Genomic DNA, 69,675 nt, shown 5'->3' with positions numbered 1-69,675 from the left:
ACACATATTAGACATCTATATGTTAAACATATCCAAAATTCAGGTCATTTGGTGACCATTAGACATGTCATTCATCCGATTTAAATCAAGACACGTAATCTGCCAAAAACAATTATGTGCTTCTATCATGAATTTATGCATCCATAACAAATTCAATTTCATATCATTTCAATTTCGATGTCCAAAGGAAACTTTAGTAGTCAAATTTCATCCTCTAAACCGACATCATAGTTCAAATTGAAAAGATTTTCAAGCATAAAGACTTAAACAATGCGTACCTTAGCAATCCTTGATTAACCTTTATGGGTCCAATACGTTGCATCAACAAGTCTCATGAAGAGACACAAAATACGTCATGATGCAACCGATTTCCATGCCTTCAAACCACAACCTTTTATGGGGCTCATTGTGGAAATATTTGTCACTAATGGCATGGAACTTTATCCCAATATACTTCATGAAACTAAATTAATTTACACCTGTAGGCAAGAAAAATAACTAGTTTCTAGTACTAGATTTTATGTCACAAAAGTTCCTTCATGAAAAACTTCAACACCTGTAGGCAAGATGAAGGTTTTCACAACTTCTGTGAAATAAAACCCATACTATGCCATCTTAATTAAACTAAAAGAAGTAATCCACACCTGTAGGCAAGAAGATTATCCCTTTTATTTTAATTAAGATGCAAAGTTGACCGAAGTAACTCAAAAAACACAGTCCCATCGTGAACTAAGCCATTGTGTCTTCCTTAGTTGAAAAGGTATTGGTCAACTCCGCCCTGAAACAATACAAGATGTCACATGAATTAATTAACTGTAAGTGACAAAATTATGATAACCTGATTCGAGCTTCAAGTCTAGCCAACAAATGGCACTAATTTCTTCATGACTCCCTTTGACATTAAATTAATCTCAAAAACCTGACAGCATACTTGAAAGAGATTAATCACATATAGAACAAGTTTTATTCCACCACAAGAATGTCAATACTTATCATTATGGAGTCAATTACTTAATAGAAATACTTTATGTAATGGGAAAGAACAATACATTCCTTTAATTTAAAAAATAAATTGCTCAAATGTTTTCTTAAGTCAAACGGGTTCCTTTTCTTTTGTACCTTTCTTTGCGTAGTACAAGGCTCCTAAAACATTAGCATCAAAATTATGCATTAGCCTTGTAAATACCAATTAAATAAAGGAACTACCAAAATTATTTTCTTCCATAGAAAACATTTCCAATATATGCCCTACATTAGCCTTGAAAAGTTTCTTTTCTTCTCCCCTTATGACATATAAAAATTACTAATCAAAGCACTGTTTAAATTCTTTAGGCATAGGAAAAACCACAAACAATAATACATGTTTGAAAATTCATGCTTATCAATTAAGCCACATACTTTGAATGGATTACATACCTCATGCCTTCATATGTTCATCACTTCTTTGTAAACATATGTATAATCACATGACCAACCAAAATTCTCATATAAGAATAGATAAAAATACAAATGAGAATTGTCACATAATTTCTACAAACCTTATTCATTTGTATAATACCATTGTTCTTGTCACTGGATGCTTTCTGTCATTCTCAGTCAATTCAAAAATTATACATCAATTTTTCACAAGTAACTAGTCATGTATAATTTAAATGACTTTTGAGATAAGAAAGCAAATTGTAGACAAACTTGATTGATTAGTCATGCATATTTCTTGTGCTATTAATGGCATAAAAGTTCATTCACATCTCGTAAAAATTAGCGAAAACAACACTACAATTCACTATAGTCCAAAACCCATGGCAATATTAAAAATATGTTATCTCATGCTTGAACCAAATTAGCCATACAAGCAACACTATACATGCCATTTGCTTAACAATATTAAAATTTTGGTTCAAGCAAATTAGTTACAATTTATCATATGCTACGGTCATGGAAGACATTGTGTCACCTTACACATCTTTGAAACATATCCGTGATGCTATAGATGCAATAACAAAAATTGCCAAAATTTATATTGACCTGCTTTCAAATATAGACATATATAAACTTAGCATATGCATTCCTGCAACACAACTGTAATATATGTTACCACAATCATATATATAGGCACAAATCATATACCAATAATAGTATTGAGACATCTAAAAGTGAACAATTCCGTTACCAACATTCCGAAAGATGTCAAGCAATATTTGAACTGTTACGCCTCTTTCTTAATTCTAAGAATTAGGTTACAGTCAAAATTGGGTTCTGAATAATTAGTTGGTTATGCTAGCACGAAAACTCTTTGATGCCACCAAAACAAGGAACCAAAAACATAATATTCCAAGTAATAAGGAGATGTCACGGCATATGTAAGTTATGCAAGAACCAAAAAATCACCTTTTAAATCCACCACAAAATCTTGTCAGCAATTAAGACCAAGGGAAAAGATTACACCAAAAACCCAAAATCCGAATTGAGTCGATGAAACACAATGCTCTGCTTTGGCAGAGGTCGGCTTGCTAAATTGAGAGGCCGCATCACTTTTCCAATGTAAATGTGTATTTGCATATGCTTACAAACTTGACAAAGACATCCGTAGTACATGGTTAAACATTCCAACCAAAACATCAACTTTAAAATAGAAAATCTGAAATATGCCATGGTTTCCAGTCATAGTTAATCCAATGAACTAACTAATCAATTTTCTTTAACATCCCCTTATCAGAACTATTGGTGGTAATCAAATTTGACTAATCAAATAAAAATTACATGCTCTTGCTTGATCAAAATATTAGCAATCTCCAGACTTTGGTGGTTCGACCCAAACATATTTTATGCAATAAAGATGCCTGATCAAAAACTATCAACTAAACCATATTGTCTGCAATTAAAATAGGTATAGTTTAAAAAACTGTTGGGATTCGAAGCTTATTCCATAATTTAATTCATGCTTGATCAAAAGCACCTCTAAGCGTAGTTCAATTTCCAATTGGCAAGCAAAGCTATGTGGTTATATATAATACACCGCATACAATATTATGGATTCGTGCTATAATCAGGCAACTTGTCTTGCTGATAATAATCAAGGTATCAATTAGCATAGTTCTTAATAAATTTCCCTTGACTGCAACCATAATATTAGTGAAAAATATTCTTGATTGAAACTGAATAATTATGCAACCTGATCATAATTAACAATTGAACTTATTCAAATCGCATGGTTATGTTGCCGAGAATATGCAATGAGAATTTGGATTAAACACGCAGTTCAAGAGAATATTATATAATCCAACATTAAACCGAATAGGTTTTAATTATATAACCAGTGGCTCTGATACCAATTGTTAGCCTTATACGGTTATACAATTAAAACACAAACGAAAGAGTGACTGACCTGATTCCAATGGTAGTTATCGAATGTGCAGCTTCCATGCAAGCAAGACGTGATCGATAAAACTCCAATCTTTATGTTTGCCGTGACAAACAGAAACACCAACTCTTCTGTAAACTCCTAGCTTTATGACAATGCTCTATGGAAAGCTTTTGTTATCGTGTCTAGGGTTAGCAGGGACCGGTGTTTATATACTAGCCAAAAAGTCTTAGATTCCGTCCATAAGGGAAAACTAAAACTCTCCTTTCTTGGCTCTCAAGTAAAATATCATAATCATATTCAATTAAGGATTCTATCAATCCTATTTCCAATATAAGACACCTTATATAGGATTGATATCTTTAAGAGATCAAATCACAATTAGCATTATTCTCCAATATTACATTCCTATTACATATAGTAGACCACTTAAGGTTGATTTATATTGGATAAATCCAACAGAATTGACTTGGGGGCCTCAGGGATTTTATGCCATGTGATAGCTGTCCATCTCACAAGAATTTTATAGTTGTGACGGGAAGACAAGTGATACACCACATATTTTAATAATAGTTGTGAGAAATTTTATTTTTTAAGTTATTAACTTTTTAGCACATATATCTCACCATTTGTATAATGACACGTGATATACCACCCCGTGTACCGATCATACAAAAATCTCTCCCATCGCATAGCCTCACACAACAGCCTATACTCCGTCCCCAGGAGGAGAGGCATCACTCATGGGTCACGTGCAAAACCCTCAAAAATAAATTCAGAGTCCAACCAACAAAAAGAAAAGGTTGTTCCATACTTTTAGCACGAGGATGCCATCATCAAACACCATTCAATTATTCTCACTCTATGCGCATTAATATAAAACCTAGTAAACCCTTTTAATTAAAAAATAATAATTAAAAACCTAAGTAAACAAAAGCACATTTTAAGGGGTGGATGAACTATATAGATCAAGTCGGCCTCCCATGTGAATTATGGCACCCTTTTTTATTATTTGAGTATAATAATTTTCAGAATGTCATAAATATCTCAAGTTAATTATGCATTTTTATGTGTAAAATACTGTAATGCGTTTTTAATATAGAATATTGATGTCGTAATATTTTAGATGTAAGTAAGTTTTTTTTCATAAAAAAAAAGGCATATTTTACCTTGCCGTAGAGGGTTACATTGGTGTGGTGATTTTTATTTTTATTTTTAACAAAATATTATTATCTACATTAAAGAGTGAGAGAATGAACTGAGCCTCACAATGAACTAGTAATAATATGATTCAAATCTGCATTTGACCACTTTAAAGAATCTCTTCTTTTGAGAGATGAATCATGGGACTCTAATTGGGTAGAATCATCTAATGAATTTAAATCACTTTAAAAGCCATCTGAAAAATTTACCTTAATCATCTGGTGCATGATTTAGCAGTGGTAACTTTTATAAGGGCAATCGATTTTCAGGTCTCTTCAAACCAACTTTATAGAATGCATGGCTTTGGAATTTTAGTCACTTTAGCTGTAAATAAATATCTTGTTAAAAGCGACAGACGCCAATGAACCATGGAATAGAAGGCTTCTTCGAATTTATATAAAGATCTAACCATGTAAAAGAGAAGAAAAAAATGTAATTTTTCTTTAATAGTTTGAATTATTCAGTAGTACAAAAGGTGAACGATTGGGATTCAAAAATACAATTTTTACTTACTTGACAAAATAATAGATACAAAACCAGGTTACCCAATAATTCCGACTATTGAAGACTTATCCAAGTAACTGATATGTGTACCAATCGAAACTAAACAAAATCTTGTTGGGTTCAAGTGTGAGGCAATTATGTTGTAACCATGCTAAACGACATCATTGGGCTCTGTCCTTTGAAATACCTTGCAGATGAGTGAGGATCCAGGATCTTTTAATCATATCCTTTCATCATATCTCATATGGTCAGTTTTTGTCAGGTACCATTTATATTCAATTTTAAATAAAAAAAATTACAATGATTTCTAATCGCACGATGTACTATAAACGAATGTGATTTAAGGATCCCAAAATCCTCACAAAGAGAATCCAACGAGCATCCACTTGGCTTGTAGATCTCATTACGTGGAGAAGCCTTGGATGCAATCAAAATGTCAAGATCATAATATATCATTTAAAGTCAATCGCTTACTATATTAATAATTTACATGCACATACATATTAATAAAATTACAGAACACATTAGTGATTAGTTTAGAATATCTATATTGTGACCGTGACATTGACCGGTAAATTTCTGTTTGTTAGACACTTATAAAACTGAGAAAGTGAAGCTTCTTTGCTGTCCCCAAAACACAGGACACTCCACATTCAACCTCATTTAATAGATACCCTTCACTCCCACTCCTTCCACCCAAAACACCATCTACATTCTGCATCCCTTATACTATTCCAGTTCTGCGGCCATCAACTCTATTAATTCCACCATGAAAGTCTGCACATTCTGCAACTCCATCCAAAACCCATCTCTAAAGTTCCAATCTTTTCTCTTAATCTTCTCAGCCACTATCCTCATTTGCTTCACCGAATCCAAACTCCAAACTCCACCACTCATTCTACCCCTCAGAACCCAACAAATTCCATCTGGATCCCTCCCAAAGTCCCCAAACAAGCTTCCTTTCCACCACAATGTCACCCTCACAGTCACCGTCGCAGTCGGAACTCCGCCGCAGAACGTTTCGATGGTCATCGACACCGGAAGTGAGCTCTCCTGGCTTCACTGCAACAAAACCCGGGACTATAACAACACATTCGATCCGACCCAGTCCACCTCCTACTCCCCCGTCCCATGCTCCTCAGCCACCTGCACGAACAGGACCCGAGACCTCACCATACCCGCTTCTTGCGACTCCAACAAGCTCTGCCACGCCATGCTCTCCTACGCCGACGCCTCGTCCTCCGAAGGCAATCTCGCCGCTGATACGTTCTACATCGGCAGCTCCGGAATTCCGGGTTTGGTATTCGGGTGCATGGATTCAACATTTAGCTCCAACTCCGACGAAGACTCGAAGACAACCGGGTTAATGGGCATGAACCGCGGGTCGCTCTCTTTCGTTTCCCAAATGGGTTTTTCGAAATTCTCGTACTGCATTTCGGGTTCCGATTTCTCGGGTCTCTTACTTCTCGGGGACTCCAATTTCTCATGGATCACGCCATTAAATTACACGCCGTTGATCCAAATCTCGACGCCGTTACCGTACTTCGACCGCGTCGCGTACACCGTCCAGCTGGAAGGTATTAAAGTTTCGGACAAGTTGCTCCCGATACCAAAATCGGTTTTCATACCGGACCACACCGGGGCGGGTCAGACCATGGTCGACTCGGGCACCCAGTTCACCTTCCTTCTCGGCCCGGCTTACACGGCCTTGAGAACCGAGTTCCTGAACCAAACATCCGGCATTTTGAAAGTCTCGGACGATCCGAACTTTGTCTTCCAAGGAGCCATGGATTTATGTTACTGGGTCCCACAGGGTCAACCGAAACTGCCCCCGTTGCCTTCGGTCAGTATAATGTTTCGGGGGGCCGAGATGAAGGTGTCGGATACCCGGCTGCTGTACCGGGTTCCGGATCAGGCTAAGGGAAATGATTCCCTGCATTGCTTCACATTCGGAAACTCTGATCTTTTGGGCGTGGAGGCGTACGTGATTGGTCACCATCATCAGCAAAACGTGTGGATGGAATTCGACCTCCGAAATTCAAGGATTGGACTGGCTGAGGTGCAGTGTGATTTGGCGGGACAGAGATTTGGTCTCACTGTATAGCTCCATCGCTTCGATTGTCTTAGCCTTAGGCACTATAAGAGCAACTTGCATGAAACGCTTTAACCGTCATTGTCTCATTTCGCTCCAATAATTTTATGCTAGGGGTAAATTTTTTTTCATGTGCCATAACATTTTGGACCCAACACCATGTAGCAGTGAGTACGGTTCATAATTTCTTCTCAGGCTTCAAAGGTTTTCAATTGGACCATGTAGATTTATTGTGTAGCTGAGGACCATGGTATTTACAATGGTCCCTTGGTAGTGTTGTCGTCTTAATATCATGGCCCAATCGTGATGGTTGCTTGTTAGATGCGTGGACCATTTTGACTGGAGGATGGGAGTAGGGTATATATAGATAGTATGATAAGGATTGTTTTTGTTGCACAAACTTGTTTTTGCCAATAATGTGTAATGGAGAAAGTTTAATTTTTGTGAATTTCGGATGTAATGGGAATATGTAATGTTTTCCTATATTTGTGTAATTGTATTTATATATGGTTAATATTTGCATCTCCCATGTGGGTCAATACATATGTCACATTTGTTGAGAATAATTTATTTGCACTTTTCAAATTTTATAGTCGAAATTGTTCAACTTTTCAATCATCATTTGAAGGTCATTTTATAAAAAAATCATTTGAATCAGAAATTGTTTAGTCATCTGAATCTTAAAATAAATTGACGATATAAGGAATGCACATATCTCAGGTGTTGCGAATAATATATCTTCGTCTTATAAATTTCATAATAAAAACTATTCAATTTTATAAATCTTCATTCAAGATCATGCTACAAAAACTTATTCGAATTGAAAGGTGTTTATACCTTAAATGTGTGAAGCAAATTGGCGGTATAAGTAATTGCAGTTAAGAGAAGCTGACTCATAAGTGAAGGAAATTTGACGATGAATGCAAGTTCATTGTTAAACTTCTTTCTCTTGCGAATCGGTTTCTCTCTCTTGCAATTACTTCTTGTTGATTTTTCCAGGTTCAGCTTGACCAGATCTGGTTTCCCATCTGAACCATCATTAAGTTCACTTGACTTCTTAGTGATGGTGCGGTGCTTGGGTTTGGTGGGTTGTAGTTGTTTGATTTTGCCAATTTTTATTTATTTATTTATTTATTAATTTTTGAAACTTAACTATGTTAGATTTTCGACCTTTTCTTTTGGTAATTTTTTTTTCCAAATCTTTTCTATTGTTAAATTAGGTGTTAAATAATTGCATGTGTCCAATATTAGAGGTGACAAATATCGAGTTGGTTACAGAAGATTTAAAGTCTTAATTTCACATTTTTAGATTTTTACATTAAGTACTATCATAAACAATTATCTTCTCGAGTATCCAGCTTGTCGAAAGCCAATATTAATTTCATAATTATTTTTGTTTGAATAACTACTGGTATTTTGTTTGTACAATGATTTTTGTAGAAAAGATATGAAAAGGCTTTAATGTAACATTGTCACATTTGTTAGAAGGTAAGATTATTTCAGTTACCATGCCACGTGCTTATAATTTTTGCAAAGATTGTCTAGAGCGTGCCTTTTCTGGAAAACGAGAGAGAGGACATACGAGGGCAGAAAAACATTGCGAGAACAAAAGAACGTCAAGAAATGCATGTCCTCTCGAAATGATATAGCTGATCGCATGTGTAGAAAAACATTCACTATGGAAATGGAGCTGATTGGTGAATTCGTTCTTTCTCGAGTTAGATTAGTTTAATTTTGTTGTAGTTGTTTGTGCCATTTTAGAGGGTGATATGATCTCGCATTTTGGTGATGACTTTGTGTGTTTCTTGATATTGATCTGTCTGTCTGCCGTTATTGTGGCACATAAGTACTAATAGTTCCCAATGGTTCTTGTTCGTGTGGTGGCCATGTAAGAGTTTTGCTCTCTTTGTATGTTTGGGCAAATTATCTCCGGATCAGATTATTGGACATTTGAAAATACATCAATCGACACCCCCTTATAATTGTGTTGACTGATCAATGAAGTCTCACTATCGTTTCTTGTCAAATGAAAATCACACTAGCAGACAATATATAAATGGTGCATTTGATCAACATGGACCGTATTGATGTGGATAGACAAACGAGACCATCATTGATCGATTTAAATGTAAGTAACCATAAAAACTAAAAAATAAATAAATAATTAGAAAAATAAAATAAAAGATAAAACAAAATAACGCTAAAGCAATTTGAGGAACCTGAATTCACCCTAACAAAGGAGAACAACTTATATGAAACATGTTAACCGTCACGTGGCATCCCAGCCTAATGATACATATATAGAAACAATGACAAAGTTTGAAAAAAATAAAATAAAACTCTAGGATACCAATAAACAAACAATAAGGGGTCACTAAACTGTGAATTATATACATTAGTGCCTGTTTAGTGTCCTAGTTCTATTCTTCATTAAAAGTTCGTGACTGCTTCTGCTTAATATTAACTTAATCGTTTCTCTGTTTGTTACATTGCTCAGACAAAGTGTCACAAGGCTTTGTCAAACAAAGAGCATTTTGACCGCAGCGGGCAGTTTCCGGGCCCTCGGATCATCGCAAGGGAAGGTGACAGGCTTGTGATCAAGGTGGAGAATAATATTCACCACAATGTCACACTCCATTGGTACCCAGTTCTTGTCATGTGAACTTAGCTTTGGTTTTTTTTGTATAATATTTTTTCAAAACTTCAAATATTAATGCTTAAAATTTTTGGAGAACAATAATGGCCAAGGTATACTTCGTAAATATGTCTGGAGGAAAAGCAAACTAAGTAAAGGTCGAAGATAAGTGGTTTTCGCACTTATTTTATTCCTTTGCAATTTGTTTTTCTAGCTAGCTCTTGGATTAATTAAATCCAAAATAAAATTTAAGAGATAAAAATAAAGGAGTGTAAAAAGAGAAAACATAAGTGCAAAAATTATTTACCAAAACTGAATTTCGCAGACAAATTTAATCCAAGTTTATTTTCAAAACTCCTTCCACTTTATGTATAAAAAAATCCAAGACTGAGTTTGTTTGTGCACAATTACAAACAAGTCAAATTTGATCTAGTTTGCCTAAGGTTTGGTTCTCATTGATAAAAAAAAAGGAAAAAAAGAAGCTAGTTTTAAAGGGCCAAGATGAAAAGGAAGATGGTTCTAACTCTCCATTGCCTGACGTGTTCAAACATCGAATCGATGATTTACCAAATGTACATTAAAGAACGATAATAATTTTCCCATTATTTTTCAATTTTATGGATTAATATCATTATAAGAATCTTTCGAAGTACTAATTTCAGGCGTCAAATTTTTTTATACCCAATTCATGTACCCAATATTTTCCCAATTTCATTGTTTGTTTGTCGAGGTTTGAGTTTGGTTCCTGTAGGGCTTGTCAGGTTGTCGCTGTTTGTTTTTTCCAGATTTCTATTTTTTTTTTATTTTTTGAAACTTAACTAAACACTAATTTCATACCTATATTTCAGTTTATGCCATATTTTCATTAAACACTATTAACAAAACTAACTTCAGGACGTGGAGAAATTGTGATCACACTGAAGAGAGAGAAGCTCACAAATCGTGTATGAAACAGACGCCGCGTTATTTTCTGCACCCCAATTTTTTCCCAGATGATGAACTTGAGATTGTAGCTTTCGATCCAAATGATGAGGATAATTTGTATCTTAAGAGTTAATTATGACGGAGACATTGTCATGTGGAATATCAGTAGGGGATCGTGGTCAAGGTTTGGTGCGGAAGGTATAAACGGCATGCACTTGTTCCCATTAGCTGTGCTCCCATGGTGACTATACCCCTGCAGGTCCATGAATGATCAGCTAGACCATGGTGAAGGAAGAGCAAGCGCGTACTACTTCGAGTTCAGTTCTGTTGTGCCCATTTTTATTATTCTTTGGTGAACCTTTTCTTGTTCTTGTTATATACGTAAGACTGACTTTCGTCCTTGCTCGGCTGGTGGGTCTTGCAGTCAAGTTCGCTTCTGCCTTTGCACTCGAGGGCCAATCTCCGTCTGGCCCGAGCATTGCAGATTAATCATCAATTTTTCAAGTTTCAATAGATCAATTCCATGTGGAAAACATCTCATTAATTTCTTTGGGGAAAAAAAAATAAAACATGTCACTAATTTCTTGTAAGCAGAGCTGAAATCCAAAAAATGAGGAGGATAAGGACGTGATCTGTGACTCCACTGTGGTTAATCTCATGGGCCTCGTACATCCGTGACTTTTCTTTGTTACGGATCGTTTTTCAAGTTTCTAGTAATGAAGGCCTCCCTCTTAATATTTATTTTTTTCACGAGTGAACGATTGAGATTTATCTAAACGAACCATTCTTTTTTGTTCTTTCATGCAAATGAGAGCAAAACTCACGGAGTGGTATGTCAGCAACCTCACTCTAATTTTCAAACATGGGCTACGAAATCTAAGAACTAATCTTGCTTCACTACATTGTATCTCATCAACCTAATGTTATTTGTCTTTCATTGCTGATGTTCTAGTAAACCCGGACCCTACTGGTATTAACCTAAATTCACCCTGAGTTAGGTTGGATTCATATTTTTTTTCGGCTCAATGAAACCAAAGTCCATATCCAGTTCTGAATTGTAAATGACTGTTAGGATTGAATTTACCATACACCCCACCCGAGTTGCAATCCTACTAGCTAGAAAAAAGAAGGTGATTCTGTTAAACTATTTTAGTTTCTCATTGACCCCTCATTATTTATGGTCATCGGATTGAATACATCAAGTAAAAACAACGAAAATGATCAAACATGGATATGAGAGAGCCTGGATATGGTATATAATTATTGTTTCCCCAAAACAAAATTACCCATTTAAAGTTTTGTTGCAAACACTGAGTGCACACAAATCACATTATCCTATCACATGTTGGTCACATAACCAATTATTGTGAAAAGAGCGTTCTGCTTTCATTTATGTTTTATATATATATATATATATATATATATATATACAAGCGACATTTGAGGAGGGATGAATCCACGTCAAGGGAAACTGCTCTTAATCAATTGATATTTAGTTTCCTGTGGATGATTAATTTCAATTGTTGGCTTGGTGGCAAAACCGGATGTGAATTTTCTGAAAGGAGACTTTGAAAGGATTAATATTATAATACAAAAACATTAACATCAAGGCTGTTAGGATTGTAAGGATAAATATATAACAAACGACAGCCCAACAAGATGGCGTTAACACCTTCCCTTTTTCTTTACTAGTAAGCATCAACGGTAGGAGGTTGAAGTCTACCAAGAAACCATGCCATTGAAGCCCCATATTTTCTCAGATCAATCAGTTATTTTATCTTCTACCAAAAACGACAGTCATTGCTATTTGCTTTCATCTTAATTTGACATAAATACCCACGTAAGTAGCATGTATCTTTTAAATTAAGATTGTAAAGTGAAAGGGGCTTTACAGGAACACCATGTGATACTGTTAGGGAGATATTAATCAATTATTATAACCATAATTATCTGGCTTTAGCAGCACTCTAAAGTAAAACTTAACCAACAGCTCTATCTACTCTAGTCTTGTCTGATTTTGAACATGAAATTTGTTGCTGAAGGCAACTGCAACCAAATCTCACTGACTTTCATTAATTAAAAAACCCTATAAAATGCTTGATTATTTTAATCTTTCTTGCATCAGCATTTGAAAACAATTCAGCAGATTGAGTGATCAGTGAGATCAGAGAGATGGGTTTTAATCTTCCTTCATCAATAGCCTTCTCAATGGCCATCTTCTTTGCAGTTTGTGCATTTTTGTGCATGTTTCCTGAGCCTGCATTTGCAAAACATGCTAGATTTACTAGGCATTACAAGTTCAATGTATGTAATTACGCGCACTTCATTTATAATATTACATGTATAAATTGAACCGGTGTCAAAGTTTTAATTAGAAAAGAACTAGAGGAACGTTAAATAGATAATAAATGATTACTATACGGTGAATTATATACGGCTTATGACATGTTTAGTGCCCCTCTAATTTAATTTTTTGTTGAAAAGTGCGTTCTATCTTTTGTATATTACTCTTTAAAAAATATTGTCCATGTTTATTGCATTGCACAGATCAAGTTACAAAATGTGACAAGGCTTTGTCAAACCAAGAGCATTGTAACTGTCAACGGGCAGTTTCCGGGGCCTCGTATCATCGCAAGGGAAGGTGACAGGCTTGTGATCAAGGTGGTCAACCATGTTCAGCACAATCTCACCCTCCATTGGTACAATTCTTCTACTTAGCTTTGGTTGTTTGGATAATGTTTTTTAAACTTCAAACTTTAATGCTTGAAATTTGGAGAAATTCGTAGGCATGGAGTCAGGCAAATGAGGAGTGGATGGGCAGATGGACCAGCTTATATCACACAGTGCCCAATTCAGACAGGGCAGAGTTATGTCTATAACTTCACCATTACTGGTCAAAGAGGCACATTGTTTTGGCATGCCCACATCTCCTGGCTTAGGGCAACTGTATATGGACCTATTGTCATCCTCCCTAAAAGACACGTGCCTTATCCTTTCCCCCAACCTTTCAAAGAAGTTCCCATCATTTTCGGTAATTCATCATGATTATAATATTTTCTCCAAATTCTCGGGCTATGGAACATACGTTAGTTTTGTATATATTTATGTTATTTATTATTGATGTTATCGATAACGTGTCGATATTACTGTTGGCAGCAAAACATGTTAGACATGTTATCGATAAATTTTCAACAATATCGATGTGTGCCCATTCTTCTTTAATGCCATGCACAAAGAATTTCTGAAATTTATATTGAATTGCAGGAGAATGGTGGAAAGCAGACACAGAAACAGTCATCAGTCAAGCCTTACAAACAGGGTTGGGACCAAATGTTTCTGATGCCTATACCATCAATGGTCTTCCAGGTCCTTTATACAACTGCTCAGCAAAAGGTATTGGCTAATAAGTAATCAACATTTCCTAGTTCAAAGTTAGAGCATTAGTTTTATGTATTGTAAATAAACAATGTTTAATATATTTGAACTAGATACATACAAGCTCAAGGTGAAGCCGCGGAGGACATATCTGCTGCGGTTGATCAATGCTGCGCTCAACGACGAGCTCTTCTTCAGCATTTCCAATCACACCCTCACTGTGGTCGAAGCAGATGCAGTTTATGTGAAGCCTTTCAAAACCCAAACAGTTTTAATCACACCAGGACAGACCACAAATGTGCTTCTGAGGACCAAATCTAAGTCCCCAAATGCCAAATTTGTCATGGCAGCTCGGCCTTATGTGTCCGGCCCAGCTGCTTTTGACAACTCCACAACCACAGGATTACTAGAATACGAAGTTGCTTCTTCCTCAACCAACAACAAGAACAAGAAAAAGCAGCTTTTCACACCAGTCCTTCCAAAGCTCAATGACACATTGTTTTCCATGAAATACAACAAGAAAATTCTCAGCCTAGCCAATCCCAAATTCCCGGCAGCAAATGTTCCGAAAACTGTTCAAAAGCACTTCTTCTTCACTGTAGGGCTTGGAGTTCTCCCATGCTCAAAAAATCAGGCATGCCAAGGACCAAATAATACTAGGTTAGCAGCGGCCATTAACAACGTGACATTTGTCCAACCCAATACAGCTCTTCTGCAAGCTCATTTCTTCAACCAATCAAAAGGTGTGTACACCACAGATTTCCCTGCAAACCCAGCATTCAAGTTCAACTACACAGGCAGTCCACCCAGCAACATTGCCGTGAGCAGTGGAACTAAGGTGGTGGTGCTGCCTTTCAACACTACTGTGGAGGTTGTTTTGCAGGACACTAGCATTATTGGGGCGGAGAGCCACCCACTTCACCTCCATGGGTTTAATTTCTTTGTGCTGGGTTTGGGTTCTGGGAACTTTGATCCCAAAAATGACCCTAAAAAGTACAACCTTGTTGACCCTGCTGAGAGGAACACCGTTGGTGTGCCTTCTGGTGGCTGGGTTGCCATTCGATTCCTCGCCGATAATCCAGGTAAATGCTTATATCGTAATCTTTTTCTATCGATTCACCAACACGCTACGTTATTAGATTATAAATATCGAGCAAACACAGTAAATCCTCATTAATATAAAATTGACACAATATCATCATAGCCCACACTTTTCTTCGGATTTTTTTCTTCTTTATTTGTTGACAAGGTTAATCAAGTTGGTCACTTGATTCATAAAGGTTTAACATTTGTTATCAAATGTCTTTAGTCTTGGTGAGAAATTTGGCATGGAATTAGGGTTAAGCAATCTGATTTGTTTCTTCTCTTGTACGTGATGATATGCAAAATAGGTGTTTGGTTCATGCATTGCCACCTAGAAGTGCACACCAGCTGGGGCTTGAAGATGGCTTGGGTGGTCTTGGATGGAAAGAGACGCAACCAAAAGCTTCCTCCTCCACCGTCCGATCTTCCCAAGTGTTAGTTTCACGCTTTGCTCATAGATTTCTTGTGTTTCCATTTCATTCTTTTTGTCCATTTGCTCCCCAGAAAAAGGGGATTAGTGGAAAAGCGTTAATGGTTTAGTAGTAGTTTCCTTTCCTGGGAAGGATTTGGGTTAGGTTTTTGACTTGTAAGGCCATTCAATTATTGTAATATCGAAATGTAATAGAATATCTCCTTTTCTTTTTAAGCAGTATTTGTCTCAATCATGAACTTTGGAATGCTTTCCAGCTCAAGTTTACACTTCGTTCATGCATCTCCTACAAATATTTTTTAATTAAAACCAATCGGAACTTCATATGGGACTTCCAAATATATACGGTCAGAAATCACTCCCCGCGTGTGAGCGATCGATTGTAAAACTCGATCAAAGCAATGTTTTGATTTTTTTAACAAACTATAGCATTAATGAATTGTTAGTTGTTAGGAAGAACGAAAATGAATGCGGATCGAATCCACACAAGAACGCATATGCATGATTACTTTCTGCTACTGCGATAAAACGTCATTTGTGTATTGAGTATCAATATTTTTGCACAAACATTAGCACCACGCAAGACAAGGTTACTATTGAAAAATTTATTTAGTTTAACAGTCATACTGTCACTTGTTTTTATTATTTTACAAACAAAAGCAGATTTTTCTTATTAGCACCTCACTTACTGTTTGGTATGGTTTAGTGGAGTTTTGTAAAACCTTAGATTGTTGGTTGGGTAATAGTCTATTTGTTGCTTAATTACCCAATTTGTGGTCTGGTAATGGTTTCCTTGTTTGTTAGTGTGGGCCCTTTTGTGTTTGTTTGCTTGTTTAACAAAGCATTTATTTACCTAAAAAAGAAAAACAATTGATCAATGATCCAATGATATATTAATCGAGGACTTATATGTAAGAAATATAAAATATGAAGGGTAATACCTTAAATCAGAAACGACCGGCGGCACCATCTTTGATTTTGCAAACTCGGTCACCGACTCACCAACCTCCAAATCCTCGCATTCTGCCAGCTGAAAACGACACCCAACCCGCGGGAGACGCCGTCGTTTTGACGCCGGTGCCTCCTCCAGGCCCTCCGCCACCGCCGGAGAATATTCCAGACACAATGACGCGAAGCCTCGGCTTCTCCCTGCCCGTAACCGTCGTCGTTTTGGCAATCGCATACATTTACTTCTCCACGGTCTTCATTTTCATAGACCGTTGGTTCGGTCTCATGTCGTCGCCGGGTTTGATGAACGCCGTCGTTTTCACCGGCGTGGCCGTCATGTGCGTCTTCAATTACTCGGCTTCCGTCTTCAGGGATCCGGGTCGGGTTCCCTCCACGTACATGCCCGACGTCGAAGATTCGGGTAACCCTACGCACGAGATCAAGCGCAAGGTATCGAATTCGTGCTGTTTTCTATCTCAAAGCTGTGTCGTCTTATGTAGAATCGATTTCTCTTGCTCATTTCAATAATTTCTGTAAAATTGGAATTTTATGATTTATTTTTTTGTCAAACTTTGTTAGATTAGATGTTAGATTAGCCACCGATTGGTGAAGCCAATTTTCTTGCATATATTGTGAAATTGTAAATTGATTTTGATTATGTTAATAATATGTTTTGGGAAATTAGAGGGCTTTATTTCTTTGGCCGGAAAATCGAAAGCAGGGTGCTTTAGTTTGGATTAACTTGTTAGACATTGTAGAAACTATGGAGGAGATCATGATATAAGAGCTTATAGTAGGTGCATTGGTGCTTAATTTAGCTGAGCTGATTTCGAGTTGTCGGGGAATTAGAAAAATAACATCTTCGTAGTATTACTATTCGTGTAACGTCATGGAGTCACTTTGATCCTGATTTAGTAAAACTTTGTAACAATTGCTTACATAGTTTTGTTTTTGCAAAAGAATCATAACAATTAGGATGGATTTAAAAGGAAAGATATAATTTTGATATACAGTGAATGAACCGTTGTTCCTGAAACAGTAAAAATGTTTGATCTTTTAAACTTGTAATGAAGCTGCCCAATACGCCAAGGAACTTGTAGATAATGAGCAAGTAGATAACTTGGCGTGTACGCTCCATGCTTTGAGTCACCCTTTGTGTTTTGCAGTAAATCGATGTCATGGTTTCTATTGTCATTGCAATTATATAGAAGTGTCATTAATTATAATGCATTTCCATATATTAGTGAAAGCTGTGCTTTTAATAATTGCTAAGCTGAGATGGACATGTGGTTCCAACTTCCAATACTTGTTGTTTCTACTATCTTTGAATGGCATTGTCTAACCTCAGTTTTTATTTTCAAAAAGGAAAGTTCAGAAACAAGATTACGATTGCATGTCGTGATCTTAGGTCTCCTATATCAATCTACAATGTTAAGTAAGCCGGAACCAGAACCAATCCAATAGGGTTTGCTTGCCCTTTTTCATCTACCATTCCTCTTGTATCATAATGTTCAGTAGCCCTCACGCCCTTTTTCATTTACCATTCCTCTTGTATCATAATGTTCAGTAGCCCTCACAACTAAACAATGTTCTCACATGATTGAGTGGGGCCAACTCGTGTTTGTCGGTATGCCCCAATGCTGATACTTGCAGGCTATGATCTTTGTGTACCGCACCGAAAGCAATGGCAAATCTATATTTGGAAAACTAACCGCCTCTCTAAATCCAGACCTCCCAGATTTTGTTATTCAAACTTAGCGGCATCACCTAATCAGTCAGTTTTTGCAGAAAATGCCAACTTTCCTTTACTTACATGTTTCCCAGTATGCTCGAGCACTGATACTCATGGGGTGTGATCTTTGTATAGATGTGCATGCATCAAATGGAAAATCTATATCTGGAAACTCTAACCGATTTATCCACCAAGGTTCATTTTTTAATTTTAACCTGCAGTTTGTCGCATAAAATGCCAATTCTCATAGGTAGAAATAGCATTACTGGACGTCAAGATGTTTGGTGTGATCTCCCTATTGGGTGAACGAAACGTCCAAACTTAATTGTTATTTTATTCTGGATATTATGCTGTTTTAAAGCTAGAGCATTGTTATGTTGCCACATGTACTTGTGCCTGATTGTATTCTTACGATCAGTAATTCTTAGGCATTAGCTAAGATGACATAGGATGGGGTGGGTTGAGGAGGAGGTAGGCCCTGGGTTAATATCTTTCTTTTGTAAAAGGCTTTTCACATACAAACTCTTGATAAGATTATACTTGAGAGAAAAAGACATCAAACTTGTTATAATTCTGATTCCCTCTGGGTCTTGCTCTTTGATGTATCTGGCAATAGGTCATTAACTTTGACAAGCCAAAATCCTAACAAAACCTAATATTTTAGAAACACACTTCTTGCCTTGCAATGAAAGAAGGGCACCACAATTAAGAATCAATTAGAACACAATAAGTGGATGGTTGAGTTTTATTCCCCCTGACATTGAGCTTTTGAAGTGTTTCTAAAACAATATTATTAAATGTTTTGATAAGAGCTTACTGTTCTTGCATTTCACTCCTTTAGATTTATAAGTTAGGTTCTGTATCATGTGGAAAGAAACTGGGAATGTTAGTATATTGCCTTCTTTCTATTTTGTTTGATAAAGGTTTCATCTGAATCGGCTATCCAAAGTTATTTTTAATATTGTTATTTAAAAAAGAGAAATAAACGTAGATGCAATGGCTCTTTACTTGGAGCAGGCTGCAGGATATATTATAGAAAGTGGGAGTCTTTGAGTTTTAGATAATTGTTGGGTGAATGATTTTGCAGGGAGGGGATTTAAGATATTGCCAAAAGTGTTCTCACTATAAGCCAGCTCGTGCACATCATTGTCGTGTATGCAAAAGATGTGTTTTGCGCATGGTATGCTTTATCCATCTTATTCTTTGACGCCTTGTATTTCCTGGATAATGTGTTAACGTGCTGCCTCTTGGTTGTAAAGGATCATCATTGCATATGGATTAATAACTGCGTTGGCCATGCAAACTATAAGGTCTTTTTCATCTTTGTTGTGTATGCTGTAATAGCATGCCTCTATTCCCTGGTAAGTTATTGAGTTACTAAACCCAATTTGACATTGGCATTTTTTTCCTGACTGCTGTAATTGTATGCATCGACCGCTGGGAATTTTGTTTTCCTTTCTTCATGTAGAAAATATGCCTGTTTCCTTTTGATCATACATTAGTTTTGTAGCCATAGAAGGTGACTCTCTTTGTAGTGAAAAGATGGTCAACGCTTAAGATATAATTTTCTTTCTTTTCCTTTATTTATTTCATCCTGTTTAACATTGGATCTGCGGTTAAACTTTCAGGTTTTGCTCGTCGGTAGCCTAACTTATGATCCCGAAAAAGAAGACCAGGAAACTGGAGACTCTTTTCAAACTGCATATGTAAGGTTAAGTGTTGGGTTTATGTTTGATACTTGGATACAAGACAGCTTGCTTATCATTTTTCTCTTTTCAAGTTTCAGGTCATTTCTGGGCTGTTGCTAGTTCCCTTATGTGTGGCGCTGAGTGTTCTTTTAGGTTGGCATATCTACCTCACTTTGCAAAACAAGACCACAATTGAGGTTATTAGGAATTAACAAGTTGTATATTATTGTTCTTTTTTTGGCGGCAAATCTGATTTAGATATCTGGACCGCTATTTCATAGCACTTATTTTTCCTTCTTTCTGGCAGTACCATGAAGGAGTGAGAGGTATGTGGCTTGCAGAGAAAGGAGGGCAAATATATTCCCATCCATATGATCGTGGTGCCTATGAAAATTTGACAACGGTATTTTCCCTCCCACTTTTATTTGGTGGTTAAAACTATGTAAACTCTTCATTAATGTTGTTTTCGTGGTTTAAAGTTTTAGCTTCTCTAGTGGCAACTCGGATCGTATTTAGCCTATAGAGCTTCTCTGCTCTGTTCAACCTAAAAGCTAGAAACTAGAATGATTGTCTACAAGGCCAGAAGTGTGACCAATGCAAATTGAAGCACCAACGGTGCAATCTGAATCTACCTTTCGGTCTTATGGTAGATTGTGATTTTTACTTTATTTTACAAATCGATTACATTCAAATCATATTTGACTGCTGTAGGTACTGGGACCAAATATCTGCAGTTGGGCATTCCCCACATCGGGACATATTGGATCCGGACTTCGCTTTCGTACCGCCTATGATTACCCTTCTGGAGCATCAATGTCAGAATGAATTTTTCCCGGGTTCATGATCTTGATTTTCATTCTCACAAGACTTACCAGTGTGGTCGGGTTGGACGGACCTGTCTTGTGATGATGTCTGGCAGTCCTTTTCCAGTGTTCCCTACGAGTCGCTCCAAAAGAAGCAAAAGGACTTTTCCTTGTCCCCTACTAATGGAATTCATGGTCTAGGAGTTCCTGAAACTGTTTGTTTCAACGAAACGATTTTAGGGGAAACAATTTATTATAGGGTCCTTGTCAATAGCCGAAACTAATCGGTCTCTGAGAAACTAGGCGCAGGATGTGAGTTTGTTTTTTCGCTTGTCGTCGGGTAGTTACTTTGAACCATTGTTTTACAGTTTTACAGCATGGTCTTCAGTTGATAGGGTTTTGTACAGAGGGGAGAATCAGCATCCCAGCTTTTACCAGCCAGGGCAGCTTTTGTAGAGACAGCGGGGTGTTTGTGTAACTTGGAAGAATTGTAATCCTTTGTAACGTTAAAGAAATAAGAGAAATGGTGGTTCACTTTTTCTTCTTTTACTGAAAATCCTTTGTTCAATTGAAATTGCTAGCATTTTTAATTCCGTAGTTGCTTTTTTGGGTTCGTTTGGTGTCTAGATTGGATGGCGATGGATGATCCGCTATAAGTAAGGTATGTTAAAAGGAAGAAACGAAAACAAGGGATGTGCTATTCACATACCCCAAATTATATCCGGGGTAAAGTAGGAGTAGCCGAAATTGAAGGAAAGATGAGAGAAAATCGGTTACGGTGGTTTGGACATGTGCAAAGAAGGCCTACTGACGCTCCGATTAGAAGATGCGACTATGGGACAGAGGTTCAGGGCCGAAGGGGTAGAGGAAGACCTAGGAAAACTTTGGAAGAGACTCTAAGAAAAGACTTAGAGTACTTGGATCTAACGAAGGACATGACACAGGATCGAGCACAATGGCGTTCTAAGATTCATGTAGCCGATCCCACTCAGTGACTTGGATTTTCCAAGTCTCCAACCGAGAAGTTTTCCTCACTCGGGAAATTAAGGGAACACTACCCCAACCTACATGCTCCACTCAGAAAGCTTCAACATACAAGCTTCAACAAAAGAAAATTCAAAGAACTTAGCGAAGAAGGCTTTGGTGTATTTAACACAATACGTTGAAATGAAGGAAAGCTTATTTATTGATATCCCCGATAAGCTACAAATATGTACATATACATGAGTCAAAATAAACACACAAGAGGGAGCATTCACAAAGGTTGCTTAGGAGAAGTCTCAGCAGTCGGTAGAGCCCCAGAAAGAGAAGGCACCGGAGGGGGATCATTTGGAGCCTCAGTACTGGACAGAACCCTAGAAGGAGGAGGCATCAGAGGTTGATCATTTGGAGCTTCATTACGCGGTACAGTCCCAGAAGACGAAGGCAATAAATGCCTTTGGAACAAACCCACAAATCTCTGATGATCAAGTAAAACCTGACCATCAGTTTCCTTCATCTGGTCAAGCTTCCTTTTCATGTTTGTAGCATAGTCATGTGCGAGCCGGTGCAACTGTTTATTCTCATGCTTGAGCCCTCTAATCTCCTGTTTGAGACTCATCACTTCAGCCGCCAATGATTCAACTTGGCGGGTTCGAGCAAATAGGCGTTGGGCCATATTAGATACAGAACCTGCACACTGAACACTGAGAGCCAGCGAATCCTTAACAGTTAACTCATCAGACCGTTTGGAAAGTAGTCTGTTATCTTTGGGAGTGAGAAGGTTCCTGGCCACCACCGCAGCGGTCATATCATTCTTCATCACGGAATCCCCAACGGTAAGAGGACCAGTAGGGGAGACGAAGGATGGGCGCCATATGTTGTCTGGAGAAGGCGGGGCTGCCTCTTCAACAAGGTTCAAGTCAAAACGACGGTCGGAGGGGCCAGACATTTTCAAAGGTGTTGAAGAGAGAAGAGGTCGGACAAATCAAGATCCTAGAAGTGCAAGAATGAAGCTTCTACTGGTGGAGATTCAAGTGTGCTTTGGAACTTAATGCCAGCCCCTATAAAAATCTGCACTCGACGGAGCTTCAGAAATCGAAGAGGCGCCTGCTCAGAAATCGAAGAGGCGTTTGCTTTCTCAAAAGCTGGGCTGCTTAGAGATTACGAGGGTTGATCTCAGAAATCGAAAAGGCGTTTGCTTTCTCAAAAGTTGGGCTGCTCAAAGACCACGAAGGTCGATCTCAGAAATCGAAGAGGCGCTCGCTTTCTCAAAAGCTAGGCTCCCCAGAGACCACGAGGGCCGATCTCAGAAATCGAAGAGGCACCTACTTTTCCAGCCTTGTCAGCACCTGTCACACGCACACTCAGCTTTGCGGAAATTATGGGCATTCTGTCAAAGACTTCTGGGGAGGTAGAAAACACATGAATCTTACTGTTCAATCACCCACTTCCCACACGCAACAATAGCTCATGGGTACCACAGATAACTTTGCCAAAGTTCTCTGCCAAAGTTGAGCACGTGAAGCTTGCAGCTCCCACTACATCGCTCTGACCAAGAAGGGTAAAAGAATAGCAAAGAAACAGCACTAACAAAGTTTAGACCCATAAATTTTGAAGGTCTAGCTACCATATTATTACCCACAAGGGTAAAGGAACAGTACCACTGCTGGATAATTGGAAAGTCCCTGTGTGTCAACCTCTGTGCTTCGTGGCAAGGTAGACTAGCAAACATGCCCAACCTTTACTCACATTCGAGAAAACACTCCCAATAAGATTGCTTGCTCCAAAATCGAAGAGGCACCGTCCTTCGAATCTCGAGAGCCAGACTCCCAACATGACTACTTTCTTAAAAATCGAAGAGAGGGTAAAGGAACAGTACCATTGCTGGATAATTGGAAAGTCCCTGTGTGTCAACCTTTGTGCTTCGTGGCAAGGTAGACTAGCAAACATGCCCAACCTTTACTCACATTCGAGAAAACACTCCCAACAAGATTGCTTGCTCCAAAATCGAAGAGGCACCGCCCTCCGAATCTCGAGAGCTAGACTCCCAACATGATTACTTTCTCAAAAATCGAAGAGACACTGCTCCCCGAATCTCGAGAGCCAGACCCCCAGCATGATTGCTTTCTAAAAAATCGATGAGGCATCGTTCTCCGAATCAATCGAAGAGGCGCTCGCTTTCTCAAAAGCTGGGCTGCTCAGAGACCACGAGGGCCGATCTCAGAAACCAAAGAGGTACCTACTTTTCCAGCCTTGTCAGCACCTGTCACACGCACACTCAGCTTTACAGAAATTATGGGCATTCTGTCGAAGACTTCTGGTGAAGTAGAAAGCACATGAATCTTACTGTTCAATCACCCACTTCCCACACGCAACAATAACTCATGGGTACCACAGATAACTTTGCCAAAGTTCTCTGCCAAAGTTGAGCACGTGAAGCTTGCAGCTTCCACTACATCGCTCTGACCAAGAAAGGTAAAAGAATAGCAAAGAAACAGCACTAACAAAGTTTAGACATATAAATTTTGAAGGTCTAGCTACCATATTATTACCCACAAGGGTAAAGGAACAGTACCACTGCTGGATAATTGGAAAGTCCCTGTGTGTCAACCTCTGTGCTTCGTGGCAAGGTAGACTAGCAAACATGCCCAACCTTTACTCACATTCGAGAAAACACTCCTAACAAGATTGCTTGCTCCAAAATCGAAGAGGCACCGTCCTCCGAATCTCGAGAGCCAGACTCCCAACATGACTACTTTCTCAAAATCGAAGAGAGGGTAAAGGAACAGTACCATTGCTGGATAATTGGAAAGTCCCTGTGTGTCAACCTTTGTGCTTCGTGGCAAGGTAGACTAGTAAACATGCCCAACCTTTACTCACATTCGAGACAACACTCCCAACAAGATTGCTTGCTCCAAAATCGAAGAGGCACCGCCCTCCGAATCTCGAGAGCCAGACTCCCAACATGATTACTTCCTCAAAAATCGAAGAGACACTGCTCTCCGAATCTCGAGAGTCAGACCCCCATCATGATTGCTTTCTCAAAAATCGAAGAGGCATCGTTCTCCGAATCTCGAGAGCCAGATACCACAGACCACTTTTTCAAAGTGCTCTGACAGAGTTAAAACAGGTGAAACTGGCAGCTCCCACTACCGTGCTATGACCAAGCAGGGTAAAGGAATAGCATTACTACTTGTTGTTAGGGAGACTCCTATATATGTCGACCTCCATCCCCAACGGACAGGCAGACCTGCAAAAATGCTCAACCCTTCATCATATCTGAGAGGGCACTCCCAACGAAGCCTTTCGAAATATTCAGCTTTCTTTCCCCCCGATAATACCTCTGCAAACAAGCTATACTAGAGCAAGAATATCTCATATCATCAGGGTTAAAAGCAAGAGTATCCCATATCATGCTTTTTCCCTGTCTTTTCTTTTGGCCTTGTTTTTACCTGCAAGACAAGGAGAAAGAGAGCAATCAGTCAGCACTTGGAATCAAGCTTCCAGCCAGGAACTGACTGCCTGGAACCCCTTACCTGATTACTTACCTGGCATTGCTCTCGAGTACTCATCCTCAACATCTTATGTTTCTAGGGAAGATTCCGCATCTGCTTGAGGAACAGATAGGGCAAGTGCGAAGGATACAAGGAAGCATGTGGAGACAAGCGTAACAGCACACGTGCCGATACATCCATTACTCTGTCAAAAGCAAAAGTATCCCATATCAGCAGGGTGGAACGTACTCTAGATTTGATGGACTTGTTTTGACCCTCAAATTCTTCAGTCGGCCTTATACTCTGGAGGAAACCAGAAAACCCTCCAGCTCAGTTCAAGAATAAGCCTGTGGAAAGTTACTTCTTCAAAAGCAAAAGTATCTCATATCATCTCTTCTCATTTTTCTTCTCTTTATCCTTCATGCTGCTGCAAGATGGGGAGAAGGTGAACAATCAATCGGAGCTCTGATTTCTTACCTTGTCTGTCACCTCTTTCAGCAGACCCCCTAGCTCGGCGACTTGGGGGACTCCTACTACATGGTTTGTATCGCGCTTGACCAAGCCTGAAACTACAAGTAAGGTTCAAGTGAAATTGATACATTACCTTGTGCATCTCCACCAGTTAAAGATACCACCCCTGGATGGAGGAAGAGTACTTCCAGAGAAGATGCCTTATCTACCTATGAGACAGATAAGGCAAGTTAAGACGACACCACACTTCGATACTTAGAAGTTTCGTGATTACGAGATCATTCTCCCACAATATTTCCTAATGTCATTTGTACTAAATCATTCACTTGTACTCACTAAAGGAGAGCTTGAACCTATGTACTTCTGTAAACCCTTCACAATTAATGAGAACTCTTCTATTCCGTGGACGTAGCCAATTTGGGTGAACCACGTACATCTTGTGTTTGCTTTCCTATCTCTATCCATTTATATACTTATCCACACTAATGACCGGAGACATCTAGCGAAGATCACAAAAAAACGACCGTTTTCGCTACCTAGGATCTATCTTGCAAGAGAACGGAGAATTAGATGGAGATTTCAACCATAGAATACGAGCTGGATGGAAAGAGTGCATCTGGCGTGTTGTGTGACCGTCGTAGGCCACTGAAGCTCAAGGGAAAATTTTATAGGACGGCAATAAGGCCAGCGATGTTGTATGGCATAAAATGTTGGGTGGTGAAGCATCAACAAGTACACAAAATGGGTGTAGCGGAGATGAGGATGCTTCGTGGGATGTGTGGGCACACGAGAAAGGATAAGATTGGGAATGAGGATATCCGAGGTAAAGTAGGAGTAGCCGAAATTGTAGGTAAGATGAGAGAAAATCGGCTCCGGTGATTTGGACATGTGCAAAGAAGGCCGACTGACGCTCCGGTTCGAAGATGTGACTACGGGACAGAGGTTCAGGGCCGAAGGGGTAGAGGAAGACCTAGGAAAACTTTGGAAGAGACTCTAAGAAAAGACTTAGAGTACTTGGATCTAACGGAGGACATGACACAAAACCGAGCGCAATGGCGTTCTAGGATTCATATAGCCGACCCCACTTAGTGGGAAAAGGCTTTGTTGTTGTTGTTGTTGTTGATCTTCTTTAATTAATTCGATCTGACAGTCGAAAATTAGAAGAGTATGTGAGAAGTAAAATAGGGTGTGTGGATATCACACTCTTGAAAACAATTGTGACCAACTTGGAATGCATAATTTTATAATTTCCGCCTTTCATAATGATTGAGGAAGCATGGCAGAGAATGTATACGATCAGACAAATGCGAAGTAATAGAAAGAAAGTCATTGTGAATAAATCGAATAAAAAGGATTGACATCGGCAAAATTCTACCTTAAACCAATCACTACAAGCAAAATGAAGGTATGGGCCTAGGTAGGACTATTCGCATAGATTCAATAATCAACAAACTTCATTCAACTCACTGTGAAAGCAAACTCGAGCAATCTGGTTGATATGGACCAACTAAGATGGGGTTCGGTATTCATACGGGTCAAACGATATGATAGATTGCTCAGTCAAAAACTTATCAATTTCAATCCTCCCAAAATGAAAGGATTTAAAGAGATCAGTTTACTTCGCATCTTAATCCTATTCCGATCCTTTTAAAATGAGAAACCATTCAACCACACCTTCAATATTACAAATGATCTATCGTATGCCAATTTCATACACCAAATGAGCTTTATACGTACATATAGTTATCGAAGGGAAAAGTTGTACAACAACATGTACAATTTATTTTACATTTTACCCCGCAAAGTAACTCATACCTAGCATCCCACTTTCATTATTGTTTGTTATAAGGGAAGATTAATTGAATGAGTGAAGGCTGACTTTTATGAGTGCAAATAAAAGCTCCAATAAAAAAAATATAAATAATTTTTTGTGTAATTTTTCTTTAATATAAAGTTTTTGGCATCGCTGCTTTGAATCTTATTTAACTTAATTTATCTTCGTGATTTTTTAGTTTTGCTTTACTTTTAAATTTAACAATTTTAAAATTCAAATAAAAAATCTGATATAGAAAATAGAAAATCAAATTTAACAATTTAAAATTAATGAAAACTAAAACATTTGTAACACTAAGAATGACTAGTAAGCAGCCTTTGAAATTTTCTCGATATGGTCGATATTTCAGTGGAAATATCATAAAAAACAGAAAAGAATATGGAGACTTCACCCCTATCGGAGAAACTCTTTTCAACTAAAATCGACAAATTTCGTTGATATTTCGACATATATGTTAAATATTGACAAACTGTCATATGATATTGTTTGGACCCGATTTTACATCATCGGCCCAAGTAATCGAGGCCGTTGAGTAAGCATAGCTCCACACCGTCAGATAGAAAAGTTAGGATAATTTTGTTGTTAGGATAATATTATGATTTTTAATCATAATAATTATCTTTAATAATGAATTATCTTGACACTTTTCTTATTTGAGATAAATACACACAGCTTCAGATAATGAAGTATGCAGAACATGATGATATTATGACGTCACTTGGGAGCTACTAATGGGATTGAAGTCTGAACAGGTTATTATCTATATGGTGATAATTAAAAATGAATTTAATATTCATGAGATCAAGTGCATGCAATCTCCTGCGTGGCAAATTATTCTCAAAGCCTAAGTTCTATTCTTAATATGGATGTGGGTGGTACAATTCGAATGGACTTTGAATTTATGGACAAGGTTGAAGCACGTGGCTTTGTCTTGGGATATGGTGGTGAATTTCATCAATTGCTTTTCAGAGTTTAAGCTGATGAAGGAATTGTCATGCAGGCATGTGGTCTTCATGGGGGAAACATACATGATGGATTTGATTGGTGAAGTGATTGCATGGATATAAACTTGTTTATTTTATGGAGATAAACTTGTTTATTTGTGGTGACGTGATATCAAGCCTAAAAAGGGGATAGGCCTTAGTCTATGGCACGGATCAGCTGTACTAGTTTGAGTTGCAGATGAACTCTACTTAATTATTAAGCTGTGCCAAGCAAGTACCTCAGTCCTATAAATATAGAGGCAATGGCAACGAGAAAAGGACCTCCTATTCAACACACAACTACCCTGCGCAAACTCTCTCAACAACTTTGAGATTTTTTATTTTCTCTTTTCGCTAACACATCTTCCGTTGGCATCAACAGCATTGTGAAAGCAACCGGTGATATCTTAAGTCGGCATAGATAGCTCTGTCGTCGTAGAATCAGCCGATCTCGCAGCATCTTCCGTTGGCATCAACAGCACTGCGGCGAGGACGGTTGGTTACCTATCCAAGTCTCGGTTGAGAAGGATTTTCGAATCCTTATTGATTGAGGTCATCTCATTAGCCTTCTCGGCGAAGTGAGGTGTTACAGTTTACTGAGCTCGGCGCATTGCACACCGAGTTGTTTTATGATTGGATACTCTCAAGTGGGATTTAGAGTTCGGCATTCAGACGGCCGAACCACGTTCACTATTAAGACCTATATTCGCTTTGAGTATTTGTGTCCCTATACTTTGGTGTCGATTCGGCGTGAGTTTACTCTGATGAATAACATCACTGTGACCGAATCCGACGATGACGATTTGTGAACTTTGTAAGAATAGTAGCCTTGTCTTCAGGTTCGAGAACCCAAAAGGCCGAGACGTGTTCCTTCCTCGGTCGCAATCGCAAGACGCAGAAGTCAGCCGCGCACCCAACGCAACATCAACAAACTTACTCCTCGGTCGAGCTCGGCCCACGAGTTGGCACACCCCGCATTCACCGAAGGACGTAGTTAGCTTATAGATTACTCGGCTTGCGTGCCACGTAGACTTGGTAGTTTCTAGGGTCAACAGATATTCTCTAAAGTTTCATTTTAAATTTTCACGTTTTTAAGCAAATTTTCATTATTTCGATCGAAGACAACTGATATCAATATTGATATCTATTGGTATATGCATAAATTTGCATATCAATATTTTCACTGATAATGATATTTTAAAGACCAGTGGTAAGTGACATTAAAGTGACGCTCACTTTTGTGGAGAAATTTTTCAGTGTACCAGGAACACGACCCAATATACCAGTGTCATAATCACTATTCTAAAAATTCCTGCCTAAGTGTCGCTAGGCGGCTGGCCACCGCCTCGAATAATACCTAAGCGTTTGAAAATTGACACCTAGACTTGATGAGGTGCCTACCTAGACCGCTAGGCACCCGCCTAACCCACCCAAACCCGTCTAGGCACTGACTCACTTAGACAAAAAATAGATAACTTTTATTTTACATTTTATTTTTTCCAATAAATTGTAAGAGACTTGTTGAAACTTGAATTAACACACATTATATGTTTGTTCCCTATGTTTTCATCATGTTCCAATAGCTCATTATATATATATGTCATTCTATTTTTGTAGTTTATGATGAAATTATATATATTTTAAGTATAAATAGATACTTATTTATACAAAATATAATAGATTTAGTTAAATCCACTTAATTAGCCTAGACCCCGTCTAGGCGCTAGGCCCCAGCCCGCCGCCCAACTAGCACCTAGCATCTTTTAAAACCTTAGTCATAATACAATATTTAGAAATTTTTTTTCTAAGTTTTCAACCAATTGTATTGTTACACTTGGTGTATTGGGCCGTGTTTTAAGCACACTGAAAAATCTTTGTTTTTATGTTAAGTATATGCAGGGTTGTAGCCAGAATTTTCAAATAATAGGGTTATAACATCATCGAAAAAAGCATCATTAGGCCATTTCGTCAAGCACTTAGTAGGCACATGTTAATTCTAGTCAACATTATTCAAAAGTTTGTGCCAACATATGTTGACAATTACTACTTTTTGTAAGATACTATGTAGTAATGTTAAAGATAGTCAAGGTTTTTCAACTAAAGTATTTCATCGAGTACATGATGTACACAATAGAGTCGCATACAAGAAAAAAGAAAATGAAAGACAAATATAATAAAAGAAAATAGAAGAAGTAGAGGATGAGATTGCAATTTAGTTTGCTTTAGTTGTTTACAGCGATCAGATACAAAGACTCCGCCACTGGGTGTATGCAATAGATTTTTGCTTTCAAATGGTGATTCGAATAAAAAAAAAACTAATGAAAAAAATTTAAAAACTTTGAATTTTAATCAAAATGAAAAAAATGTGTTGTAAGTGAATAGTACCAGAAGTTACTTTTTAAAGTACAAATGTCATTTTTGTGAAAAAATGAGCAGTACTAGAATGTTTTGTTAAAACTGGTATAAAAAAATGATGCGTTTGTGTACATTCGACTCTGTGCCAACTTGATGGGTCGCTGATTGAACCAAGGATCTTCGCGCCAAACCACGTGGACTCGCAATGGCTCTATCCGACTCATCATCCACCACGCGGCTCCCATGCAAACCGTAACACGCGCAAGACTAAATCTCCTTGCCTGCAGAACACGCGCTACCTTGTAACCGTTGAGTGAGACAGAGACAGGGAGAGGAATATCCATGTTTCTCTCCCGTACGCATTGCAGGTAGCAATCCTCGGAGCCCAATCTGTATTATTTTCCTTCGTCTCACTGAGTTGAGCTGAGTTGAGTTAGCTCGTCCAGTTCGTTTCTCTAGATCGACATGGAGATGGAAGGATTCAAAGAGAACCCATCTGAGATCCACAGGTTTTGGTTTCTGGGTTTCTTTTTGTTTTTTAGGTGTGCTTACTTTCAACCTTTTTTAATCTTTTTTTTTAATCATTTTTTCAGATCACTAGCTCTTTGTTTGTTAACTGTTTGACTTAATCAAGTAGCTAAATTTGACGAGCGGATTAATTGTTACTGCTGAGTTCAGCTGCAAGTAGCCAAATTTAGAGCGTGTTGTTAATTAATTGTCATTTTTGGGATTATTTTTTGGGTTTAAAGGAGGCAATTTTGAGGTAGAGATGAATTCAATGTCCAATTGTTGCTTCCCTGAGCTCAGCAAACCAGCCCTTGGTCAATGATTCAAACTCAAGGTTGAATATTTTTTATTGGAGCAATATTCCACTTTATTTTAGATGATACTCAATGGGAGGCCTGTTTGGGACTTCTTCTTTAAGAAGCACATATGCTTATAACCACTTTTGCTAGAAGTGCTTTTAGTAGATCATGCATAAAAAACGAGTAGAAATCCAGAATCTTGCTGGTGTTTCTTCAGAAAGTGCTTCTATGATCCTGAAGCTTTTTTAAGTTTTTCAGTCGAATGTAGTCAGTAAAGTTTTTGGTTGTCAGAAAGCCTTTTTTTTTCCAGAAGCAGTCCTAAAGAGGCCCCATGTTGACCTAATCCCTCTTTTTGTTTTCTTGTCAAAAATCTAGGAAACTTGAAATAGCTGCTAGTTCTGATTGTCCAAGTTTTATTGGTAATTGCAGCTTTTCTCATCTTTGTTCTGCTATTAATGTCTTAAACAGCTTCCCTGTCATGAATGTTATAAGTCCGATGAAGAAAAGAAAATTTCACGAGGAGCAATTAGGCTTGCCACCACCAAAGCACAGGTGCTGGGCACGAGTATTTCCATCTGATGAATCCGTCTCCATGTTTGATGGAAACCTTGAAATAAAGAATATGCAAAAACAGACACTGAACAGCAAGATAGACGGGGCATCCCTGGATGACAGGTCTGAACCTGAATCTGGAGGAGGCAGCAATAGTTTCGCCCGAGATTCTGGTTATGCAACGTCGGTTTATGGTGATTCTAAAGTCGGGCCCGTGTATGCACAGACATGCCAATACGATAGGCCTTCCACTTCATCAGGGAAAGGCATCAGCCATAGTGCAGATGAACTAAAATATGTGAATGGAGACCATCAACCTATGCATCCACACGACAAAATACAAGAATTTCAGAATCTTGAAGAACACATCCAGGAATTTGGAAACCGGATGGATTACATTTTCGCAGAACACGGAGATGACTGCATTGAGGAATGTATGGACACAGGTTGCGAAGATCTCATCTACCCCAACGGTTTGAAGCCGAACACATATGTACTTTCATCCGGAAGATGGAGTGTGAACCAAGGTAATTCAGGTGTCCTATTGAAAGTTTCTGTTTAAGGAATTTCTGTTTGCCTTTACATGTGGAATTTATCTTTGTTTTTACCATTTACTGATCGGCATAGAATTTTCGTCGTCGTGTTTGCAGAGGGTCAATCAGCAGGCAGCAGCAGGAAGCCAACCATTGATCAAGAATTCGAGCAGTATTTTTCCTCGCTAATGCTGTAGAACTCATTGCTCCAATGTGGAGCAATAAATCTGTATTTAAAAAAAAAAAAATATATATATATATAAAATATGTTGACCAGGATTAATCTTGAAAGAGTTTTGGTTCTCGCACACTAGGGAGCCCCAACTCTTTTTTCAAATAAACGATAAGATATTTACAAGGATGATCGGCCTCCAACTTACCCGCATGTGCGATCCAATGAGTGGGATTTTATACAAAAAAAACCTCGATGCACATGCTATTCAAACCATTTAACTTGAATTGTGTTTAATTCAGTTTGATTTCCGGTGTAAAACTTTACATTCATCAACCATATGAACGAAGACTTTCACTCCAAAAAAAATACACCACGAATTATGTACACAAAACATCTCTCCGGAGAAAGAAAATCCGTAATATTCTTTTCATGACTCGGGAGATGTTAATGTAGCAAAATAATATAATCATAATTTATCATGTAATGAATATTAAGTTAATGCCAAAAGGGGGAGGTATCATTACAAGTTCACTCAAGAAAAAGGGAAATCCGGACAGATTGTGACTCAAAATCAACACTTCGGAAGATCGGACGGCGGAGGTGGCAGCTTTTGATTCGCTTGCGGTCCATCCTGGACGATCCACGCCATCCTCAGCCCCCAACTTGTATGGATATCCAAATGACAGTGCATAAGCCACACCCCTGAAAAACATATCATTAAATGTTACAAATTACTCATCGAGACAATTCATTATGTTTTGTTACTGAACTGTGAGTTGAGTGTACCTGGATTGTCTGCTAAGAAACGAACCGCAATCCACCCACCAGCCGGAACACCAGCCGTGTTCCTCTCGATGGGGTCCACCAGATTAAACTTAGCAGGGTCCTTGTTAGGATCGTAGTTCCCAAACCCTTGTCCAACTACAAAGAAATTAAAACCGTGTAAATGGAGAGGGTGGCTCTCGGCACCAAGAATGCTAGTGTCCTGCAGTACCAGCTCCACACTTGTGTTGAATGGCAGCACCAATGCCTTCGTGCCATTTGCCACATTTGTGACATTTGGCGGCGTTCCGGTATAGTTAAATGTCACTAGAGGATTGGCTGGAAAATCTGTGGTGTAAACTCCATTGGATTGTCCAGAAAAATGTGCTTGAAGCATTGCTGTTGATGGAAGGGCAAAAGAGAAATTGTTAACAGACGCTGCAAATTTCAGGCCATTGGGACCTTGGCAAGTTGAATTTTGGGGACAAGGGGCTGTTCCAAGACCTATGGTAAAGAAGAATTTTTTGTCCACGGTTTGGGGAACGTTGGCGGGGAATTTCTTGGAAGCCAAGCTACGGAATTTTTTGGCTAAGTTTTGGACGAATTGGGTAACATTGACAAACTTGGTGGCATTGAAAGGTGGAAGACTCGGTTTGAAGAGAGGAAGGGTTTTGATGGAAGTGTGAAGAGTGGTTATCGGGTGCTCATATTCGAGGATTCCAGCCGTGGTGGTGTTGTCTAGGGTTCCACGCCCGGTGAAGTAAGGACTTGCCAGGATGAGGAATGTGGCATTGGGAGAATTGGGCTTGGTTTTGAGGAGGACGTTTGTGGTTTGCCCTGGGGCGATGAGAAGCGTATCGGTTTCAAAGGGTTTGGTGTAGACAGCATCGGCTTCAACCACCGTGAGAGTGTGGTTGGCTATGCTAAAGAATAGCTCATCATTGAGAGCGGCGTTGATCAACCGGAGGAGGTATGTCTTCCCTGGTTTGACCTTTAACTTGAATACATCTGCAAACAACCACCCGCCCACACAAAAGCATTACAATTTATTTTGTTATGTTGTCAAACAGTTTGACATCTTTGCATTCTCATTTATAGTCTAATAACATAACAATATGTCATAAACACACTACCTTTAGATGAACAGTTGTACAAGGGGCCTGGAAGACCGTTAATGGTGAATGCGTCCGAAACATTAGGTCCTCCACCGGTCTGAAGAGCCTGATTAATTACAGCCTCAGGGTCTACATTAAACCACTCTCCTGCAACAAACCCAAATCCATGCAAATCAAAACAATTTCCACAAACATTAATGTCCATGCAAATTTTCAAAATTGTCACTAATTCTAGCTAGCTTGCTATACTTAATTACCAAGAAGAATGGGGACCTCCTTGTAGGGTTTCACAAAAGGGTAAGACTCATTGCGCTTTGGGAGAATGATGATAGGTCCATAGATGGTAGATCTCAGCCATGAGACGTGAGCATGCCATAGCAGAGTCCCTCTCTGCCCTTGGATGGTAAAGTTATATGTGTATGACTGGCCCATCTGTATAGGGCATTGGGTAACGTAAGCTGGACCATCTGCCCATCCACTTCTAAGTTGTTTAACCCCATGCCTGCTCTCACACACATAACAAACACAGACATGAATAGTAGCTTTGTTTCTTCCTTTCAATCTCCACATTTGCTAATTTAGACATATAGAATGTAATTAATACATTAAAATTAGAAAGAAAAAGAGAAATAAAACATCAATATATAATTAATAAATGAGATTATTAAATATTGAGGGACGAAAATTGAAGTTGTTCAAAGAAATAAATGTCAAGGCATCAATATATAATGTTCTATTTAATATATATCTGTTAGACCGAGGCACTCCACAGGGGGTTTTGGTATATATCTGGGATCCAACTTGGTTTCGTGGAGCTCCAAGAAACAGAAAACTGTTTCCAGATCAAGCACGGAAGCTGAATATAGGCAACTTGCCTACACTGCTACTGAAATATCATGGCTCAGGTCTTTGTTTCGTGACTTACAACTCCCTCTTCTTCGTCCTCAAATCTGGTGTGATAATGTCTCCTCCATTGCATTGGCGTCGAATCCTGTTTTCCACTCACGAACGAAACATTTGGAGGTTGATTATCATTATGTTCGGGAAAAAGTGGTTCGTGGTGAGCTTCTTGTTAATTTTATATGCTCTCGCGATCAGGTGGCTGATCTGTTCACGAAAGGGCTGTCTTCCTCAGGTCTTGGCTATAAATATACGCAACCCAAGGCTTTCTGGGTATGCAAAGTTGATGTGAAACAACCCTCTTGTCAAATATACAAAACCTGCAGTTCTTAAGTTTGTATAATATCACCTTGTTAATAAACAAATAAATAAAATAGATTGCATACCAGTGAATGGTGACATTGTTTGAGACATGATTGACCACTTTGATGAGGACTTGGTCACCCTCCCTTGCCACCAACCTAGGACCTGGGAATTTTTCATTCACACTTACAATGCTCCTTGTGTTGCACAATCTAGTCACATTATGATACTTAATCTGTATATGATAAATAAAAGAAACAGTTAAAAACTAGTGAAGTTAAATTTAAGAAGCTGTTATGGGTAACATTACGCAATAGTAAAAGAAAAAAATGAAGTAGTTCAAAGAAGAATATTGAGGCTTTCAAGGTGTGATGAAAAATTGTACATTGAAAGTGTGGTGTCTTGTTATGCCGGAAACAAACTCCGGCGTCAACAATGCCACAACACAAAAACTGAACAGAAAAGCTGCCATTGAAGTAGAACAAGGCAAATGAGAAGAACCCATTATTCTCTCTCTCTTTCTCTCTCTCTCTCTCTCTCTCTCTCTAGATTGATACAATGAGAGTAAGTGTAATCTAAAGAGGTCAAGGCATCATAATATAGGAGAGCATAGATAGAGATGGCACGAAAATGTAATTGTTCATATTCAACTTCACTATTGAGATGGTTTCTACTTGTCTGCTCCGCTTTGGTGTTGGTCGAGCTGAACTTTAGAGTGTGGTTTAAGTAAGATTTTACCTGTTCCATCAGTACTAATCTCCGATTAGCATAATTACCTTCTGATCTTATTTTATTGGAGGGATATTAAGCACAAGCCAAGGTTCATGTTGTGGTCCAAATTTTAATTGATTATGCAGTTAAACAGTCAATTAATCCGTGTTGTAATACTTAGCGTACAAATTGTAAAATTAGTGTTTCTAGATGTCATGGCGTTATAGGAAGTGAGTATCTTTCTTTTTCTTTTAGGTCTTCGAATCCGAACTACACAACACAATGCTTTCTAAGGTTGTTGTTTTCAACTAATACGACTAACACGATATCAATGTAATTGAAGTTGTTGCAATGAAATTCAATGCTTGTGAAACTTGACATGTTATATTGTTAATTTGTAAATTTATACCGCATAATAAAAAAATACTATATAGTTTATTTTTTGGAATATGTATCCAATAGTCCGCCTTTTATCGGGGCGATAATAACCAGCCTTTCGTGCAAGTATAGTCGACTGATAATGTGAATTTTTTTCATTTCTAATCTATGCAGTAAAATAATTAACCCTATCAAGGATGGGATCATAAAATGGAGAAGGAAATTGATAAAAGTGGTGTAAGTTGAACGGCCTATTAGGACCAGTGATTGTTAAACATTTGGACGAAATTCGTAATTTAATGTTTGAATGATAGTATTTCTTATGGACAGGCTTATAGGGGTGAACGACAAATGACACAATCAAACAAACTCTGTAAGTTAAGTTTGAGTGCCAAATCCTATTATGCAGCGACTTATATGGTCGGATGACCAATAACGCCTTCTGACGGAATCCGTAAAGAGCCATTGGCAATCAGGCTGGCCCTGAGATTTTGGGGTCCTGTGCGAGACTCCAAGGAGGCCCTTAATAAGTATAGAATTTTGGTTGATATGTTTTCTTTTACTTTTTAATTTTTATGATTATTTATAGATTGAGTTAAAGAAAAAATTTCGTGCTGTGGTTAGATATCTATTTGCTATGTAAAAGAAAAAAATTCGGTGCTGTGTTTTTGGGTTCGAAACTCTTTATTTTAACATACCCAATAAAAAGCCCTTAGAGGGTCTAACATTTTGTTGCTATGTTTTCTTTTACATTTAATTATGGTCACATATAATTGAAATGATGTAAGGAAAACAAAAATCTTAGTGTGGCGGTTAGGTACCTAATTACATCCCCTATGTTTTTGGGTTTGAAACACCATGCTTTAAATTAAACAAAATTAAAACAGAACTCATTCTTTTAAATACCAAAACAATTAAAATAAAACACAAAAGAAATAAAAATAAAACATTAAATAAACACCACATACCCAAAAAATTAAAAAAAAACACAAAAAAAAGGCGCTAGGTAGAGTCGAACCCAGTTTTATGGATATGGATTATGGATAAGAAGCGGAAGACAATTGGGCAATTTAAAAACTTATACTATATCTATAGGTAAAATAAAATCGTAATCGGGGGCCTTTCTGAATTGGAGGCCCTGTACAGTGGCACCACTTACACACCCTCAGGGCCAGCTCTGTTGGCAATTTGGCATTACTAGGAGTTATCCCTTAAATTGATTTATTTGATATTCAAATTGAATGAATTTTCTAGAAATAATCTTTACATGATAATAAAGAGAATGAATAATTTTAATTATAACGTTTGCATAACCAAATAATATCACGTTAAAGAAACGACTCAATCCATACTAGCATTCAGACGGGAGAATTTTAAGAGGTCCATCTCTCTTACTCCTCAACTGGCAAATGGTCAACGTCCTAAGACTTACCCTCAAACCCTAATGATAATTGTAGCTTGCTAGGTAAGGTGAGGTGAGGTCGCAGAAAACTAAGTAAGAATTACATTTCTACGCATGCTCAAGTCTCTCAATCTGCTTGTCATATGTTTCCCTTTATTTGCAATCTTTATTTGGGCCTGTCCACAACTGTTCTGTCTTGGAATCTAAGGAATAAAACATTCAAATTATGTAATGTCCAAATCGTACGATGAGAGTGATGGCCCATCCGATCTAATGCCACCTTTGAAAATCACCAATATTATATAATATGTGCAAGTATTAGATGTTCTAGTTATACTTATATGTAGTCGAATGATGGAGTCGGGATTTTAGGTTAGAAAGGGCCTCTCACAAAGGTAATAATAATTTAAAAAAAAAATACTGCAACACCACCAACAATGCCAGTTTTGAAACAACGCTGCAATACAGTCATGAATCTCTCTCTCACGCTCGCAAATCTATTATCTCATTCATCGTCTGGTCATCATCTTAACTACTACTTTACTGCCCATTTTGATGTTTGCTTGTTCGGTGACGTTGGTGTTGATTTTTCAATTCCACTCCATTTTATTAGTACGTTCTGATCAATTGGGAGCCATGCTAAGTGGCAAAGAAAACAACCTAACAAAAAATGTAATGAGAACATGAAAATCGCACATGGATGGAAGCAGAATTCAAATTTGTCAACAACCACTAGCACCTTGTGAAAAAGATTAAACTCTAAGGGTGCGTTTGTTGCACCAGACTATCTTAAACTGGATTAGCTTCAGGGACTAAGCTGGACTGGGTTAGACTAGACTAAGCTGGACTAACTTAGTGAAGCATTTGGTGCAGTGTCGGACTAAGAAGCTGGACTAACAATAAATTATTATTATTATTATATTTTAATTTATTTTCTATTAAAAATATCAAAATGAATATATGGAAAAGTAAAAGGGCATAGCCCTCTTCTTCTTCACGAATTGCAGGTGCTTTTGCAATTTGGAGAATTATCAAACTTTCAACAACTCAAATTGATAGGCAAATAGAACCAAATTTGCAGTTTAGAAGATGAACGAGCCTTGTATAAGATTTCTTGAACATTGGTTTCATCATCACCCTCACCCTCACCCATATACCTGTAGAAATTAATGAGTTAATAACAAAACAGATCAGAATTTACATAGAACAACTTTATATTTCAATTCATAAAAGGAAAAATAGCAGATAAATTGAAAACAAATGGGTAGTAATCAAAACCCACAAATCAATCAAAAACAAAAATCTATCAAAACCCAATAATAATTTCATGAATCTTCAAAACAAAACTGAAGAAAACTAAGAAGAGAAAATGGCAGAGGAAGTTGTGATTTACAAGGACGCAGCGGTGGTCCTGGGATGGTCCCGACGAGGTTGTCAAGTAGGATGAGGAGTCGAGTGGGACAACGCGAGAGAAAAAAGAAAAAAGGGTCTTAGCAATCCGATGGTAATTGGGGGGTCTCACTAAGACTATCTAGGCCTTGTAGTCAAGGCGAGTGAGGTTTAATCTCACTAAAGCTAGTCCATTCCTTTAACAAACATGAGACTACACTAACACCTAGTTCAATCTAGTCTAATCCCACTTAATGAGAGCAAACAAATGTCTCCTAAAAGAAACAATTTTCTCGCCAACTTCCTCTTTCTCCCCTCAAGTTGGGGGGCCTAATCCCCTAAAAAATCTTTGGAAATCAAAACAATAGCTCTAATTTTTTTCTCTATAAAACAAATGTCAAGGTAAGCCCGGAACCATTCTAGCCCCTTCATGGCTCCGCCCCTATCTAACACCCAACATAAATTTCTTTGATTTCTAATTTTCTAACATTTAGGACCCATTAATTCATATTTGGCCCCTAACACCAAACAGGAATTTCTTTGCTTGTCACATTGATACGAAGTCCATATCAAGTTTTTCGCAATTAAATCTGAGCTGGATTTTGCTTCATTTTCACTTGCAAAGAAAATATTTTTCATAATATATTTTGGAAAGGATTACATTGTATGCATCTTTTCGTCAATTACTTTCCTTTATAGCAAAGTAAAAATAAGTATACATAATTGGAATATTGGTGATCAGGCAAATCTGGCAATTCAGTCAACTTCCTCTATGTTTTCTTTAAAATAAAAGTCTCTATTACTAGAAGTACATCCCCAAAGACAAAGCTATGTTATACAACTAACCGAAGCCTACACGTGACTCTCACTGTATATGTCTTTGTGTCTACAACATTCATCGTATATGTAGGAACACGAGTTACATTTCGATTCTAGAACAAATTCTCCCACCAAAACTTGTAACTTGTTTATTTTCATGTGTTTGGGTATTTGAAAAGACTGTAAAATTTATTTTATTTTTCCTCTTTTGGGCATTCCACCCTCCACTCACTCCGATATCATCACAATATAAGCAAAATTCAAGAAAACAAGGAGGGAAATTATTCCAAAAACAATCAAAACTATGTACGGTGGAAAACCAACAAATAAAATCATCTTGTATAACAAATAGAGCTTTTGCTACGCACACACTTGAGTTCTCGGAGGCAGAGCAAACAGAGTATCAAGGTCAGGCGGCTGGAAATACCCATTCTTCGGCGGCTCCCGCTTCGTTTCCCCAACCGCCTTCTTCCTCGGAGGCGGCGGACACATATTCGCCTCCGGTATCCGGCACTCTCGCCGCTTCGGTGTCGCACAATCCTCCTCCATTCCCAATCCAGCTTCCCCTCACACCTTCGATCACTTTACTGATATATAACAGCACATGGAGCTCGCGCGCGGCCTGCAAAATTTCAAATTTGAAAATAATTATTCGAAAATGGAAATGACAGCTAAGCATAAGCGGGAGGGATGACGTGTCCGATTGTTACTGGGACTTTGCACCTACGTGGGTTTCCACGTGGCCCGAATCCAGCGCATTTTGTATATTTTTCTATTTTTAATGTCGGTGTTAACTTTGAGTCGGTTGGTTTGCGCGGGAAAATTAATCCGTTTTGAGTGTGTTTTAGTTGGGCTGAAATTTAACTTGAATGTTTGTGGTCCAAGTGGAATTTTAAGGGTAGGCCGTGGCCTATACGGCTAATGGGCCATGTCCAGCTTAAAACGTGTAGTTTTTATTGCTTTCTCAGTCCCTGGGCCCAATATTCATAAAACAGATTTAATAGAGGATGGGCTTGGAGATTTAGAGTTGAATCATCAATTACCTTTATCTTGACAATATAAGGCCCAATAGAAAGATACAAATCGCTATGATTCCGAACACAGTGGGTTATCCTCGCCTAGCGTCATTTAGGAGGCTGGTCACCGCTGCAACTAATCCTTTGGTGTTTGGAAAATTAAGAAATGACACCTAGACAGGTGAGAAATGACTCATCACTCCTCTGAAGCAGTGAGAGTGCACGACATCTGCCTAGGCGCCTGCACACCCTACCCACCGCCCTACTAATGCCTAGTGGCTTTTAAAACCTTGGTGGGTTTGAATACTATTTGATGCCTCACACACCCTGCCTCCTGTGGTGAAATTTTAAGTCTAACACATGGACAATTTTAACGTCGTAATATGAACACATGTGACAAAATGGCTTTTATCACGTATTTTGCTAACTTGCCTACATACAATGAAAGAAGTTGAGGTTCCACACCCCACAATCAGTTGGCAACCGGGAGAGTGACCTAGCACTTCTTATAAACTTTTGCAAGTTTTCTTAATTATTGATGAAAAACATTCTTCACATCTTCATATGAATGAGGGGAAAACTAACACAGTCCGTAATCCAATTCACAAGAAATTTTAATTTTAGTGTGACAAAACCTGCCCTATTGTTTTACCAATAGTAATTTTTCAGTGCGACCTTTACATTTGTACGTCGTGCTCCCATTCCATTGGTATTACAATTACACGTATCCTTATTAATGACTATACTCTAGGTTCATGACATATTTATGGGAGTATGAATTCCATATTGGAGAAATAAGAGATCCTGCACTTACTTGTAAGGAGTTGGACTACCCTCATTTGCCAATTGGTTTTACGTAGAATAATTCCTTCAAGATGTCAGAACAAGTTGTTCCACATGAGTGAAGCCCAACAGTCACATAACCTCTAAGTCACTTAACTTGTGTTGTCCGTGTATTAGGTTTGAAAATTCATCTCAATTGGGGAACTTGTTGAGATTATGATTCTCACATTGGGGAGAGAACTTTGCATGTATGTTTATGAGGAGATGTACTCCTCACCATATTAGCCCCCCTTTTTATGGTAGAAATTCTAACTTCCTTCAATATTAACCATGTTGTCCAGGTATGTTAAAAAGTTATGTGAAGATCATGTGGCGATCTGATATAAAAACTCACAAAATATTTTATATGTCATAGACAGTATATAGTGTTTAATGAATAAAATACATATTTTATAACATGAGTGGATTAGTAACAGTATGTAACTCTAGCCATTTAAACAATCATACAAAAAATTACTCCAAATTCACTATCTTGTCAACAACATAGTTCTTCTCAGAATAGTGGAATGAAAAATGCTACCTTGAGCGTGTGGGCGATTTTTTAATGTAAGTCGATCTAATGTGTCAAGCTAAGTACTTCTAGCCGTTAAGGTCTCAAAATGTATCAATCACTCCGCTCTGGCGTGGGCATTTGTCCTTAGCACGGTCTCGCTGTGGGTTAAGACACAGTGGTGGCAGTTTCCCACCTGTAGCCACCGCATCTAGAAGACTAGGTTTTGAGTATTTTGACTGCTAGTACTAGAGGAAGATGCCCCTGCAAAGGACCATAGATTAGGACATTTGCCCTTCTTTTCTAGGACCCCCTTCCTTCTCTTCTTTGTTTTAACCCCAAAAGATTGCTTACAGCTAGCGTCACTTCTCGGATCAATCCCCTCCTCCTCCTCCTGCCACACCACAGACGTCGACAGCTCGACCCGCCCGTACCCTTTCACTCGTGAAGCTCGACACCAGTGGGACACTACCAATCACACGTGTCCCCACATGGCCCCGCATCGAAAGGGGTTGACTTTGGCGAACACGTCCAAGTTTTTTTCCAAACCAAAGATAAGTTGGTTTGTTTTGGTTCTTAACCTGCGCGGCTGCGCCCACTCCACCTCCCTCATCCGCTAACCGACGCCTCTCTCTCTCTCTCCCATTGTCTGACGGTCAACCCTAGTTTTGTGTTTTTACGCGGGTAGGGTAGCGGGAGAGGGGGATAGCACGCACCCTCTGTTTATGTTTCTAGGATTAACAAAAGTCAAAGCCACAAACCCCCAAAACCTGCCCTCACTTTGAAGCAACCACTCGGCTCACCTTGTGTTTCAAGATAAACTTTCAGAATATAAATAAGCTATGGTGATGGTGGTTGAATAATACCACCCTAGATTTTTTTTTTTCAATTTTTCTGTTGTCCATTTTCTAAACCACTTTACGTGCTAAAAATTAAATTATTGAGCAGTACTGAAACATCGTTGTGTGATAAACAACTAATGTACATAAGATTTAATTATTAACTAATATATACTACTCTATAAAGCATAGACTTATCGTCCATCAATATTGTAACATGTAAACTTATACTACTCTTGGTGGAGTGCCAACATACGTGGTTGTACATATATGCATAGCTTTGTTTCTTTCAAACTATGTCATTGATCACGTGTATTTTGTTTGAATTGTTGTCAAGATTAACAAAATACTATTCTCTTCTAATAGTCTCCTAATTGATGAATTTGGGTGGACAATTAGTTGCAATAATTAATTTTGTTTTCTTTCTTGTGAGAAAGATCGAGGCATGCATGCATGTGTGTGGACCATTATGCTGTTGGACATTGGCACTGACTGTTTGCACCGCCAGCCCATCAACAGAAAAAACAAATCTCTCTAAAATCTAAAATAATGAAAGCGTAGAGATTTGCAAACTGCAAAATGCTGATCTCTTGGATTTAATGTGGGTCGGTATTCTGGCAATATTCAATAAACATGCATGCTTAGTCCTGTATGAGTATATATAAACCTTAATTTACGGGAGGCTTTAATTATGTTTTGTCTCCTTTTTGCATGCTAGTCATCTCACTTGATCGAGACTTGGGAGAGTTGGAAAAGAAAAAGTTGGGGGAAGAATTAAAGTAGGGTTTCATACTTTTATCAGTCTAATTAGAGATTAGATTATCTCTTGCAATCAAAGACACTCATTTAATAGATATTTGTGACGTGTTTAAAAAGGTAATCATTCTTCTAATAAACTTGCACGTACTGATTGCTGCAATCTTAGTCTTGCTCGGTGTAACTTCGATGTTAACAAAGCGACTTGCTGGAATGCACCCACCAGTTTTCCAATGGTGGAAAGTTCTCTCTGCTCCCGCCCAGGCCTGCGTAGCCATAGTATAAAGCCCAAAGTTCTGCTGCGGTCACCGGGCTTACGCCTCCACAGGTTGACATTCAATCCAACCAAGTAGTAAGCAATCCGTCAAAAGCAACCAAAATATTCCTTGGTGAACAACGGCATCCTTATTATCAACTAAACTAGGTGAAATAGCGTGATGAATTGATGACATGAGATTAGGCAGTTTTTGTTAATTAAAAAGTCATCACAGCTCATAACTACTTTTATAAAGTAACTATCCAGCTAGCCAATTATATGCTTCCTTAAAGAATTTAGAAAGAAGTGATAATGAAGTTCAAGTCTTTAATCTGTTTTTTTAAAGAAAGAGGAGAACGTAATCTCTTTGAAATAATGAAAAGGTATATTTTTATTGATTCTTTAGTGGTTGACTCTTGCTTTGGGTTGAAAATTGGGTCATGGTTCAGGTAGCATTGGTCCACATTTGATGCCTCTATAATTCAAAATTTTCTCCTATCAAAACACACATTATAACAAGACAAAGGACACACTAAATGAAAACAGAGAATGCTGCAAAACAACAAAAGAAAGTAAATGATTTTCACCCGACTATCATGCAATTTCTCAGATATGGATCTAGCTAAATTAGTTAGAGCAGATGTACTTTTTTATGTGCAGCTAGAGTTTGAATCGCATATCTGCAATTTAGATTATCATTGTGCACACCTTTATTTAATTATGTTCATTAATTCTCTTTCTGTTTATCCAATTTAATGGTAAAAAAAATTAAACAAATGCGTACAACCAAAAAAACCAGTCTCAATTTACCTCACAAACTTTTTCCTCGTAAATTAAGTTCATGAAGCCAGTGTGTTGCACACCGGAATTGTTTTTAAATTTCATGCAGTCGTGAAAATTAGTGTTCTTAAATTTGATCTGTGTAGGCAAGGCATTGAAATTACCCTAGCATATATATATATATATATATATATGCACAAGGAAAATGACCCCATATTTTTTAAAGTGCCCGTAGCTAGGGTTGTGCAGTTTACCAAATATGTTTACTGTTTGACGGGAATAGAATTCTTCGTTAAGTCAAAGTAGAATGCATACAAAACCAAAACCCTCTTACTTTAAAAGTCAAGAGGCAAACACGTATACGTGACAACTTCCCCTCTTCATCTGCTCCACCTTTTCCCTTCTTTTATTTCCTCACCAGATAATACACTATCTCTATAATTCTCATCTTATCAACTCATTTCCTCTCAGCTTCTCCTTCTTTTTCTGTTAACAATGGAGGAATCAATGGCTGCTACGTGGTCGGACTGGTCGGAGGAAGAGCTGGTGAGGGAGCTTCTGGACAATGATTCACCACTGTTTGTGCTACCGGAGGAGGCTGTGCAGTCCCGAGCGGCTAGTGTTTTCGGTAAAGAGGCTATCAACCGATTCATCCCTAACGTCTATTCGGGTCCAACGATCCAAGATATCGAGACTGCTTTGTCTGTCACAACTGGAACAGTCCAACCCCAAGAACTTTCAAACGCCAGGTTTGTATATCATGTTTCAATAATTTTAAGTTCACCATTTCTATAGAATTGTTAATTAATTGGGTTTTTTTATTTTTTTTATGTAGTTTGTTATAAATGCATTTTCTTATTTTGCAGGCTGTCATTGCTAGAAAGGGGTCTGAGTAAGGTTGAGCATAAGTACACTCTGAAGATCAAAAGCTGTGGAAATGGAATAATGGCTGATGATGGTTATAAATGGAGGAAGTATGGCCAGAAATCTATTAAGAATAGCCCTAATCCTAGGTAACTATTTACTATATATATCTCCTTCTTCTTCCCCTTTATCTGGAGTTAAGTGTTTTTAAAAGCTTTAGGGTTTTGATATTATTGCAGCCCTATAAGTGTTTGTAGCTCAAGCGGTTATGAGCACTCAGTTCTACACCTAAGGTTATCGATTCTCCACCTTCTTATATCGCATGTATATGAAAGAAATCTCATTGTTCATAAGCTCTTGCAAAGAATAATGCAAGGCAAAATATAAGTGTGAATAACGCTACCCTTCATAAAGGATAAGACGTCCAAATCTATATATTATTAATTAACTTAAAACAAATGATAATTGTTGAACAGAGTCAAATAATTTGTTTATTAGGCACCTAAACAATTCAACTTTGCATTGATAATTCTATAAGCATCCTAAACCACTTCATTATCTTATGCGTCTAAGAGTCGAAATTAATCGGCGTGACTTGGACGACTTTAATACTAATTACGTAGATTAGTTCACGAAATGCTCTCTAGTTAGTACTGCAGCATGAAGCCAACCACGCTATTCAACACCTTAAGCAAGTAGATTATCCTTAAATATGCCTACCAACGCCTGTACCTTATAGACTAAATGAGGTCTAACCCTAGTACTAGGCTATTAGACAAAGGTTGATATATTGCTACAATCACATAAGTTCATTAAACTTTCAACTGCAAGTGGCCGGCGGATTATTCTGGTGGATAAGACCTTCCTCTTCAACTCACTGAATTACAAGTTCAAACCATTCATACTCCCTTTATTGTAGTCTGAAGTAATAATATCGCTTGTTTGAAAAAAAATACTTTCAAACAATTTATTTTCTTTTATCTTTTAATTTACATTTGTCACCCAGCTTTTTTTCTGGATTGTATACAGGAGCTACTACCGGTGCACAAATCCAAGATGCAGTGCAAAAAAGCAAGTAGAGAGGTCCAGTGAGGACCCAGACACACTCATCATCACCTATGAAGGGCTCCATTTACACTTTGCATACCCATTTTTCAACCTCAACAACCAGGCCCAAAACTCCACTCCACCAATGAAGAAGACCAAGAAGAAAACCTTGGATCCCCAACCCGAAGACCAAGAACGAGAAGCACAAGAGAGCCCGCGAAGCCTTACTCCCGATCCAGTTCCAGATCTGCCGCCCGGCCCGTTTCCGGACCGGTATCAAGAGTTTGTGAAAGAAGAGAGAAGCTCACAAGGGTTGCTTCAAGATATGGTGCCATTCATGATTAGGAACCCTAAACCAACGAGTGCTTCTTCAAACTCTTCATGTTCCTCTTATCGTTCATCTCCAACGTCTCCTTCTTCTCTATCATGGGCCACTTCCTATTTTGACGTTGGCATAAATCATAGTTTTGGATGAATCTATAGATATCTCAGTGGGTTAAACCCTAATGATTAATCTAGTTTGTTATTATATATATATATATATATATATATATATATATGTGAACTATAAAATGTTGAACAATAACGATATGTATGTTAAAAATGCGAAGTAGATTTTATTTGTCAATATAAGGAGGCAATAAAATGTTTGAAGCCACACGGTAGTAGATAAGTTATTTTGCTATCCTATGTCAATATTTTGAATGAAAAGTTTACTTAGTAATATTCTCACAAATTGTTTTATAGTGAACAATCTCAAATATTATTCTTAAACTGAGGATATACAAAGCTAAGATTATGACACTTGTCTTAAGATAATTGTATGAGAATTCTTAGTCTATTAGAGAAATGGTGGTGCTATCGACAAACCCAATTTTATCTTCTTTACACCCCAATCAATTTTTGGGCGTCGGATTGAATGTATTGAAGATAATCAAAGAACATAAATTAACAAGGAGTGTGCTAATAGCACCACCCTTAAAGAAATTGTTAGTCATTGTTTTTTTTTCTTTTTTGAACTGAAAAGTAAACTTCATTAAATCAAAAGAAGGTTACATGCCAACACAGAGGAAGACAAAATAACCCAAATACAATGGGAGAACTAGATACATAAAAGGCCAGCCCAATTAAATAAGCAAAAAGGAAAACCCAAATCCTTAATGTCACATCCTGGCCCGGGGCTGATCACTTCTTGGGCCATCTCTACCACCGTAGCACGATATTGTCCGCTTTGGGCCCCGGGCCACGCCCTCACGATTTTGTTTCTGGGAACTTCACGAGCAACTTCCCAGTGGGTCACTATCCTGGGAGTGCTCTGGCCTCTTTTTCACTTCACTTCAGAGTTCCTACAGAACCCGAAACCAGCGAGCTCCTAAAAGGCCTCGTGCTAGGAAGGGATGGGAATATACATTTAAGGATCACTCCCCTGGGCGATGTGGGATGTTACAATCCACCCCCTTTAGGGGCCCGACGTCCTCGTTGGCACACTTCCGGCCAGGGATTGGCTCTAATACCATTTGTCACATTTCGGCCAGGGTTGGATCACTTCTCGGGCCATCTCCACCACCGTAGCACGATATTGTCCACTTTGGGCCCCAACCACGCCATCACGGTTTTGTTTCTGGGAACTTCACGAGTAACTTCCCAGTGAGTCACCCATCATGGGAGTGCTCTGGCCTCCTTCTCGCTTAACTTCGGAGTTCCTACGGAACCTGAAACCAGTGAGCTCCCAAAAGGCCTCGTGCTAGGTAGGGATGTGAATATACATTTAAGGATCACTCCCTTGGGCGATGTGGGATGTTACACTTAATGTCCAACTGCAGAAAGCAGCATTTGCTGCAGTCACCACCACAAAGTCATGCTAGTATCTGATGAAGCTTCAACACTAAAGAAAACGACCAAGTGGTGAAACCGACCAATCACCGCACAAAAGTACCAAACCCACAACCAAAAGCACACCACATCTAGATTTCTTCACCAAAGATGCTGGACCAAAAGATAGTCACCGGATTCAAAACTCATTCACTAGTCCATGCAAATATATACAAACAAAGTAACACATGAATAGAAGGTGAAGCTAAGGGTGTGAAATCCAGAATTTCACTATAGAATTGAGTAGGATTAGAGTAACTATAAAAGGGGTTGAAGGGGTTGCAGAGAAGGGGCAAAACATCATAAATAGAAAAGGGGGCAGAGAAATTGAGAGTTAGAGAACGTCATTGTGAAGGAATGATTCAGAGATTTGAAGTTAAATTCCTTGTTCCTTGATTATCTTGATTTTCGAATTTAATTTCCTCAAGTTGAATTGAAACTGCCATGATATATTTGGAGTTCTTAGTTTTATTTAGGGTTTTCTATTATTCAATGAACCAGTCTGAACATGAATTAGAGTTGGGTAATTCAGATTGGGTGTGTAGATCAAATTTATTGATCAAGGGTTTGGTTTAAAAGGCCAATTTCTTGTTAATTTTGAGTCGTGTTAGTTTTGGATGTTGTATACATGACTTTTGGACTACCTGGAAGTATTTTGGGATTTGTTATATGAATTGGAAGTGGGTTGTTACGTAAGTTGCAGAAAATTGATTTATTTGCAAAGAAAACTCAAGTTTCTAGTAGTCTTCTTTGGCTCTTAATTTCTAGGTCTTTATGTGCTCCTTTGGAGAAAAACTTTTAGTGTGTTAAAAGTACATATGTTTATGATTGTAACCCAATTGTTTTCACTCAGTTTAGTTGAGTTTTGGTTGATCAAAATCTTATTTAAACTTGGGTCGCGAGCTACAAAATAGCAGCAGAAAACTGGGTTTCTAGTTTTAAGACTCCATTTTTCTTTTTGGCATAACTTCCAATTTAGAGCTCCATTTTCTACAAAACTTATATGCTTTTAAAGTACAGAACACAAGCTTCAAAACCCATATAATATTACACGATTTGGTTTAGTTTTGATTGTTCCAAAGGGAGCCTAAACTTGGTCCAATAATGCTGTTTTTCTGCAGATTTTGTGAAGAAGCAGAGTACTGTTTTGGCACACCTATTTTCTTTTCCAGATTCCTTTCTAATCTACTTTACTACTATTTGAGTGATATTATTTGAGTGGTAAGATTACAGAATCAGTGTACTTTCTTTAGATAATATTGATTTTGTGATTAAACACTTAGTTTGGTTATTAATGTGTGTTACTTGTATTTATACTTTTGATTGTACTTTTATGTTCCGATTAGGTTCTTCAAAGGAACAGAATTAATCGAATTCAAGGTAGGGGATTCTAGGAAACCTTATATGTATTAATCTAATTACTGCTTACTTTTGGTCAATATGCTACGAATTGATCTTAAATATTAAAAATCAATATTACTAGAGACTATGTAGGCCTTAGTGGACCTATATTGGCTAGTGAGTTATCCCATATAATATATACATCGGTTTACGTGTATGGGACGTCATATTGTGATATATATGTGCTTATTTATCTTCTTAATAATGTGAATGATAAGTATAATAAATGTTATGACAATGTGATCCTAGAATCTTATTAGTTGTATTCTGTAGAACTTATATGCTTGTGTGACATATTAGTTGGTGGCCATAAGAAGTTAATGGTGTAGGAACTCATAGGGTTTGAGTTGTGGGTAGGTTGTGTGTTGCATTTACTGCACCATGTAACAATGGTACATGGATGGTCTTGCTTGGTATAACCGCGTTGGGGGACCATACGTATTTTAAGGGTGATCATGATTGGTATATCCGTGTTGGGTGATCACTACCTGTACGATGAGATTATGCTATGGTTTTGCCTGGTATATCCGCGTTGGGAGACCATACGCATTATGGGAGTGATCATGCTTGGTATATCTGTATTGGGTGATCACTACCTAGAGCTATAAGATACAGTCTTGCTTGGTATATCCACATTAAGGGATTGTTAGGGGTGATCATGCTTGGTATATCCGCGTTGGGTGATCACTGCCTACGTTATTAGACTATGCATATGGTTCTGCTTGGTATATTCGCGTTGGGAGACCATACGCATTTTAGGAGTGATCATGCTTGGTATATCCATGTTCAGTGATCACAACCTAGAGTTAGGATGTGGTCCTGCTTGGTATATCCGTGTTGGGGGACCATATGTATTTCATGAGTGATCATGCTTGGTATATCTGATAGGCGATTATATTTCGGGTTAGCTTCCATTGAGTGGGCCGGAATCCCTACTCTTGCTCATTTCCATAAAGTTAGTTCGACCCTAGATTCGAGTGAGTAGGAATTGCTCACAGTAGACGTTATGTCTATAAATTAGAATTACCATGTTATTACTTGGAATCCAGGCAGGGGATTATATTAAATTCCGTGCATTGATATGCGATCTTGTTGACTGATTAACGTAATTAAATGTGAATATCGTGCCTCCTTGATTCATGGAATTGGTTAGTTGAAGTGATTGTGGAATGATGTTGGATATGATTGTTATTAATACGATTAGATTAGTTGATCAATGTGACTAGAGGATGCTATTGTGCTTTGTTGATTCTTTGGTATATTACATGTTATGAATTGCGATTTTATGTTGAAACATAGTGATTTATATAATGGATGAAATAGAAACCTTGATTGTCATGTGGGTTCGTTGTGTAGCTCGAATCGAATAATTCATGCTTGTTAAGTCCAAATGATTGATTGAGGAATGTTATGCCTTTCCGCTTGAACAGACTGTGATATATGTCGAATTGCAGCGAATGGTGAACTACGAATAGTTTGATCCCTTCTTAGGGTACGTAGGTAGTCTAACGAGGAGGTTAGATGCAACCATAAAGTATACGAAAAATTACTATGTGATTTGATTCTCAAGTTATGCTTTGCCATGTCTCGGAGGCGAGGTATGATAGATATACGAGTATTTGGTGACATCACGTGTTGATCTTGGACGTATGTCGGGATCGGGGCGTGACAAAGCGGGTATGTAAAATACCCTTACTTTGGTCGTAGCAGCAGAACACTTGGTCTCAAGGGAAATCCGGCATGCTGGTTAGGGGAGGGAAAATGAGGAAGGGAATTAAATTTGGCAACGATATCCGGCTAGGAGTCTACATATCAGAGCAAAGGATAGGGTGAGGATGAAATAAGAGGAAGAGAGGCAGATGGAAAAGGTGATGGGAGGTGGAGTTTTGGGTTTGGAAAGTAACGGCTAGAGGAAAGGGAGGGGAGGAAAGGAGGAACATGAAGTCCAAAGGTGAGACAAATTCACGGGAAAATTGAAGACAGAGCTCACGGAAGTTGAGAAAAATCTCAGGGGAAAATTGAAAAAGAGAGAAAGGAAAGAAAGAGGGAAAGAGGAAGGAGAATTGACAAGGTGCCACCCACACCCAAGCCAAAGGCTAGGGTCGGAGGCAAGGATGATTGTAGATTAGGAAACCAGAGAGAATTTCACACGTTTTCTAGAGAGAGAAGTGAAAAAGTATAGCTAGCTGACTACTAGTGGCAAACACACAGTAGCCAATTGTTAGTCATTGTTAGAATAGTGGTTATGCCTTCATATACCTAAGAGATTATAAGGAACTTAGACTCGTATTTTAATCTTATAATATCTTAGACTCGTATTTTAATCATTTGAGCTATTTTTTGATACACGATTGTATTCTCTCATTTCCTTTCACTTCCTTTCTTTCTTTCGCTTCTTCATCTTAACATGGTATCAAGAGCATTAATGTCCAACTCTGACACGATCTTCACTATTTTTGCATCTTTTTTTCTTTAACTCAGTCAACCTTTTGATTCGATATCTTAAGTTCTTCAAATTTAGTGAAGATTTAAAAGTTAGAATCCTACACTAAATGTTCGACAATAACTCGTATCAAAATTTCTTTGTAAAGTTAGAATCCTACACTAAATGTTCGACAGTAACTCGTATTAAAATTTCTTTGTAAATTCTCATATTTTCTTTGAAATTCTACATGTTTTAAACCAACAACAATGAGATTAATCTAGCCCTTGCTACTTATTTCAATTGGTCCTTATGACAGTTAGATGTCAAAAATCCTTCATGGCTTGCTGCAAAAATGGTATAAAGCATCATGGTAATGTCTACAGATTACGTAAGTATTGTATGGTTTCAAAGCTTCAGCCGTAGATCCTTCACTGTTTGTGAAACACTATAAACATGTCAATATATTGTAAAACTTATGTATGTAGATTATATTATTCTATATGCTTGTTTGTATCTCAATCTAAGTACATTGAGCATTTGCTTGCTAAAGTTTATCAATTCAGACGTGATATGAGTTGTGCACTACCCCACTATTTTAGAAACTAATACATCGGTTACTAGCCAATTCTCCATGATAAGTGGAAGTTTGTTATTTTTGTATTTAGTTGAATATCAGAGTACGACAAATAAGACTACAAACTAATAGGAACATTATTAAACAAACGAGAATGCCGAAATGGTTACAAAACCACAAGAAACTATATTGTGACTAACTTAACTTCATACTAAACTATAAGCTATATTCATAAAGAGCAAAACCTAGAAACCCTAATACGGATAGGCTAAGTCGATATACCAAACTAACAAGCAAACTCAAATAATCAAATAACCATCAAAACTAATATTTTCCAACTATCAAGAAAGATCTCAGCTAACAAAAGAAACGCGTTCTCAGATTACTAGAACTATCACTAGTTGAACATGAGGCCTTTGAGTGAGTAGGAGACTCTTTTTCCCTTGCCGTTGAGATGACTTTCTTCAAGTAATCTCTGTACACTTGACCAAATCATGATTTAGGGTTTTGTAATATTTCAGTATGTTCTAACAAAACCACAAACAATAAAAAAAAAATGTAATTAGACACTCGATTCAACTACCAAATTGATACCTTTCGCCAATACATATTGGCGCAAATCGGCTTATGCCAACAGATCCATACCAAAAAACCAGACTTGACGAAAACGCTCTACAAAGACCACAAAACACAAGAACACACAAAGTTTCTGCAATTATCACAAAGACGAAGCAAACTCGTACAAAAATCTGTATGAGTTTTTCCAATTTTTTTTTTCCCGACTATTATTTGCACTCTAAAGTTAGCCTAATGCATTCATGTGTGAGTTATGAGAAATGTAACAAGTTAAAGTGCATCTATCATTTCTCTTTTTTCTTTAGGAAATACCTAACTCCGTGGCTTCAAACATTGTTCTTTTCAAGCAACATATAATAATCTGATATATGTACAAGATTTTTATTATTTGTATTTAAAATCTCTTTTATATGCGTACGTCAAACTATAGTTTGTAAAAAACAAAAAGAAAAAAAAAATCCTTTTCAACAGGAAATGAAATGTTCCAATTTAATCATACATATTGCTCTAAAACCTTGAAGAAACACTGCACATGGTGGAAATGAGTTGAGTCTTTACATGACGATGTGAGTGCGAACCCGATCTTTGACTAATCTAATATCTAATGTAACAAAATTTATCATTTGACAAAAAAAAAAAAAAAAAAAGTAATGTTCCAATTTAACCATACATATTGCTACTAATTTTCAGGCTCTAAAACCTTGAAGAAACACTACAGAATGACCAAATTAACCTTACGCCACCCACATCCCGTCGTTCCTTAGACAAGGTCAAATACGTAATTCAATAGTAAGAAGTCGGTTTCTGATTCTGGGCAGGAATCCATACCCTTTCTCCGCCCCTGCTCTTTCTCACACCGAATTCCGGTAACTTCTCTCTCTCTCTCCCTCTCTCTCTCACTCTCCATTTCCAAACCCTAGAAACTTTCCCACCTGAAATTTTCTCAGCAACCAAACAGACCCGTATAGCTCTTTCTAGGGTTTCGAAAGTACCATTCTCCACCTCAAACGATTCCCACGGCTCGATACAATGATTTTCTCAAGCATCGGACGCTGGATCACCCACTCGGCTCGTTCCAAATTCAAAAGAGTACGAATTGTAGCACGAAAAATTCTAATTTTTGAAATTTTTATCTCAAGTTATCTTTTTTTTTTTAGTTGGTTGATAAATTTGATATTTTTCTGCGCAGAATGTGATTTCGGGTACTTACAACAGGAGGAACACGCTGCTGCACGATTCCTTTCCGCAGTTGTCGACGCTGCTCGGCAATGAGTGCGTTGATGGCGGCGTAGGGATTCTGAAGGGATATATAGCTTATAATGGAGCTGGGAAGCGGCTAATTTCAAAAGCATACATGTCGAATGTGAAGTCTGTTTTCGGAATCCCTAGAATTCGTCGCTTGTTCTCCAGCCAAGGTCCCGAGAAGAAAAGTAAGGGCTTTCTACCCAAAAGTTATGAAATTTTGTTTGGTTTGATAATTTTTGATGCTTAGCTTTAATGTGTTTATGTTTGATTTTTGCAACGGTTTGTTCTTATAGATTACGAAAATTATTATCCGAAAAATAAGAAGGAAATTCCGAAAGGGGGTGAACAGAAAACGGAGTCCAAAGGTGTGCCACTTTTTGATTGTTTTGGTTTTTTAGACATTGATGTGTTTTGGGTAAGTGCAACATTGTTTAAGTAAGCTTATTAGTATCAGTTTTCTTCAGAGGGCTCAAGTGCAGGTGGTCAGGGGAATGCCCAGGGACAGTTTTCGAAGCAGATTCAAGATTTACTTGCTCCTTTAATGTTCATTTGCTTTATTGTCACATCATTATTCCTTAATCCTCATCAAGCGAAGGAGGTAATCACTATGCTTAGAGAAACTAGTTTATTTAGATTGCTTTTGAGTAGGATTGAGATTACTGTCCTGTTTTCGACCAAAAAACTACTTTCATGTTGAATAGGTTTTACTTTCGGTGTTTCTAGCAAAAAGGTCTTTATAATAGAGGCTTTATATTTCGGTAGAGGGAGCCTTGAATGATGGAATAAACAGATCTTCCTCCCTGAGGCCTCTGTGTCTTCTCCTCTATACCTATATGTGTCTAAGCTCTAGTTAATTGTTCTACATCAATGTTGTTCGGCTTATTTTTTCCCAGTTTGCTTTCATTAGTAGTTTCTGCTTAAGCTGACTTGTTTCCCAGATAAGTTTCCAAGAATTTAAAAACAAGCTACTTGAACCTGGGTTGGTCGATCACATTGAAGTTGCAAACAAATCAGTTGCAAAAGTGTATGTGAGGAGCTCCCCACGCGAAAAAGTTCATAGTGATGATTCTGTTAGTAGTCCTGTTAAAGGTTCTCCTTCCGAAGGAAATGTAACCCAGTATAAATATTATTTTAACATTGGGAGTGTTGAATCTTTCGAAGAAAAGTTGGAGGAAGCTCAAGAAGCTTTAGGGATTGATCGTCATGATTTTGTTCCTGTAATTTATGCATCCCAAGTAATGTGGTTGCAAGAGTTGTTAAGGTATGGGCCAACAGTGTTGCTTCTGGGAGCCCTTTGGTTCATGAGCCGAAAAATGCCTAACATTGGTGGTCCAGGTGGAACAGGTGGCCGAGGCATATTCAACATAGGTAAAGCACAGATCACGAAGTTGGACAAGAATGCCAAAAACAAGGTTAAATATGCATTTCATTTCCTAGTGTTGCCTTCATCATGTTTCTTATCTTAGTAATAAAGTGAAACATAGATGCAGTTATTTACATAACAATTCATTAGTGTCCATTTTTTGAATCAGGTTTACTTTAAAGATGTAGCGGGCTGTGATGAGGCTAAGCAAGAAATAATGGAGTTTGTGCACTTTCTAAAAAATCCTAAGAAATATGAGGAATTGGGAGCAAAAATTCCAAAAGGTGCTCTTCTTGTTGGCCCTCCTGGAACAGGAAAGACGCTTCTTGCAAAGGCAACTGCTGGTGAATCTGGGGTGCCTTTTCTATCTATATCTGGTTCAGATTTTATGGAAATGTTTGTTGGTGTTGGTCCGTCAAGGGTTCGAAGCTTATTTCAAGAGGCAAGACAGTGCGCACCCAGTATAATATTTATTGATGAGATTGATGCAATTGGCCGGGCAAGAGGGCGTGGAGGCTTTTCAGGTGGCCATGACGAGCGTGAAAGTACTCTCAATCAATTGCTTGTAGAAATGGATGGATTTGGAACCACTGCTGGAGTTGTTGTACTTGCTGGCACTAATAGGCCTGATATTCTGGATAAAGCTCTCTTGAGGCCAGGCCGGTTTGACCGTCAAATTACTATTGATAAACCAGACATCAAAGGTCGTAACCAGATTTTTCAAATATATCTGAGCAAGCTCAAGCTGGATCTGGAAGCATCATTTTACTCCGAGAGGCTTGCTGCTCTCACTCCTGGATTTGCTGGAGCAGACATAGCAAACGTCTGCAATGAAGCTGCCTTGATTGCTGCAAGAAATGAGAGTCCAAAGATAACCATGAAACATTTTGAAGCGGCTATAGACAGGGTGATAGGCGGCCTAGAAAAGAAGAACAAGGTATCTGTTGCCACTGCATGGTAATCTGTGCAGTTGACGACTCCTTTATGATTCAACAATTAATAGCTGAGAATTAGAAGATTTTTTGATGAACCTGCAAAAGTGAGATAATTTATTTGGCATCATTAATCTAAGTTTGTACCTGTGCAACCTGAAATAGTGGTGTAAACAACTGTTTGATCATGAGAGACTTGCTAAATGTGTTTTTTACCAAGATATTTAACTGTTTAGTGGTCTCTTTATGCAGGTTATTAGCAAGTTGGAAAGACGCACTGTTGCTTACCATGAATCTGGTCATGCTGTTGCGGGTTGGTTCCTGGAACATGCAGAACCTTTGCTTAAAGTAACTATTGTTCCACGTGGCACTGCAGCACTGGGGTTTGCTCAGTATGTTCCGAATGAAAATCTTCTTATGACCAAAGAGCAGCTTTTTGATATGACATGCATGACCCTTGGTGGCCGAGCTGCTGAGCAGGTGAAGCTCTCTTTCTTTCCCAAAATTACTAAATAAGCAAGTAGGGATAGAATCGTATGATTAAGAAGGAAAATCTTGATTTGTTAAAGAGTGGTACTTGTATGCTTCCACCCCCTCCTAACTCATTGAGACTGAATTTAGTATTTAGCCTCAACTCTTCAACGTTACAAGGGAACTTAGTGTGGTCTATCACTCATTGAAGTATGACGAATTTAACTGAAATATAACATTGTTTAAAATTTTAAGAATGTCATCTTGGCAACAAACAAAACTTCTAATAAATGCCGAAAGTACATGATGCCTTTTGTCCTTTAAATCTTTAGATAGTTAGTAATATTTATGTTGTGTTGCATTGTTCATATAGTTTGTGACTGCAGATAGTGTTGTTTATTTCACAATAACTTAATTGTTTTAAATTGATCAAGCGCAATGCTTCAGACTCAAAAGGTGAAAAGAAAACATGTCGAGGGGGCTTTTGTAGCTCCCAAAAACAAAGGGGGTAACGGTGTTCACATTTTTGAATTGTTACCAACTTCCATTAGCTTGTACATGTGTGTGCGTGTGCGCCGGATGTGTCGAAGTAATTTGTGCATGCAATTTTTAGTAGTACTTCCATTCGTCAATACCTATGGGTTAACATTTCGAATTTCAGTTTTGGCATAATATTTGTTGGAGACTCATCATTAGATTGAAAAGAAAAATAAAGTTCCTAATTTCTGTGAAGTAGATCTTAGTTTTCTAGAGAAACAAAAATTGTGGCTGGTTTGCATGATCATGCTCCTGTATGTAGAAAGCTGAAGACGGGGTATTGCTATGTTGGCACGATGGCACCACATTTTAATTTTATAACAAAAGGCATCTTTGTAGCTTATGAGACTTTTTTCAACTGTCGTTAACTGCGTTGGTATTCTTGGAGTAGGTTTTGTTGGGGAAGATTTCAACTGGAGCACAGAACGACTTGGAGAAAGTGACCAAAATGACTTATGCTCAAGTTGCAGTGTATGGCTTCAGCGACAAGGTAGGTCTTCTTTCGTTTCCTCAGAGGGAGGATTCATTTGAGATGACCAAGCCATACAGTAGCAAAACCGGTGCAATAATTGACAGTGAAGTTAGAGAATGGGTGGGTAAAGCATACTTCCGCACCGTCCAGTTGATAGAGGAGCACAAAGAGCATGTAGGACAGATTGCAGAGCTGTTGCTGGAAAAGGAAGTCCTTCACCAAGAGGATTTGATTCGAGTACTGGGAGAACGCCCATTCAAGTCGAATGAGCCCACAAACTATGACAGATTCAAGGAAGGGTTTCAAGAAGAAGATAAGGAGGCTAAAGAGACCAATGCGAAGGATGGTCGGTCGCCACCCATTCAACCGGATGTCGTTGCGCCTGCATAGTGCAAAGTGATTTCATGGGATTATGTGTTTATAAAATGAATCCGGTCAAAGGTTACGTCTTTCGCCAGAAGTGATTGTAAAACTGCTCTGTATATCTCATAGGTGCGGTCTGGTTTCGCCTACGATTTCTTGTTAATTTCGTTTAGGAACGTCTGGTTGAATCGGTTTTAGAAAAGAGTTTTTTACACCAACAGTCCTTGAATTTTTCTTTCAGAAATTGCCAATGCCTTGGTAGATTTTCTACAGAAACAAATTTTAACGTAAACATTCACTGTCCCAGGTCTTAATATTTTCACATAACCTCCCGAGGATTTGCAAAGATTTCAAATAACTCATTCGTAAGAAGGAAAAAAATATAGAATGTTGTGAATTAAAAAAATTCTTAAGATGTCGTTTATTATTGCTAATTTAGTCTCTGAAATTGTCATATGAGTGAAAATTAGGTCTTTACACTATTGGTTTTTTTTTTTTTTTGGGTAAAATAAGTTCTTATATTCATTAAAAATTGCTAATTTTATCCAAACTATGACATTCAAACTTATTCTATTCAGTTTTTCATTAAATTAAGTTACGTGACTTGCACGTGATACATTTTGGAGGGTAATACTATCATTTACTCGCCTATAAGTCCTTGATGTTGTATATTGGTTGCGAATCTAGTTTCTAATTACCTCCAAAGCTAACTCCGCTCACTTTTTTTCCAAAAAAAGGAGTTCTTAAACTCATAGAAACCTACCAATCTACTTCGAAAGTGTATCACATGTAAGTCACGTGACTTAAATCGACGAAAAATTGAATAGAATGTCTTCAAATTTAATATTAGGAATGTAATTGACATATTTTAATTATTTAAAGGATTACTTTTTTGGAAAAAAAAAATAGTTTAGGGACATAATCTAATTTTCACTCGAATAATATAATTCAAGGAGTAAACCAACATATAAATGTAAAAAAAAGAAAAAAAAAGGGTTTAACCTTCGCTAGATTACTTTTTGTCATTATACAATTTGTCACTTTATTTTTAAGTTAAGGCGTTATATGAAAGCATGTTAAACCTTTATGGGACCCTAAGGCCATCTCCAACCGAAGAGTTCAGAGGGCCGAAAATAGTCCGAAAATCATCTTCAATCGAGAGTTAGGCCAGAGGGCTCGTGGGCCCCAAGGAATCTGAAAGGGCCAAAGGGCTGGCTGAAATTTTATTTATTTATGTTGGTTTTGTTGTCGGTTATAACCGACATAAATAAAAGAAATAGTGTCGGTTATAACCAACACAAATAGCGAAATTTTTTGAATATAACGGCTAGCTAACGTTAGCTAGCAATTATTTTTGAATTTTTTTTTACAGTTTTAATTTTTTTTATTTACAAAATTTTTCCTATAACTTCTATTTTTTTCTATAACTTCCCGTAACTTCTATTTTACAAAATTTGTTTCATATATTTTTTTTAAATTATATTTTTTCTTCTAATAACTTCTATTTTACAAAATTTGTTTCATATTTTTTTTAATTCTATTTTTTTTCTAATAACTTCTATTTTACAAAATTTGTTTCATATTTTTTTTAATTCTATTTTTTTTCTATAACTTCTATTTGACAAAATTTGTTTCATATTTTTTTTAATTCTATTTTTTTTCTATAACTTCTATTTGACAAAATTTGTTTCATATATTTTTTTAAAATTCTATATTTTTCCTATAACTTCCTAAGCCATTATACAACATTAAATTAAATTAAATAACATGAAACAACATTAAATAATATTAACCAACATAAAAAAAACATTTAACAACATGAAACTTAAACAACATTTTTAAAAACATTTAACAACATAAAACTTAAACGCCTACTTCATGCTTCTTTTGACCCAAAGATGTGCAACAAGATCCTGTTGTAGATACTTGTTTGTGGCACGAGAACATATCATTCTATAGCGCCTCATGTACTCATTTATAGAGATACTACCAGTTCTTGGATTGAAAGACAAATTAGGCCCATTATATATTTTTGCACAAGCCATTCTTGACATATTTGGATCTTCTTGGTCGTCATCCGACTCTCCATCAATATACCTATCTCGCTCATCCTCCACTATCATATTGTGTAATATGATGTAAGACATCATGATGGAGTCCAAATTTTCTCGACTCCACCCTCTTGCTGGTTCGTTGATGATCTTCCACCGTGCTTGAAGAATACCGAAAGCTCTCTCAACATCTTTCCGGTATGCCTCTTGGTGTAAGGTAAACAACTTTTTCGCGTCATTCCTAGGGTTTGCAATTGCTTAGACAAGTGTCGCCCACTTTGGGTAGATGCCATCTGCTAAGTAATACCCCATATTGTATTGACAGTCGTTGATGTAGTAGTCAAGTTAAGGTGCTTTACCTTCCGTCAGGCGATTGAAGAGGGGGGAACGCCCAAGAACTGTAATGTCATTTTGGGTTCTAGGGACTCCAAAGAAAGCATGCCAGATCCATGTGTTATATGAGGCAACTGCCTCTAACACAACAATTGGCTTTCTCGACCTTCTGCTAAAGCCTCATTGCCATCCGGTGGGACAGTTCTTCCAATCCCAATGCATGCAGTCTAATGACCCTATCATGCTTGGAAACCCACGGTCTCCAGTTTGTGAAGGAGTCGATTTAGATCTTCCTGATTTGACTCGCAAAGGTACTCATCTTTGTAAACATGAACAATTGTGTCACATAATTGTTCAAGAGTATCAAGGCATGTAGACTCAGACATACCATGGGTTTCATCCATCGAATAAGTTAGGGAGCCATTGGCCATCATTCCCAGTGCAACAATAACCTTTTGATGAGGTGAGAAACCAGGACGGCCTGCTTTATCCTGCTTTTGTTGAAAGTATGGATTGACTTGCTGGACATCACGAAGTAAACGCTGGAAGACATAACGCCTCATCCGGAAGTGACGTTTGAAATTCTCTTTTGTGTACACTGAGTTGGGGTTGAAATAGTTGTTCATCAGATTGGCATGCGTCATCGCTATGTTTCGTGGTTTGTAAGAGCGAACAGTAACAGAGCCACCCCATTGATGTTGTTCCTCAGTTGGCTAACACACCATGACTGCTGCTCTGTTTTGTTTGTTGCGCCTTACTTGAACTTATTCATCAGACTCCTCTTCTTCTCGTCTCATTTGCGCTCATTTTTCTTCCAATTTGGAATTGGATGAGGACCCCCAATTGGAATCCGAAGAGGATCCAAAGTTGGAATTCATTGCAAACTTGAATTGAAAGAGATTGAATTAAAAGAGATTAAATTGAAATAGATCGAATTCAAAGTTATGTAAATTATAGCCCAATATCTACCCTATTTATAGCAAAAAAAAAAAAAAAAAAAAAATCCAACGGCTAGCTGACATCACTTAACCATTGGATTTGAATTTAAGTTGTAGTTTTTAAATAATAAATTATGTTTGGCCTTCGGTTGGAGACGGTTTTTTGTGACAGGGTTAAAACGAGCCCTATGGCCCTTTGACCATCGGTTGGAGATGGAGGCAAATCTGACCCTGTATTGTTCATTAAAATATTAATATATTAGAGGGCCAGAGGGGTAAAACGAGCCCCTTGGCCAGCCCTCGGTTAGAGATGGCCTATGGTTCAAAACCTCAGGGGTTGTGTGAAAACATGTAATCAACTTACAGTTAACTTTGTCATTAGATAATTTTTAGACCAAATTTTAGCAAAAGGGGTTTTGTGAAAACAATTTGAAAACTCAAGTGGGTGGTATTGAAATTTTGAAAGCGCAAGGAATTTTGTAAAACCACGAATAATCTCAGGGGTGCTAATGTAAATAAGTCTTTTAAAAAAAATCTAGAAATGGAGCCTTACATAGAGGGACATGACAAGAATAACCCCTTGTCTCGTAAGATTTTTATAAAGTCGTCATGACTCGCTAGGCAATTAAATATAACTTTTTGGATATTTTGGGGACAACCGAAAAATAGGACAACCCACACGTAAGTTGTAACTAACAAATGCTTGAATTGTCCATCTATGCAAGGACTAAAAAATATGTCTATAGGAAAAATTTGGTTCTTTCTGGGCAATCGTCTTTGCTAGAAACAGATTAAACTGGAAGTAAAATAGTTTGGTTCTATAACCCTCAGTCTAATGAAGGCATCTGTTGACCAATAAAAAAAAATAAAAAAAAAAACCTATTGAAGACGATCCTTACCAAAAAAGAACAATTATCCACACATTCAAATCATAAGACTATATTTTGGGGAAAGACTAAGTTTTTTTACTTATTTCAGAGAGGGACATAACTTTTTCATGTGGCAGATGATGTCATGTTTATTTTTGTAATTGCATTTACATTTACAATTTATTTCATGTAATTGAAAGATGAGTCTTTATCTCCTTATTCATACTGTTTCCTTCTATTTCATCTTTCTTCTTCATCATTTTCTTTATATTCATTCTCCATCCTACCCGTGTCTCTCTCTGTCTCTCCTCCTCCTTCTTCATCGGCCTTCTCTCTCGCTGTTTCTCATCCTTCTTCTTTGTCTTTTTTTCTCTCTCCTCCTTCCTACCTTTCTCGCTCTGCTCCTCCTTCTTCGTCATGCTCCCTCATATTTCTTCTCCATACTTCTCTCTCCGTCCTCCTCTTTTTCTTCTTCTTTATATTGTTCCCTAATTTTTTAAGTATTTTTTTTTCTTTTCTAATAACGATTGAGATTTTAGGATTTTGGTTTTTTATCATAGCATTTTTTGAAAGTTAATTTTGATGCATGTATTTGAAATTGATCTTCTAGAAGTGCAAGAAGAATTTTGAAACTGATCTTGCAGAAGTGATGGAATTTTGAAATTGATCTTGCAAAAGAGCCAAATTTTTTGAAATGTACTTATAGAAGTGTTGGAATTTTGAAACTGATATAGAAGTACTACTATTTTGAAACTGATTTTGCTGAAGTGTTGGAATTTTGAAACTAATCAGAAGTGCAAAAAATTTTGAAACTGATATAGGAGAAGTGCATGAATTGTGAAACTAATTTTGCAGAAGTGTAGAAATTAATTTTTATGGATTTAAAATTAGTTTGAAGTTTTTATAGATAGAATTGGTTTGTAGTTTTGGCTTGGTTAAGTAACAAGTCTACTAGGGGCATGGCTGAAATTTTGACGTTTTGGTTTGCTTATTTTTTGGCTAGGCTTGTTGGGGTTTGTGTTTTTTTTTTCTCCTTGACATGTTTCAAAACTAGTGGAGTTCTATGAAATGTATTTTAAGTTTTTTTCTCTATAGGTAAAACTCCCTACTAAACACCTTCCACGTAACTTCAATTTAAAATAATAAAAATATTTACAATGCAAATGATATTACTACGTCAGTTTACACTAGAGAAGAAGGAAGTATTTGAACCCGAGACATAGTAGGTTGAAAAGGAGAAACAAACCTAGTACATGGAAGAATATTGCCTATAGAAAATAAACCTGGTACTAGATTGTATATTGATTATAGTCCCTTGATGTGTCCTTGATCCAAAATAATTAATGTGAATTTTATTTAATGTCTCCCATTAAATATTTAAATTTATTAATATACAAATTTTAATTTATTTTTTGACCAAATGAAGGATTTTTTTTAATTTATTAATTTTATTTAACATTCTTCAAACTTGAAAGACTCAATAATGTACCTAAATGTATGTACCGAAATGTATTATATTGAACTAACGTATTTAAATGTTAGTACCGAAATGTATGTACTGAAATATATGCACCGAAATGTATTATATTAAATTAATGTATGTAAATGTGTGTACCAAATGTATGCACTGAAATGTTAGTACTGAAATGTATGTACCGTAATGTGTTTACCTAAATGTATGCACCGAAATGTATTATAATGAATTTAATGTACCTAAATGAAAAAGACAAAGTACATCGAAATATATTGTATAACAAAAATTAGTTTACTAAATGTTTACAACAAACTATATTACAATAAATGAAATGAAAATGAAAATTATAATGAAATAAAATTAGTACATTAAAATTAGGAAGAAAAAAAGAAGAATTAAAAAATGCAAATGTGTTGCAGTCATATTTAGAATAGGAATGTGTTTGTGTAAATCCTAGGGAATCTGGGAAAGTATCTTATATTCCTATTAGGATTAGATTACCTATTAAATATTATAATCCTGTTTGGACGCAAAATGTTGGTTTGGGCCGAGTTCTATTCTCGGCCCGGAAGGTCTTACGAAAAGTTATCATGGATCGTTTAGTTCATAGGCTTCCTAACCTAGGTCGGCCGAGTCGTGCTGCAAGACGAGTAATTGAATCCTGGCACAATAAGGTGTCTCGGCAAGATATAGACATTGATAACCTGGAAGTGAATGCGGCTTGATAAAGGACCGGGTTCATAGTCATAGTGAAAATAGGATTAGTCGAGATAGTGTTTGGTTAGAATAAGGAGTCCTAATCCGAGTAGGGATATAACTCGATCTAGAGAAGACCTGATGCTATAAATAAAGGAGGCTGTGCATGGCCCCTTCAATTCAACACACAACTGCCATGCGTAAATTCTCTCAACAACCTTGAGACTTTTTCCTTTTCTTTTTTTACCGACACACCTTCAGTTTGGATAAACAGCACTGTGAAGGCAACCGGTGATATCTTCAGTTGGCATAGATAACACTGTCATCGTAGAACTAGCCGGTCTCGCAGCATCTTCAGTCGGCATAGATAACATTGTGTCGAGGGTGACTGGTTATCTATCCAAGTCTCGGTCGAAAAGGATTTCCGAATCTTTATTGGTCAAGGTCATCTCATTAGCCTTCTCGGCGAAGTGAGGTATTACAGTTTATTAGGCACGGCACATTGCACGCCGAGTTTGTTTATGATTCGATACTCTCAAGTGGGATTTAGAGTACGGCATTCCGACGGCCGAACCACGTTTATTGTTAAGACATATATCTACTTTGAGTATTTGTGCCCTTACACTTTAGTGTTGATTCAACGTGAGTTTACTCTGACGAATACCATCACTGTGACAGAATCCGACAATGACGATTTGTAAGCTTCGTAAGAATAGTAGCCTTGTCTTCAGGTTCGAGAACCCAAGAGGTCGAGACATGTTCCTTCCTCGGTCGCAATCGCAAGATGCAGAAGTCGGTTGCGCACTCATCACAACATCAACATATTTTACTCCTCGGTCGAGCTCGGCCGATGAGTTGGCCCGCCCTGCATTCAACCAAAAGACGTAGTTAGCTCATAGATTACTCGGCCTGCGCTCCACGTAGGTTTGGTAGTTTTTAGGGTCAACATTTTGGCACGCTTAGTGGGACCCAGTGCTAAAACTACGAAGTTCATGCCAATTGAAACACGATCGGTTAAAAAGAAAACAACTATGGGAAAATCAACAACCGGTTTGCCAATTCAGAACATAGGACAAAGTGTATCACAGGCACATAATCTCTTTAGTGCCGTGACACCTGAGTCCACAAGTGCGACTCGCCGAGAAAAGGAAGTTAGTCTCGGCGGTCAGCTGTGCGGTCTAGAAATCCCTAACAAAAACACCTGCGTTCTTAATGAAGGGATAGTGGAGGACTGTGATGGGGATGGTGGTGAAGGCTCTAATCCACCAACAAGATCGTTTCTTCGAAGATGACTTGACGAACAGTCTCGGACGGTTGAACAGACGTTTAGTCGAGGAATCGATAAACTGCATGACGTGATACGTACTAGTAAGGTACAAAACAGATTGCTTGAAATACTGGTTAGCAAGGTCTGCGACGACAGGTCATTCGATCTTTCCTGGCAATTGCCACCAAGGAATAATCTGTTACCAATAGTACAGGCCGAGCCAATCCCTACTCGGCTCAAGCCAATTGACTTAGAAAAAAAAGAAGGATCGAGTAGTAGGACAGATGAACCCGACCAGAGAGTGGAAGTAACGTCCGTCGATATGATCGAGGTCCAACGGATGATTGATTCGGCCATGAAAAAGGGGCCGAAGTTCCCTAAATTCGTCCATCCATATCCAGCTTACGTGGAACGGTTCAAATATCCTAAAGGTTTCAAAATTCCAGATTTTAGTCTTTTCGCTGGAGAATCATCCTTATCCTCGTTAGAACATGTGGCTCATTTCACCGCGCAATGCGGAGATGTCAACAGTGATTTTCACAAGCTGCGGCTGTTTAACTTTTCATTGACAGGTTCAGCATTTGCATGGTATATCAACCTCCTACCTAATTCCATCCAAAGCTGGGAGGAATTGGTTGAGAGATTTCACGAGCAATTTTATCGGCCAGGGATGGAAATGTCAGTTTCCTCGTTGGCAAGGATGGCTCAGGCATCTGACGAGTCACCAATGGATTATCTTACCAGATTTAAATCGGCCAGGAATTGGTGCCTAGTACCTCTCCCTAAAGTCGAGTTTGTTAGACTTGCTTTGAGCGGACTCAATGTAGAATACAAAAAGAAATTTTTGGGGGCAAACTTTCGAGATATGTATGAATTAGCCCAGCATGTCGAGCAATATGACTATTTTCTCCGAGAAGAGAAGATGTCGAAACCCCCATCTCGAGGGACGATTTACAAAAACCCTACGGTCAATTACGCGTCGACCGAAGGCGAGGAATCTCAGTATGTCAGCGTGGACGCAGCTGAGATAGTAATAGATAAACCATACGTGTGCAAGGCATTGACTCAAATTAATTCCAATGAGGTCAAAGCCCGCTCGACCACCGAAGAAACAACAAAGACATCAAAAGTTTATACCTTTGATATCACAAAGGCTGAAGCAATTTTTGATCAATTGCTATCAGCGAAGATCATTAAACTTCAGCCAGGGCATAACATTCCCAAGGCCGAAGAACTTAAAGGAATGACTTATTGCAAATACCATATCTCGACAAAGCATGCAACAAACAATTGTGTCATATTTCGTGATGATATCTAGAGCTGGATTGACAAAGGCAAGTTAAAGTTTCCTGAAAAACGCATGACGGTTGATACAGATCCATTCCCTTAGCGACAGTCGGCATAGTAGATGCCCGTTTTCCTAAGTTCCTAAGAGCAAAGGAAAAAAGAAGGTCGAATTTGCCCCAGTACAACACATCCGAAAGCAAAGCTCCCAGCCTCGACTCAAGATCGACCTATTTTCCAACGTGCCAACTACTGAGCTCTTAGGACCGGCCATAGTTGAACCAATGTCAAACTACAACGACGAAGAAAATGGCGGGCCAATAGTACCACATATCCTAAAGAAAGGTTCCCAACCTCGACTTAAGATCGACTTATTTTCTAATGCACCACCCACCGAACTCTCAGGACCTGCTATAGTCGAGTCCACGTCAGACTCTAGCGAATATGGAAATGGCGGGCCGATAATTCTGTGTAGCAATTGTAAAACACGCATTGTATTAACCGAGTCCAAGAGAAAACTACCTCCGATGCAGATGCCGACATACAACACCAATCGATGATTACAGCGAAACCTTCAAAGGAACCTAGTGAAGGCTAACGCCAGAAAGTATTCGACAGGCTCGGCCCAAGGAAATAAATAGATGGTCCTACATCGGTCAGACGGCGCCTTGATTTCGACGCACCGTTTTACAACGAGGATTATTATTCCTGCAATTCCAGTAGTTCGAGCTCATCAGCAAATAAAAAAACCTTCAAGCCATCTAAACCACGTGAGTAATGTTGGTACAGCTACAATTCTCCCACCGGCATGTATACTGCGCTATCTAAATCTCAAAAACGTCGACGTCAGTGTATAGATTGCTTGGCTCGACGGCAAGCGGCCTAGCCTGTTTTGGCCAC

At 38.0% G+C, this 69,675-nt stretch overlaps 9 protein-coding genes across 16 annotated transcripts; 6 read left to right on the top strand and 3 right to left on the bottom strand.

Moving 5' to 3' along the window:
- The first annotated feature begins 5,695 nt into the window (after nt 1-5,695).
- Nucleotides 5,696-7,608, top strand: LOC103408386 (aspartic proteinase PCS1-like). The gene has a single exon (XM_008347240.4). It carries the CDS (start codon nt 5,838-5,840, stop codon nt 7,170-7,172), a length of 1,335 nt encoding a protein of 444 aa, XP_008345462.2. The 5' UTR covers nt 5,696-5,837; the 3' UTR covers nt 7,173-7,608.
- Nucleotides 7,609-12,837: 5,229 nt separating this feature from the next.
- Nucleotides 12,838-15,826, top strand: LOC103433435 (laccase-17-like). The gene is made up of 6 exons (XM_029101194.2): nt 12,838-13,023; nt 13,267-13,418; nt 13,506-13,750; nt 13,984-14,112; nt 14,208-15,176; nt 15,486-15,826. The coding sequence occupies exons 1-6, from the start codon at nt 12,892-12,894 to the stop codon at nt 15,614-15,616; spliced, it is 1,758 nt and encodes a 585-aa protein (XP_028957027.1). The 5' UTR covers nt 12,838-12,891; the 3' UTR covers nt 15,617-15,826.
- A 662-nt stretch (nt 15,827-16,488) lies between these two features.
- On the top strand, nt 16,489-21,334 carry LOC103433433 (probable protein S-acyltransferase 16). Of its 4 annotated transcripts, none has more exons than XM_008371698.4 (7): nt 16,489-17,005; nt 19,375-19,467; nt 19,547-19,648; nt 19,916-19,993; nt 20,074-20,172; nt 20,283-20,378; nt 20,687-21,334. In XM_008371698.4, the coding sequence occupies exons 1-7, from the start codon at nt 16,535-16,537 to the stop codon at nt 20,798-20,800; spliced, it is 1,053 nt and encodes a 350-aa protein (XP_008369920.2). In that variant the 5' UTR covers nt 16,489-16,534; the 3' UTR covers nt 20,801-21,334. The 4 variants fall into 4 exon arrangements, with proteins under 4 accessions (XP_008369920.2, XP_070676717.1, XP_008369919.2 ...); XM_070820616.1 differs by having other exon boundaries at nt 20,455-21,334; XM_008371697.4 differs by having other exon boundaries at nt 20,068-20,172.
- Nucleotides 21,335-31,148: 9,814 nt separating this feature from the next.
- Nucleotides 31,149-33,070, top strand: LOC103419332 (protein FAR-RED ELONGATED HYPOCOTYL 1-like). 4 transcript variants are annotated; one of them, XM_070820615.1, is made up of 4 exons: nt 31,224-31,438; nt 31,646-31,737; nt 32,171-32,781; nt 32,905-33,070. In XM_070820615.1, exons 3-4 carry the CDS (start codon nt 32,181-32,183, stop codon nt 32,982-32,984), a joined length of 681 nt encoding a protein of 226 aa, XP_070676716.1. In that variant the 5' UTR covers nt 31,224-31,438; nt 31,646-31,737; nt 32,171-32,180; the 3' UTR covers nt 32,985-33,070. The 4 variants fall into 4 exon arrangements, with proteins under 4 accessions (XP_028957024.1, XP_028957023.1, XP_070676716.1 ...); XM_029101192.2 differs by having other exon boundaries at nt 31,265-31,405; XM_029101191.2 differs by lacking the exon at nt 31,646-31,737 and having other exon boundaries at nt 31,149-31,405.
- Nucleotides 33,071-33,235: 165 nt separating this feature from the next.
- Nucleotides 33,236-36,612, bottom strand: LOC103450249 (laccase-17-like). The gene is made up of 6 exons (XM_029101189.2): nt 36,428-36,612; nt 36,126-36,277; nt 35,097-35,341; nt 34,858-34,986; nt 33,749-34,732; nt 33,236-33,664 (listed from the first exon to the last, which is right to left on the bottom strand). The coding sequence occupies exons 1-6, from the start codon at nt 36,545-36,547 to the stop codon at nt 33,534-33,536; spliced, it is 1,761 nt and encodes a 586-aa protein (XP_028957022.1). The 5' UTR covers nt 36,548-36,612; the 3' UTR covers nt 33,236-33,533.
- Nucleotides 36,613-40,911: 4,299 nt separating this feature from the next.
- On the bottom strand, nt 40,912-41,305 carry LOC114824567 (cyclin-dependent protein kinase inhibitor SMR4-like). Its single transcript, XM_029101734.2, has one exon. It carries the CDS (start codon nt 41,288-41,290, stop codon nt 41,102-41,104), a length of 189 nt encoding a protein of 62 aa, XP_028957567.2. The 5' UTR covers nt 41,291-41,305; the 3' UTR covers nt 40,912-41,101.
- A 4,769-nt stretch (nt 41,306-46,074) lies between these two features.
- Nucleotides 46,075-48,358, top strand: LOC103433503 (probable WRKY transcription factor 49). 2 transcript variants are annotated; one of them, XM_017331802.3, is made up of 4 exons: nt 46,075-46,470; nt 46,588-46,734; nt 46,825-46,878; nt 47,615-48,358. In XM_017331802.3, exons 1-4 carry the CDS (start codon nt 46,217-46,219, stop codon nt 48,105-48,107), a joined length of 948 nt encoding a protein of 315 aa, XP_017187291.1. In that variant the 5' UTR covers nt 46,075-46,216; the 3' UTR covers nt 48,108-48,358. The 2 variants fall into 2 exon arrangements, with proteins under 2 accessions (XP_017187291.1, XP_008369986.1); XM_008371764.4 differs by lacking the exon at nt 46,825-46,878.
- Nucleotides 48,359-55,238: 6,880 nt separating this feature from the next.
- On the top strand, nt 55,239-60,083 carry LOC103433429 (ATP-dependent zinc metalloprotease FTSH 10, mitochondrial-like). Its single transcript, XM_008371693.4, has 8 exons — nt 55,239-55,569; nt 55,670-55,910; nt 56,019-56,090; nt 56,190-56,323; nt 56,664-57,137; nt 57,258-58,025; nt 58,273-58,500; nt 59,420-60,083. The coding sequence occupies exons 1-8, from the start codon at nt 55,510-55,512 to the stop codon at nt 59,888-59,890; spliced, it is 2,448 nt and encodes an 815-aa protein (XP_008369915.2). The 5' UTR covers nt 55,239-55,509; the 3' UTR covers nt 59,891-60,083.
- Nucleotides 60,084-62,486: 2,403 nt separating this feature from the next.
- LOC103433502 (uncharacterized) lies at nt 62,487-62,891 on the bottom strand. Its single transcript, XM_070820233.1, has one exon. The coding sequence runs from the start codon at nt 62,889-62,891 to the stop codon at nt 62,487-62,489; it is 405 nt and encodes a 134-aa protein (XP_070676334.1).
- Between the last annotated feature and the right edge of the window lie 6,784 nt (nt 62,892-69,675).

The sequence above is a fragment of the Malus domestica genome, chromosome 04 (genome assembly GCF_042453785.1).
Source record: "Malus domestica chromosome 04, GDT2T_hap1".
NCBI lineage: Eukaryota > Viridiplantae > Streptophyta > Magnoliopsida > Rosales > Rosaceae > Malus > Malus domestica.
The sequence above is the reverse complement of the archived record's forward strand: the minus strand, read 5'-3'. Positions and strand labels throughout refer to the sequence as shown.

Bases quoted from the DNA above. Each gene is read 5' to 3' on its own strand.
- LOC103408386 (XM_008347240.4), top strand. From the start codon at position 5,838: ATGAAAGTCTGCACATTCTGCAACTCCATCCAAAACCCATCTCTAAAG.
- LOC103433435 (XM_029101194.2), top strand. From the start codon at position 12,892: ATGGGTTTTAATCTTCCTTCATCAATAGCCTTCTCAATGGCCATCTTC. The intron at 13,024-13,266 runs GTATGTAATTAC...TGCATTGCACAG, and splicing joins CTAGGCATTACAAGTTCAAT to ATCAAGTTACAAAATGTGAC. The intron at 13,751-13,983 runs GTAATTCATCAT...ATTGAATTGCAG, and splicing joins AGAAGTTCCCATCATTTTCG to GAGAATGGTGGAAAGCAGAC.
- LOC103433433 (XM_008371697.4), top strand. From the start codon at position 16,535: ATGAAGGGTAATACCTTAAATCAGAAACGACCGGCGGCACCATCTTTG. The intron at 17,006-19,374 runs GTATCGAATTCG...ATGATTTTGCAG, and splicing joins CGCACGAGATCAAGCGCAAG to GGAGGGGATTTAAGATATTG. The intron at 19,649-19,915 runs GTAAGTTATTGA...TTAAACTTTCAG, and splicing joins TAGCATGCCTCTATTCCCTG to GTTTTGCTCGTCGGTAGCCT.
- LOC103419332 (XM_029101190.2), top strand. From the start codon at position 31,362: ATGGAGATGGAAGGATTCAAAGAGAACCCATCTGAGATCCACAGGTTT. The intron at 31,439-32,170 runs GTGTGCTTACTT...TGTCTTAAACAG, and splicing joins GGTTTCTTTTTGTTTTTTAG to CTTCCCTGTCATGAATGTTA. The intron at 32,782-32,904 runs GTAATTCAGGTG...TCGTGTTTGCAG, and splicing joins AAGATGGAGTGTGAACCAAG to AGGGTCAATCAGCAGGCAGC.
- LOC103450249 (XM_029101189.2), bottom strand. From the start codon at position 36,547: ATGGGTTCTTCTCATTTGCCTTGTTCTACTTCAATGGCAGCTTTTCTG. The intron at 35,342-36,125 runs GTATGCAATCTA...GTGTGAGAGCAG, and splicing joins AACAATGTCACCATTCACTG to GCATGGGGTTAAACAACTTA. The intron at 33,665-33,748 runs GTACACTCAACT...TATGTTTTTCAG, and splicing joins TTTCTTAGCAGACAATCCAG to GGGTGTGGCTTATGCACTGT.
- LOC114824567 (XM_029101734.2), bottom strand. From the start codon at position 41,290: ATGGAGGAGGATTGTGCGACACCGAAGCGGCGAGAGTGCCGGATACCG.
- LOC103433503 (XM_017331802.3), top strand. From the start codon at position 46,217: ATGGAGGAATCAATGGCTGCTACGTGGTCGGACTGGTCGGAGGAAGAG. The intron at 46,471-46,587 runs GTTTGTATATCA...CTTATTTTGCAG, and splicing joins CAAGAACTTTCAAACGCCAG to GCTGTCATTGCTAGAAAGGG. The intron at 46,879-47,614 runs GTTATCGATTCT...GATTGTATACAG, and splicing joins CACTCAGTTCTACACCTAAG to GAGCTACTACCGGTGCACAA.
- LOC103433429 (XM_008371693.4), top strand. From the start codon at position 55,510: ATGATTTTCTCAAGCATCGGACGCTGGATCACCCACTCGGCTCGTTCC. The intron at 55,911-56,018 runs GTAAGGGCTTTC...TTGTTCTTATAG, and splicing joins CCAAGGTCCCGAGAAGAAAA to ATTACGAAAATTATTATCCG. The intron at 56,091-56,189 runs GTGTGCCACTTT...AGTTTTCTTCAG, and splicing joins ACAGAAAACGGAGTCCAAAG to AGGGCTCAAGTGCAGGTGGT.
- LOC103433502 (XM_070820233.1), bottom strand. From the start codon at position 62,891: ATGACGCATGCCAATCTGATGAACAACTATTTCAACCCCAACTCAGTG.